Here is a 71,483-nt window from a genome sequence, read left to right as displayed (position 1 = left end):
TAAGAAAGAATTAAGTGAAGGAAGGAGGAATTGAGAGAGGAAAAAAATTAATTATTTTATTTTTCAGTTGACATAAGATTGTTACTTTATTCCGGTTAAAGGGCTGTTACAATATCGATTCAGATTCAATTATAGATGAATTATATTCCACAAAACATCAAAGGATGTAACTTTAATAGTGAGTTTATTTTTACTTTCACTTGAATTTTATATATTTTTAAATTTATTTTTTAATATTTTGGGTGATGTATTTGAATTAAAACTTTATTGTTAACTTTAAAAATTCATATGAGTTAATAATTTATCTTAAAAAATAATTATATATTTATTTAATAGTTTAGAGCAGGAAAAATTTCTAACTCCGCCCTTGGTTGATATGGTTCTTTAACATGGTATTAGATCCTTAATGATCAAGCGGTCATGAGTTTAAATTTCACCATTCTCATTTATTTAAAAAGAATTAAACACAATAGCATATGTAAGTTCTAAGTCTAAAAGACGTTCACTTGAGACGGTGTATTAGAGAATAATATTAATCATATCTTATGACCTTATTTAAGAGTTTAAATTATTGAGTTGAGATAATTATTTGATAATAAATAATATAATAATAAAAAGAAAAATTAATAATAATAATTTTATTTAAAAAAATAGATGGAGAAAAGAAGCATATGATTAGTTTTTTGTTACTGTAATAATCGAGGAAAATTTATTTCACCAAGGAATATAAAATCTAACCGATATTTATTTTACTCAACATAGGAAAAGTGACCTCTAATCCTGCTAATATTTATATATTTAACCATTTGAGAGGAAAAAAAGAATGAGAGAGTTTATATGTTTGTGAAGATATAAGTATATAAAAGATAAAAAATAAATATATTTGATTGGATGAAAGAAAATAAAGATAAAAAATAAATTTATCTTTTAAATAAATTAAGAGTGAATTTCTATTATTCCCAAAAATATAAGAATATATCTTATCTATTTTTATTGTTTTTATCTCTTTTTTTCAAGATAATAAAATAAAAATTATCTAAAAGTATCTATAACTGTATATTTTCTAATTTGTTAGAAAGGTAAGAGGGAACATAATAAAATGAAAAGGGGATGGAAAAAACATTTCTCTTTAGATCCAAAAAGAAAATAATCTAATTTGGAAAGAAATATTACATAAATATTAATTTAAATAATTTTTTAATTTTATAAATTATTCATTTTGAATTTACATCTAACATCTGTAACTAAACTAAAGGAATATTGAATAAAAATATTCTCTTTCTATATATGTCTTTTGTTTTATTATCAGAAAATTAATAAATACAAATAAAAATATTAATGGAATATTTTCATTGATAAATTTATGATAGATTTTACCAACAAACATATTCCCTCAGTGTATACTAAGAGAATTATAGTGACAAAATAATTAAAAGTAAGAAAAAAAAAAATGATAACGTGTCATTTATGCCAATAGAATTATTGATAGAATAAAGTATTATCGATAGATACATCGATAAAATTATTAGTAAACTGTTAACATTGTTCATCATGACAATTATAAAGAGAATTATCACTAAAAAATTCAATTGGTATTTTCCATGGAGCTTTGGAATTGTTTACTTTTCAATTGCACTTTTAATTATTATTCTTTACAAACAAAATCACTGATAGATTAAAAAGTCGTAAGTGATATTGAGCGGGTTTTTAAAATTTTTTGATTAAATTAAAAAATTTAATTAAATATTATAGACAAAATCACCGATGAAATAATTAAAAAATATTAATATTTAAGTATCCATCCATAAAAAGACTTAATAAAAAGTCTAGAATCCCTAATTTTACAACAGACATGGCTCCGTTCTTCTTCTTTTTCTTCTTCTTTCTTTTTTGTTTATGTAAAAAACATCAATATCCATTTCTTTATCTTCTCTCCTCAACTCTTTTTTTCTTTTTCTTCTTCATGCTCAAGTATGTTATCTTCTTCTTTCTTTCTTTTTCTTCTTAGTTTTCTTTAAGTAATATACTTTATAATTTTTTTTTTCTCTTCTTAGTTTCACTTACAACTACATTAAGGTAAGATTTTTTTCTTCTTTTTTCTTCTTTTTTTCACTATTTTTTAAATTTTTTTGTTCTTAATAATTGGATGAATATTGTTGTAGGATTATTTTTTTTTGTATGAGATCAATTTTTAGTTGATTTATTTATAGGATTTTAAAATTTTTAGTAATTGCAACTTTATTTGTTTCATACGAATTTTTTTAGTTGAATTTATTTTTTCTTGTTATTTATTTGTTGCAAAATTTGTTTGAGCTGATTTTTTTTCTAAGTTTTTTTTTAGTATTATAGAGTGTTGATTTATATTAATTTAATTATTTTATAGTTTTGTAAAATTATTTTTTTAAAAAAATATTTTTAAATAATTACTGATAAAATTACATACAATATTTTTCTGAGAAAAATACTAATAAAATAAAGCGGGTAATTTTTTTATGGGCATCTTTTCTGTCAGTAAATTCATTATTAATAGTATTTTTTTATTACTAATGCACAAAAACTTACCTACAAAAGAGCATTTTCATCTATAATTTTATTAGTAAATTAATTATTAATGAAATGACACTATAAATATTAATAAAAATTTTCATTGATAAATATAAAGATTATGATAGTGATAGATAGGACATTGTAATCACTTGATTATTTTTCTTTGGATTTTTTCTTTTTTTACAATTAGCATACTTAAAATTGAGCCGAATTGAATCCAAAAAAATTGAACAGAATGGCTAGACGGTTGAGCCAGAAGCTTAAGATATGAAGATGAGAGTCCAACAACCTTGCACAAGGCCAGAAGAAAGACTATGAGAAAGTGCCCCCTTCACGGTTTTTCAAGCTTGTCAAAGACGCGGCGGGGTTCCTTGTACGGTTTTGAGTTGTAATCCTAAACAATTAGCTGTAACCCACCGTCTCCCTCCACAGTACTTAAAGTTTCAGCCCTCCCTAAGAGTTGAAAATATCTTGAACCAATAAGGATGTTGCATTCAATTTGGCAACCTGTGAACACGGTAGAATTTTCTATTAATTTCTATAACTTTTCGAATAAATTAAATTATCAGTCAGGAGTTCTTGTGGTATTATATCCATGTGTCCATAACGACAAGCACGATAGATACTGCTACCTCTCCCTACCGTTATCATCATCGTCACAAGCACGATAGATACTGCTACCTCTCCCTCCCGTCATCGTCGTCGTCATCGTGGTAATAATTATCCTTGCTTTTTCCCATCAATTTTACATCGTGCATGTTCTTCTCATTCGTCAAGAACTTAGTAACATATATTTCGGCTACGTGGAAGAAATTAATAACTATATGGATGGATGAATGAATGTATATGTATTTTTGAAGAGGAGACTTGCCTACCTAATCTTAGTCGACGTATAATTTTTCATCCAATTTAGACCTAACTTTACATCTAATATTCTTTAAAAGCCTAACTTGGCTTACCTTGAGTTTGACAAGAACTCTTAAGGCCGACGTTGAATAAGACCACTCCACTAATAGCATACCATACGATGAGAAACCATGCAATTGCCTATTATAACCAAAGAGGAGCCTAGCTCCTTGATCAGTTTCTTCTCTATAAATACCTCTGCAATTCTCCATTCTTCTACATCCAAAGCATTCATATATATCTACACCATTCTTCTTAATCAACAGCTCTTCGCCATATATTTCAAGCTATATTTTGCTGCGTACACGTTATATAACACGCGCATACCATGAAGTTTCTTAAGATATTCTTTTTACTAGCAATGTTACTCGGGTGTTTAGCCATTACTCGTTCTGATACACCATCCGAGGAAGATCAATCGTCTCTTGACTTCATCAATGATGATGACGAGGGAAATTCTGATCTTCCCTGGCCAGAGAACGAAGAAACAACTTCATCTTTACGAGGGGCAAACCGCTTTCTCGCTCAGACTCGGGCTGTCATGACCTGTAACAAGTACCCTAGGGTTTGTCGTGTCAAGGGCAGCCCTGGTCCAGATTGCTGCAAGAAGAAGTGTGTGAATGTGACAACAGACAGACTCAACTGTGGCATGTGTGGTAAGAAGTGCAAGTATCCTGAGATTTGCTGCAAGGGGCAGTGTGTGAACCCGATGTCTAACAAGAAAAATTGTGGGGGCTGCAGCAACAAGTGCAAGAAAGGGAGTAAATGTCAGTATGGAATGTGCAGCTATGCATAGAAATTGTTCCATGAGATTTGTTTATTATTTAAATATGTAAGAGGGATACCCTTAATTCTTGATTTATTTCATGTTGGTCATAGTCACTTGCTTGTGTAAGTAAGTTTAGTTTAATAAATGAATTAGGATTTGAGTTATAGTTATAAAATAATATTTAAGAAAGAGATTTTCTTATTGTAGAATTCAAAACTCAGTGAAGCTTTTACTATATTAAAATTAAAGATTTCTCCAGCTATTATTAAGTGGTTAATGTTTTTATGTCAAGGGGATCTTCCTTGACTCTTTCGGAGAAACCTTAAATTAGCTTTAATCATATTACCTAATTGAGATAAAAAACAAAATATTTATCAATTGGGTCTCACATTTTTCAGGTATTCTCAATTAGATTGTATAATACCAATTTTTATATATTAGTTTTTCACGAATACATTTTGAAAATCTCATCATTTATAGCATAAAATATACATATTAGACGAAATAATATTAATAATTAAGCATTTAGAAAAGGACTCGATTAAGAATTATTTAAAACATTTTAGACCCAATTAATTTTTTAAGTATTTTTTTATATAATTTTGACATATTAATTTTAATTTTTTTAAAAATATTTTAATATATTTTAAAATAAAAATTTTTAGACTGTACTATTAGGATACATGTTTCTAGCTAACAAATCTATAATATTATATTAAGAACCTTATGTCTGCAACAGCCGTAAAGGAGAAAGAGATGCAAGGTAAAAAGGACCACGTCAAGAAGTAGCAAATCTATATAATATAAATATTTCTCCAAGAACATTCTTCTCATGTTATGTGACTCGAATCAAGGAATATATTGATGAAGATCCTTGATAAATTGTATATCATGATCTCCCCATAATATATCTACATTGAGGGCTTTGGATTGGCCAGGCAATGGCTTTGATCTCTTGAAACGTCCACGTTTTGTCTAGCCATCAAAATCCTAACAAACAACTTAACCAAATCGTGCTAACCACCTTCTTGTATCTTGTTTATATAATCCCCTTGTTTTATCCATTTGTACCACCCAACCACAAACGATGGCCTCGCTAGCCCACGTCCTGTTGCTTTCATGTCTTGCTACATTCTTTGCTTCAAACTTGCAGGCTGATTCACTTAACTACAAGCCTAAATCCTTATCAGGCTATCTTCCAAGAAATTATAAGAAAGTCCTGAATACCATAGATTCATGTTGGCGGACGGAGTCCGATTGGGCTACCAATCGTCGTGCTTTGGCCGATTGTGCTGTGGGATTTGGCCAGGCTGCAATCGGAGGGAAATACGGGAAAACATACGTTGTCACTACTCCGGATGATGATCCGATAAATCCGAAACCAGGCACGCTTCGGTATGGTGCTATCCGGACTGAGCCTCTTTGGATCATTTTTGCCAGAGACATGGTTATTACACTCGAAAATGAGCTTATGATAAATAGTTACAAGACTATAGATGGGAGAGGTGCTAATGTCGAGATTACAGGCGGGCCGTGCCTAAAAATTGAACATGTTAGCCATGTTATCATACATGGGATTAGCATTCATGACTGTAAGCCAGGTAAAAAGGGGCTTGTTAGGAGTAGTCCGAGGCACGTTGGTGAACGCCGAGGTGCTGACGGAGATGCCATTGCCATCTCTGCATCGTCTAATATTTGGATTGACCATTGCTATCTTGCTCGCTGCATGGATGGCCTAATTGATGTGATTCATGCTTCCACTGCTGTCACTATCTCTAACAACTATTTCACCGAGCATGATAAGGTAAGAAGAAAACGCTTCCCCTCATTAGCCCTAGCTTATATTTTCCGATCACGATCACTAACCAATTTGGTACTACCAGGTGATGCTGCTAGGACACAACGATAAATACACTGAGGATCAAGTTATGAAAGTAACAGTTGTCTTCAATCATTTTGGCCCTAAACTCAATCAAAGAATGCCAAGGTGAGTTGATTTATATATTATTAAAATCCCATGACATTTATCGCTTCAAATCTAATGCAAAAATTGTGTTCAAAATTACACGCAGAGTAAGGTTTGGTTATGCCCACGTTGCCAACAACAGATATGATAAATGGCAAATGTATGCCATTGGCGGCAGTGCCGGTTCAACCATATTCAGTGAAGGGAACTACTTCATTGCTCCTGACATTTCCTATGCCAAAGAGGTGTGCATATTTTTTTTTTAATAAGAGAAATTATTACATGGACTTGCTTCATTGTTTTTGTTCAACGCGCCAACCCATTACAGACTGTAAGGTTCATTGCTTCGGCAAGCTAAAGCTATTTTAATCCACCGTCCTAGATTCATGTAAAAATTTTGTTGTCTTTCATTAGCAAGGAGCACTTACTAAGAAAAAAATGTATTATGCCTGTAGGTTACCAAGAGAGAGGTTTATGGTGGTTGGAAGAATTGGAAGTGGAGGTCATCCAAGGATGTATTTATGAACGATGCTTATTTTGTCCAATCTGGATATGGAAGGTGTGCACCACGTTATTCCAAAGCTCAGTCCTTCACAGCTTCTCCAGGAGCTATGGCTCCTGCTTTGACATCTGATGCGGGCCCTTTAAACTGTGTTGTTGGTGAAGCATGTTGACACAAGGGACAAGCCATTTTCTAGGCCAGTATTGCCTACTTGTTCTTTACAATATTTCTTTAGATTTCTTTCATTGTAATGAGCATTTGCCGTTGTTTTTTAATGGGTTAATTGTAATAGAAATTTGAATCCTTTTTTCTTTAAACAGATAGTAATTTGTATCATGGTCATCCTACCATGTATAATTAGAGAAATGAAAGTTTCTATATTGGAGTCCAAACGGATTGGAGGGCAGAAACGAATATTAAAATTAAAACCTTGATATAATTAAAGATCCATGTAGTATGATAGAGATCACTGTTTATAAACTTATTATACCTTATTGCCACAATAAGAGATCAGATCATATGTAGCGACAAATTATCAGAGATCAGACAAAAATTCTTCTCTATCTTGCATTAATTCTTGCAATATCCAATGCACACTTGGAACGATTTAGTAGATTTTCCAAGCTTTACTTATAACTTCAGATTAGGCTTGCTATGTCAGTGATTTTTTTTTGTCTTTGGGATAAACAAGTCAACCAGCTTGAGCTCGTGCAACCACGTTTTGTCTAGCACCAAATTCTTAGCAAACATCATAACCTAAAATACAAATCAAGTTTTTTAGCCTCTAGATTGTGTGACCCTCCTTCTCTTGTTCTATAAAATTTTCTTCTTTTATCCATTTTCTTGAATCATCAATCACTCTACCCGTGGCGCCCTCGCTATGAAAGTAACTGTGGCTTTCAACCGTTTTAGCTCTTGACTTATTAAGAGGATGCCAAAGGTAGGAGAAACAATACATTTTGAGAAATAGAAAAACGAGGCATTGTTTTGTGATAGTTATAACTGGATATCAATCTAAGTTTCATTTTATCTGTCAAATCTAAGATAAATTTTGGGGCCTCATGTTGCAGGGTAAGGTTTGGCCATGCCCATATTGCAAAGAATAGATATGACGAATGGAAAATGTATGCAACTTGTGGAAGTGCTAATCCACCTATTCTTTAGTGAAAGGAACTACTTTAAATCTCCTCGAGATGATTCCAAGCAGGTATAACTAATTAATTATTCTTAATAATATCCCATGACCATCATGCAGATAGCTAGATATTCTTAATTATACCCTATATATGTACAAAGAACTAGTCTTTAATTCATACGGAGAATGTTTCTTACATGACAGGTTACAAAGACATGGCTTCTTGGAAAGCATGTATAATAATTTTAGCACTTTGATGGAATTGTATAGGGACCATACATGTCTGCCGACACAGATTTTTAAGAGGCAGTGTAAAGCAAGATGAAATCCACCAAAACTTGATGCTCCAGTTAAAGCAAGTTTGTGATCATTAATTATATTGGTCATCATAATTTCTTCACTTTTGTTTGGTTCATAGTCTTTTTTTTTTTTAATTACTTTTATTCAAGGTGTGAGCAGGATCAACCTAAAATCATGTTGCTTGAAATAGTGTGATCAAGTGACAAAGCCAATTAAGCTCAGTAGCTGGTGCACTATCTAGCTCTGACCAAAAAGGGGGTGAAAGTAGGAAAGTTGACAGAAATTGTGAACCCAAAAGCAAAAAAAATATCTTATATTACTGTATAAACAGTTCAGGATAAACTTGGAAACGAAGAGAACAGATTCATGAAGTGGCTTGTTAAAGTGCTAAAGGCAACTCAAAAAATAGAAAAAAAAAGAGAAAAGAGAAAGTGATGGGCATTCACTTTTGTTGATTTGTTTTTAAAAGAGCCTATTCTCATTGCTTTGAACCCCACATGTTACTGGTGCTGTGGCTCTCACTTTCTTCCAATACCAGAGACCAGCACCAATCCCTATGGCCCCAGCTGCTGAGACTCCAGTTACAGTCCCTGCAAATCACAATAAGAAACATCAAAAAAAATAAGCCTGATCTTTCAATTCAATATCCAAAATATTCCCAGAAAAAATTACAACTACATGTAATACTCCACCTGCAATGACTCCTGCCTTGCTATGGCTAGTAGTGCTGTGATCTGCAGACAGATATAAACAACTGTTGGTTTGTGACATTTTCTTTTTAGAATGTTGATGAAAAAGCTTGAATACTAACATACCATTGCAATAAGTTGTGACATTTGATCTCTGATTGCATAGACATAAGAAACTCTGTGATTGGGTGTCAAATCCACACGATCCACCTCCTTTCTTCATGTCTTGACATTGAAGGCAATCTGTAGTCACTGGAATATCAAAATCAACTCTAATACCATACTCAGGTACTTGATCATCAGGAGCATTTACACCAGTCCTCCAATAAATACTAGCATAGCTAGCACAATACTTCAGCATCAGCCTCAACGATTCAGTCGCTTTCGGTAAGTAAGAGCAGCAAGAACTACTACCCAATGCAGTAGCACATCTTGGCAAGTGCCTGCAAAGATAACTAGCACTATCACATGTTGAGTCGCACCGATCAGGAAACCTCTCACAGAAGATAGGCTTTGGCTGAACAATCACCCTCTCTTCGCTACAATTGAAGAAGAGATAGTCATTTTGAGCGGAGAGTGTTAAATGTGTGCTTGTGTCAAGGCTAAATGGCCTAGTTGCACGAAAGTGAGGACCATCTTGACAACTCCACATGAATGGATCAGTGACTATCATGTGAGGATCTGAGTAGCTTATGCTACGAACTTGGTATCTCCCGGAAGGCGTTCGAAGCTCAAGAAAGCCCGAATCGGAGCACACAAGTATGTGTCTGTAATATGGACTGCCACAGCCATCATCAATGCCAAAAGGGTAGCTTATCGGAATAGTTCCACATGAGGTTCTGCAATGGCCTGCAGCTTGAGCTTTTGTGAGGAAGAAATATGGAAAACTGAATATAATGAATAGGAGACCAAAAGAATGATGAAAACAAGAACATGAAGAAGGGTTATAAGCCATTAGAAATGTGATGGAAGTTTTGAGTGTTTGATGGTTAATATCGAGTTTGTGTGGTTTAAAGATAGCGATGAAATGAATAAAGGGAAGGCTAAACGGGAGTCGCAAGAATATATCTCGGAAGTGTTCTTTTTCTTTTTCCTTTTACTTTTGTTTACTTTTTATGCTTGTTACTTTGTTTTCACTTGTTCTTTGCTTTAGGGTTTTAGAAGAGAATCTAGAGACAAGAGAATGGTCGATGGAAGAGCATGTGTCCTTGATCTGTTCCTTGATTTGTTTATTTTCTCTGGCAATGATTTTGGTCATGAATCAAGATGCATGAAAGTGACAGCACCATGGGCAATGGGGGAAAACCAAGAGGCTAACCAACAGGGCTCATGAAACTCTGGATACATTCATCTTTGGTCCAGAGGCTGTGGTCTGTGGACTATGGATGGGAGACTTGTCTATTATGTGAAAGCATGAGATTACCTTCAAGCCCAATGCAAAGACATTCATTGGAGGTCCATGGCTGTGGACCAACACTGCTCATATGAGGAAAGAGTTAAGCTCGTAGAGTAATTGTGGCAGAAGTACCTCTAATCATAATGGTTCAACTCAGCCTGATATAGTTGATTAAACCAGGAATCCAGAGACCTAAACTTCGGATTAGCACGTGTCAAAAATTTGATTGTTTAAAATTATAAAATCCTGTTTGTTAATGTTTGATTAATTAATACACGTTATATTTTTACATGTATCCCATCAAAAACTCTTTTTTAAAATATTGGTTAGAGAAAATGCTATAATTTATAATTTTTTTAAATTTATTTTATCAAATCATAGTCGTAAAAGTTACTAGAATATCGATTAAACACACACCAAACCAACAATTGCTAGCCTAACTTGATATCTAGATGAACTTGAAAGAGCTAAGACAAATCCAATTAGGTTAATTGCTAAAAATCCTTTTTACTAAAAAAAAATACATATACAAGAGGGAAAGAAAATAAAATAATGAAAAAGAAATGTTTGATTCTAAATTTATGCACATAACCACTTTCATTTGATGAATTGAATATTACCTTTTTATGAAATTATAAATAAAGAAAATAAAAATTGATGCAATCGAGTTTCTTAAGTAAAGTTGTATCATTATTGAAGTGATTCCAGCTGTAATAACCTCAAAGTTAATGCATCAAACAACCATGCAAAAGACATATATAATTCAAGTTAATTTTTAATACCATATTAATTATCCAAGCTATTTGGGTTCTCTAATATGTAAGATGCAAGGCTATTTAGTTCTTGTTTTCGCCAGGATTCGAAGCCATTTTGAATCGGACCCAACATAAATATTTTTAATATTAATAATAATATTTAACTTATTAGTTCAAGTTTTTATTTTTTTTAATTATTAAAAAAAACGTATGGTTTTTCTTCTATTGTAATAATAATTGTTTTTTCTAATAATAATAATGATAATAATTTTTAATTCAACCCTTCAAATAAAATATATTATTGTTTTTTAATAATAATAATAATTGTGATATTAATAATACTATTTTTATATTAATAATTTTAATTAATATTTACAAGATAGATAATAATATTTTATCATAGTAATAATAATATTAAATTTGTCTAATTAAAGTTTATAGAATAATTTTTTTAAAACAAATTAAAAATAATAATAATATTTTTTTATTTCTTTTTATGGCTTTCTAAACCTAGGGACTATAAGAACAAACCTCAGCGGTCAGATCAGCACCCAGCATGCGAATCTGTTAGCTAGGCACTCGAGGCTGCAGCTAGGTGTTGGTTTGCCCCTTACACCCAAGGTTAGATAAACCGGCAAGTGTTTGCATGCTAAATGATTGTAGCTTGGGTACAATAAGTTTGTGTGCCCTGCTCTAAGCCCAGGCCTGACAGCCCAAGTGTCAAGTGTTCGTAGCCTAGGGAGTGTGCCTTTAGCGAGGTGCTTGAGGTCTACACACTACAACTTCACCATGCCTCCACCAAATAATACAATTCATAGTGAAAACACTCACAATCTATAATATTTTGACTGCAGTGCAAAACAATACAATTTATAATAAAAGTACTTATGATGAACAGTAGCATGTGCTACAATAAAACATTGATCCATTTTAGGTATAGTTAATAAACTAGATTTATTAATTAAATAATAATATTTAAAAAAACATTTACTTAGAGGAAAGACATAGGCTCCAACAAAATAAACACATCAATTTTTTTTAAAAAAAAAATAATGACATGGTTCTCTAACTTAGGTAGTGTTTAGGTTTGTCTTGATAAGAAAATTTATGATGAAGTTATTTGGCACATCTTTGAATAGTACAAAAATTAATTTTTGTATTGTCCAAGATTATTCTAGGAGAGAGATTTTTGTTCCTTTAAAAGAAATAGGAAAAGCTTGTCAAAATATTTACACAAGGATTAATTTAGTTGATCCGGGTCAACATAATAATAAAAAGAATTATTATTATAGTTTTAAAACTTGACGAAGAGTTGACTAGGAAAATATATGGGTCATGGATCGAGTTAACTATTGATCCAGGTCAACATAAAGATAAAATGATTATTATCATAGTTTTAAAATTCAACTTGAAGGTTGACCCGAGTCACACGTTAAGTTGACCATTAAACTAGGTTATGGACTAGGTTGACCATTAACTAGGTCAATACAAATGTCGTATGTATGTGGCATCGCGGCAAAAACATCTACCCTCAAAATCTTATCTTGTATCTATCAAGGAAATATTAGGAGATAAGAAATTCTTGTCTCTTATTGATGAAAAATTAGAATAGGAGTTACCAGATAATATTTTGATCACTAGGAACCCTAACTAATCTCAGAGATCAATTACAGATACTGGTTACATAAAGGGACGATATTAACACCCTAAATATGTCTTGCCTAAGATAAGCTATATTGTTTTATTATCTGATAAAATCTAAAGTCTTGTCATGTTTTCTAGTTGTTGATCCATCGATGGTTTAAGAAAAGTTATCCTCGATAAGAAGATCCTTATCTTATTAGGTAACCCTAACTATTCTAACATCAACAAAAAAATTTAATATCTGTAATATGTTTTACGTATAAAATCGTAACTCATGATACTAAAAGAAAACAAAATATTTTTTTTTGAAATATTGATCTAGTTCTCATGACTTTAATAAACTAATTATTAAAGTTAAAATGCATGTTAATATAAATTTTGAATCTTTATTGTATAAAAACATGATAAGAGTTTTTTTTAGAAACTTGGTTGTATGCACAAAAATATTTTTTTTCAATGTTTTAATGAAAACTAAGTATTTTAATATCAGATTTATATTTTTATGGTATACAAATACAAACTAATATTGTTACAGGACGAAGGCTTTCTTTTAGTAATACTCGCGTACATCACAATAGCAAGGAACATTAGCCGCAACATGTGCCCACCCTCGATTGCAGTTCCAAATCCTCCCGTCTCTGTATTGTTGGCTATTTTTTTTAAGAAAAAGATCATGAACAGTGCGTATAATTCTTAATGAAACAATACTGTTTTTAATTTTAAAATGATATTTCTGATTTGAACCTTGGATTTTTTTTACAATTTTGTAATCAAGCCCCCATAGAAGTTGTAATTGGATCCCTTGATTTTAGTATCTTTTTCAGTTTGGTCCTTGGCTTTGCTTTGTTTCAATTAAGTCCATTATTGACCATCAAACTTTAATAATTATGCAATTAAGCCCTTAATGTTTTCAATTTCAAAATGATATTCCTGATTTGGTCCTTGGATGTTTTTATAATTTTATAATCAGCCCTTGTAAAAGTTGTAAATAGATGCCTTGATTTTAGCACCTTTTCAAGTTTAGTCCTTTGTTTTGAATTGTTCCAATTAAGTTTTCAATTGACCATCAAACTTCAATAATTATGCAATTAAGCCCCTGATTTCATCAAATCAACTCTTCAAAATTATAATTGAACCTCATAACTTTAATTTCTTCCAATAAAAGTTCAAATTAACTTAAAAATTATTTTTTTCATACAATCAAACTCTCCATAAATTTAATTAAACTTTAAATAAAATCTAATTGAGTCCATAAACATTTAATTTTAGACTTTTCTTTCCAAACTTGAATTTTCTTTATTAGCAAGGCTCTCATCGGTAAAAAATATATTATCAATTTTCAACCTTTTGTATTTTTAAATTTCGTCAACCAGATTTAGCTTCTTTTTTTTGGCATTCCAGAATCATTTTCTCGCTCCTATTATTTTTTAGATTTCTTCTTAATATTTTTTTGATATATATTTTTTTCACATTTTTTGTATTTTTTTATAGGAACCCAAAAATGGATAATAACAATAAGGATAGAAATGATCATTATTATAGTTTTAAAACTTGATAAAAATAATCATTATTATAGTTTCAAAACTCGATTCATGAGTCTTCCTAGAGCCAAGCCCAAGTCACGAGTTAGGATGAGCATTAACTCGGGTCAATATAAGAATAAAAATTGTTATTATCATAGTTTTAAAACTCAACGTGAGAGTTGACTCGGGTCATTGTTTGGGTTAACCATTGACCCGAGTCAATTTAATGATAAAAAAATAGTATTATTATAGTTTTAAAACTTGACTTAAAGGTCAACCTGAGACGAAGTATGGGTCACAAATCAAGTTGACCATTATCTTAGGTTAAAGGATAAAAATAATTATTATTATAATTTTAAAACTTGGCTTAGGAACGATCCAAAGTTAAGTCCAAGTCCTAAGTTAGGTTGACCATTAACTTAGGTTAATGTAAGGATAAAAATAATTATTATTATAATTTTAAAACTTGGCTTAGGAACGATCCAAAGTTAAGTCCAAGTCCTAAGTTAGGTTGACCATTAACTTAGGTTAATGTAAGGATAAAAATAATTATTATTATAGTTTTAAAATCTCACTCGAGAATCAATCCTTGTTATGAGCCGAGTTGACTATTAATCCAGGTCAATACAAAGATAAAAATAATTATTATTATGGTTTTAAAAACTTACTCAAGGATTGATTTAAAGTCAGACTCGAGCCATTGACTGGGTTGTCTATTGACTCGAGTTAACATAAAAATAAAAATTATTATTATCCTGATTTTAAAATTCAAATGAAAAATAAACCTGAAATAAAATCCAAGTTATGGGTTGAGATGGTCAACTTGGATTGATATAAAGTAATATAATAATAAAAATAAATATTATTATTATTTTAAAAACTAATTTTAAAATTGATTTGACATAAACTCTAGTGATGGATGGATAAAATCAATTAATCCAAAATAAAAATAAAAATTGAAGCAACCTTTTTCTTTTCTTGCCTCTCCTATCCGTTGGATTCATGCTCTGGATAGGGTCACTACCTCCCATTTTGCGTGACAACAAAGGCGGTAAGGAAATTCTAATCCAACTTGAGCTGTGATGCTAGCAGCAGCCGGCAGCCTCGTTGTCTGCGGCCTCATCAATTAATGCAGCAAATTGGAATGGCCTTCGGTCACGTAAACTAAGCTAAAAGAGTCACCGCAAGCTCATTCAAACGGTCAAAAGAACTAATAAATATGGTTGCCACATTGTTTTTTTAAGCACTTCAAAAGCCCGGAGCGGGCTTGAAGATGCATGTATGTGGCTGATAATTACGTGGGTCAAGAGGAGGTTGACATGGGGTCATGGCTCCATATATATGTTACTGTTAACATGATCTCGAGCAGCTCGGCCTGGCCACGACTGCTACATTCTTAACGCGTGTTCGTTACACATTGAAAAAATTGCCTGCATACTTTAGGTTAAAAATCAAAGAACGTGAAGGAGGTCCTGTGTTTCAGACCAAATCCCATGAAATAGTATGAAAGGTACCATGAATCTGCTAGCTAGGTAGCTTTATAGGGAAATTTCTTATTTCAAAGTCCACCGAAATTGCCTGGTTGTCTATGAAAATAGAGTCTCGTATGGACAAATATTCTTCCATTTTGACGGTCCAATATGTACCCTTTAATGCCATGTATCTTATGGGTGTTTATTGATATAATTCAGTAGAGTTTGTGCTGATAATTATATCTAATATATATATTTTTTGTTTTATATGATAATTATATCTAATATATTTTTTTATGTTTTATAAATTATAAATCAAATTCATTCAAAAAAAAATTTGGTTTAGAGCGGGGTGGATATATCTAGTTTAGGTAATTTTTTTATAAATATTATAGATATCTATGATTCAACTTATATTCTTAAATATTCATAGATTGGTATAATTAGAAATAGGAATTAAGCTCATGAGTTGAATTCACTAGGATTCACTAGATTTTTAAAAACCTTACCCTTTATTTTATTAAAAAATAATATGAATTATATATTAAGACTTTAGCTAATCATTTAAGTTATTGAATTAAGATAATTCTTTAACAATATATCATAATCTTGATAATAAAATAATTACAAATTAAAATCTCATCATCCTTATTTATTTAATAAAAATAAAATATAAAATAATATAAATCTATGTAAATTTTAAATCAAAAATTTTTCACATGAAATAATATTAGATAATAATATAAATTATATTTTAAGATGTAATTTAACAGTTTATGTTATTAAATTAATTTAATTTTTTTCCGACACTTTCAATTCATGATATATATATAGATATATTATAATTTTTTAACCCATTATTATTTATAATATTCACGTTATATAACTTTAAGATATGAAATTGAGTTTGATTAATAATACAAATATTAGATATTGACTTCTTCTTTTTTAACAACACCTGGTACGTCTAAGTCACAACTTATTTGTTGATTTTCGTTGGCCAATAATTAAGAGACAGCACTTCATAGCCTACCTTAATTTCTTTTACTTTTACCTCTTGTTGAATGAAAGGATTTTCAACTTATCGAAGAGCAAGTCAGCATCGTGGAGTACTTTTGCCTTTTCCCTAAAGAAGGAGCGTTGTTGGGACCTTGGAGCCTCAGAATTCCATACTCCATCAAATCACGAGATCATTGGATTGGAAACTTGCCTTTAAATTACCTGTAAGTTACAATTATATATTTACCATATTTAAACTTCTTATTTGTCACGTAGATCTTTATGTATTCATAAAATAAATGCCTCTTTCATTAAAAAGAAAAAAATTATTAATTAATAATTGACGAGTACTTTCAACTCTCTCCCCCTTCTACCATATACTTGTACAAATTTCATGAAATAAATGATAGAAAAAAGTGTAAATTTTTTTATATGAGAATTTATTGATATTTTAGTAAAATCTCTCTTACATAAAAAAATTTTAAATTATAAAAAAAATTTAAATTATCAACTAAATCTGTTAAACTTCAATAAATAATTATTTCACATTCCATTCACTATTCAACTTTCTAAACTCATCACATCACAACTTTTTTCATAAGATTAGTCATATTTTATATCATCCATTTAACTACTATATTAATTAAACTAAGATTCATCCATAAAAACATTAGTCATGTTTTTTTAATACAATTTTTTGAATTTATTGAGTAACTAATGTACATACTCCCATTAAGAATTAAGTTAATAAATAACTTACTTTCTTTTCTTATTAATTACATTAATCCCTTAAATATTTAAAAAATTTACTTCTTAACCTAGATCCAGGTAATAAACCCTCATTCAAGGTATTCAGATTTATAGCCTAGAACAGGATACTAATCCTTAAAGAATTAATTATTCAGCCTAGAACAAGAAATTAATTGTCTAGCATAGAATAGGACATTAATCCTTAAATCAAGAAACTAATTATTCAGTCGATAACAAGGTATTAGTTCTTAAACTAAGAACTAGTCATCTAGCACATAATAAAGCATTAGTTTTTAAATTAAGTACTAATCATCCAATCAAGAAAATGACAACAATGTTATATTGGATATTAATATAATAAAATAATGCAGAATCTATTTTGATATTTATAATAATTTTAAATAGTGTCAAATTAATAAGATGTTAAACACCTACCTGACATCTAAACTCTATATATGGGATCTTGTCTTGGTACACCATCTATAATCTCTCCTGCAATTTTAACAACTTAATATTAAATGTCTTACATCCTTGTATTAACTTTATTTTACACAGCAAATCAATATATAAATAATTATTACTATAATACCATTCATTTATCTTTGGTCTACAACACCAAAAAAAGATATGCTTTCTACTTGAAATTGTCAAAACTTAGTTATTAATTAATTATTCCATGATCAATTGTAAGTTTTACACCTTTCAAGTATCAATTTATTCAAACAAACCACTCCTTCTAATTTCTTCAACCCACCTCGATATGTTTTCCTTCTAATTAACCATAATTTCCTCATTTAATCAACAATCAACCTTCAATGACACCATTATAAGTATTAAAAAAGTCGAATTCACTCTATCTTAGAAACATTAAATTCCTAATATTTTGAAATCCACATTTATCAAGTAAAAATATGACTAACTATCTAAATTACTATCCACATGTTTGGTTATCATAATTTTAATATAATTTATAAAAATAATATAAATTCATTAAATCTTTTTTTTTTTAACTCTCTATGGTCAGCCCTAAAGCTTCATTACCCATCTAATCTTTTTGATGTAATGTAACAATTTTTTTAATTTTTTCTAGCCATTTAATCATCCATAACAATAATTAACAACTAATTTCAATTTCTCTCAATTTCATCTCAAAAACCTAATTTAAATATTGTTAATTTTGCATCAAATCTTTAAACACTTGTATAAATTGATATGAAAGGGTTCTGAAAACCTTACTCGATTGCTAAACATATTTTAAAAGTTGATTTGCCAATATTTTTCCTAAGCTTCTCTCTTTTTCTCTTCTCCTTTCACTTTCTCCCTTTAACTTAACTTTTCTTTCCTTGATCTCTCTAAATTTCTAGGGTAATTGTATTTTTCTTTCTCAAAACATTCTGCTTTTACTCCTAGTTATTACTTTCTAGTCATTCAAGGTGAAAGAAAAGAAAAGGTAATGAATTTGCCCTTTTCCCTCTTATTATAGACCATTGGGTTATAACAAAGACAATAGCCAAAATAGTTTTGCTATTTTAAAAATGGTTCAGTGGTTGTATATAAATCAGTCCAGTCATTTTTCAAAATGGCTAAACTAGTGTTGCTACTAAAAAAATATGCATTTTCAGCCAAAAATTCTTTCTCTCTTATCTTTTTATCTCTTTTTCTTATTTCATTGCATTACACCTTAATTTTTATTATATTATTATTTTTAATTTATCCCAAGGTTTATAGGATTCATCAAGTAGCTATTGTACTCTTGAACTTGGATTAGTGAAATAATATAATATTCAAGACTGATTTAATGCTTGAGGTGTGGATGTAAGCTTATCAAATCACGTTAAGAATTGAGTTTGCAATTTCTTTTTCATATCTATTTATTTTAAGCACTTTAATTATATTACTGATTATTATGTTTATTATGGTTAATTGAATTAAATTATATTATTTGTTAGTATTAGTGAAACACCTAATTCACCATTCCTTAGGTGTTATTGTTGTCTTAATCCTAGAACAATAGATAAATCTTTAGAAAACAAACTAAAATAGATTATGAAAGTTAATTTCTAATCAATCTAATGTTAAATGATGAAATTAAAAAAAAAATTAAGAAGGACCAAAAAATTATTTAGGTTAACCTCCCTCATTAGCAACCAAAGTTATGAGATCAAGATAACTTCATGAAAAGAAAATATAAATATAAATATAAATAAAGTTTAATTTTCAACCAACTCATTGTTGAAGGATGAAATAAAAACATTAAAAAAAAATCCATGTCAACTAAGGTTAACTTATTAAACTTATAACTTGGATCATGAGATTGATATAACTTCATAAAAAATAAATAAAAATATTTCAAATATTGTTACCTAATTTTTGGGGTCCCCGCACAAAAAAAAATGAGGGAAAAGAGAAAATATAAAAAAACATATTGGAAGAAAATAAAAAAAAATTATTGAGAAGAGGATACCAAAATGTCTAGAAAATAGCCATAGATTGGTTAAGGAGGATAAAAAATACAAAAATTAAAATTTGATAATATACTTTCAATTGAGAAAGACCCTATTGGCAAATAAAATTTAATTTAAGGAAGAGAAATTCAAAATTGGATGTTTAAGAACTTAATTGAATTTTTTTAAAGGTTTAATTCAATTTATCAATTTAATTATATAAAAAATTAATTTTTAAGTTAATTTAGGCTTTACCTAGAAGAAATTAGAGTTTAGGGGTTTAATTGCAATTTGCAAGAGTTAATTTGATTAAATCATGGGATTAATTGTATAAATATTAAAGTTTGATAAGCAATTAGAGACTTGATCAAATAAATCCAAAATTAAAGACTAAACTAGAAAAAGTGTGCGAATATAGGGACTAAAATTGATTGAATTGAGGGTCAAATTAAAAAAATACAAAGTTTATTAGCTAATTAAGAGTTAAAGTACACAAATTCAAAATCAATAATCAAAATAAAAAAACAGTCAACTTTAAAACTGATATTTATGTTTGACAAGGATAAAATTGAATTGATTTTTATAATTAAAATCTTAATTAAATACTTGATTAAATAAATAAAAAATTAAGAACTAATTTAGATACAGAGACTTCTAAGACTATTTTGTTTTTAAATGTCAAAAGCTTCATTTAAATCTCAATATAAAAACCAAAGAAACTATATATATATATATAAATAACCGGATTTATTTCACAATAATATATAGGAATTATTTGTTTTTTCTCACAGCAAGTATGCGATGACAGCTGCTTCTAATGTGGCAAAACAAACAGTTAATTTTTTTTCTTCGAAAAACCAAAGGACTAATCACGAGGAACACATCCTTTTCTACAATTCCGCATCAAATATGAAGAAAAAAATGTCCACTTCCAATGATCCAGTCAAATTAAGATAATGAAATCGATTGCTCTCTTAAAGTATATCCGTATTGTTTCGAGCAATTTGTCCTTTCTTCTCATACTATACGACGCTATTCCCCCACGTATCATAACTATGATGTCTTTCGGTGGCTTAAAACTCCTTCAAATTGATTAATTTTAATCATGTTTTGGTATCTAGTTCATGGTATCATTAATTTATTCCTCACGAAGGAATCACACCGATGTGGTGACAAATTTTCTCACTTAAATTGTGCCCACTAGCCAGCCAGCTAGCAAGTAGCTGATTATTTAAAAAAACCCATACCACCATGCCTTGATACGAATCCAATCTCAAGACAATGCAAGCATGCATGAAAACATCAAAATAGTTAGGTATCAAAACCTCGGGTCTTGTCATTTCCCCCCCTTAAATGTATATAAAAATGTGTGGGAAAGACAACAAGAACAGGACCAAAATGAGGAACAGGTTTGGTGTTCATTTGACAATGAGTGATGGGCTCTTTTCTGTCTTCAATTATATAAAAGAGAGCACCAGCAAATCAGTAGGGTGAATTGTCAAAATTCTCGTGTCATCCATTTTGTCGGTCTTAAAGGGGTTTGAAAATTGGAGGAATGTATTTGCACCATGTAAACAAACAAAAGAAAGTTAAAAACAGAACAAAGGGAAGATCTTGAAAAGGCTGTCGATCCCAATAAGGGGAAGTGTTGAGGTTATTACTCAGCAAAACTACCAGGCTTGTTTGTTTGGTAGGGAAAAAAAAAATAGCATTCCTCATTGTAAGAAAAAAAAATTTGCCTACATAACCTAGGCTTGATGATTTCAAAACCACTATTCTAGCTTGGCATCTCTCGGTGATGTCTCAAGAACTTTCTCGGTGATGTATCCATGTGTTGCCATTAGTGTCAAAGAACTTTTTATTCATTCCCACACATGCATTCGAAGACATGTGATTATGGTGTTGTTCGAATTTTGTTTCAAATGAAGTTTTCTTGAAAATTTAAATTTTTTATTTTTTATTTTTAAACCATTGTGATATATTAATATTAAAAATTATTTTTAAAAAATAAAAAAAAATATTTTTTTAATATATTTTCAAAAAAAAAACTTTAAAAAATAACAGTTATTCTCAAACATTCTTTATATATATATATATCTCAAATATTCTCAAACATTCTTTATATATATATATCTAAAAAAAAAGCATATGAAGCTTGATTAATTGGTATTTTGATCGATAAGGATTATATTGTTAAAATTAATTTTGTTTTTTATAATAAATTAATATAAATTACATTGACAAATTAATTCACAATTTCTTTTTTTTTATATAGTTGGAGGTGTATTCCTACATAGACAATTCATTAGGCCAAAAAAAATAACAACAACTCACTCGTTAAAAAATAATATATATATATATATTAGATCTAAATTAACAATTTAGATTTTTGAATGAATGATTATTTCCTTCTACTCTATCATTTCTCTTAAAGTATATTTGTATTTCTAAATTTTTATATATTAATATTAAATCAATAAGTATCGGGATTCAAACCAAAAAGAAGAAGCAAGTCTTGAAGTTCACAATGTTTGAGATGTGTTGTTGAGAAATGAAAATAAATAAATAAAAACATAATAAATATTACTATATATGATTTAGTTTAATTTATCCAGTAATTATTGGGACATTTTTCAAACATTGTGGTAATTAAGTCATCTCAGCTATAGTTATCTATTAAGCCCGCCTGACCAGGGATAAAGTTTGGATTCTAAGTTAGGGAGGTTCACCAAATTAAAAAAGAGAACTCAAAACAATATTATTTTAAAAAATTATTGGATTTTGATCATATCAACTAAATTAACTCCAAATAATTTTTTTTAAAACCTAGCTTGAGCTAGAAGATGAGTGGACCGAGTCGCCATTGAAGCTGTCTAGCCATAACAGATTTAATTATAACAATTATTACAACAATGTTAATATTGCTAGCAATATATAGTCATTGCTGTACTTATTGAGATCAAGACTTGTTTGAAAATCACTTACAGTAATGTTGCAGTGATTGATGTACCACCTAATTAATTAATAGGAATTTAAATCTACTAATTATCCTCTTGTAATAACCATATCGGAGGTGGCAAATTTTCTTTTTATATATATATATATATATATAATTTAGTTTAATTTATCCAGTAATTATTGGGAAATTTTTCAAACATTGTGGTAATTAAGTCATCTCAGCCATAGTTATCTATTAAGCCCGCCTGACCAGGGATAAAGTTTGGATTCTAAGTTAGGGAGGTTCACCAAATTAAAAAAGAGAACTCAAAACAATATTATTTTAAAAAAATTATTGGATTTTGATCCTATCTTAACTCCAAATAATTTTTTTTAAAACCTAGCTTGAGCTAGAAGATAGTGGACCGAGTCGCCATTGAAGCTGTCTAGCCATAACAGATTTAATTATAACAATTATTACAACAATGTTAATATTGCTAGCAATATATAGTCATTGCTGTACTTATTGAGATCAAGACTTGTTTGAAAATCACTTACAGTAATGTTGCAGTGATTGATGTACCACCTAATTAATTAATAGGAATTTAAATCTACTAATTATCCTCTTGCAATAACCATCTCGGAGGTGGCAAATTTTCTTTTAGCTTTTGGCGAATATAAAGTAAATGAAATGGTAAAACTTGGGGGGCTAAAAGTTAGCCATCTGAAAGCCCACATTCATGGAGGAACACAAATGGTACCGCAAGAAAAGACTGACGAGATTATTTAATAGCTGCAATGGAAGACCATGAAAGTCTTGGTTGTGGACAGTTGAAGAAGAACATGGAGGTGTAATTTGTCTGATGATCATTTCATCATTTCATGTCAGAAAAGTCTCACTAATTAAATAGTTAAATAGTTATGAGTTTAAATTTTATTATTATTATTTTATTTGATAAAAATTAAATATAAAATAATATAAATATGTATAAATTTCAAATTTTAAAAAATAAATTAAAAAAATCATATAAATTATATTTTCAAAGCTTTTGGACAGATGTTTTGTTGGCATCGTTGATATTCGAAAGAGGAGTGTAAACGTAAGAATGAGGGAAGTAATTGCCTGCATTGGTTGACTCCAACAAATAATGCCTATCTCACGCATGTATTGACATATAATAATACATCAAATTAAAATACTAGCGAGAGATGAAAAATTAAAAGTAAAACAGTGCATCAAAATAAAATTCAAAACCAAGACAAAATTAGTTGATTAAGCTATTCAAAGATGCCTTCGCAGCTTAATTGGAGCCGCTAATCACAATAATATTAATACATGTATTTCTAATAGAACATTAAAGAATTCATTAGCATGAAAGATCGATGATATAGAATAGATATATAGGGCAAGTAATGCACAAGAATTAGGTATCAATATTTTAAATCGGGCTCTATTAATTATTTGTTATCCAACAAAAAAACATTATATTTGCAAACAAAAGAAAAAAGAAAAACCCAGTCTGAAAAAAAAAAGAATTGTTTTTATATTTCACTAAATTATGAAAATAATTAAATAAATTGAAATTTTTTTTTGATGATTGGTAGGTACCGCTTGAAAAAAAAAAAACTGTTTCTTTTATATATACATTGACATGTTTTTAATACATAGTAGTTGAATTGATATAATCTAATTAATATCTAGACTGGGATTCCTCCAATCCTGCCTTCTCCAATTAATAGCCATTAATGGTCAATATATATGATTTATAGAATATTATCCTTCAAATTAATATATTTTTGTCTATTTAAAAAGTCATCAATCGAAAATTCATATACATTGACAATTATACGTTGGATTGTAAGTCAATCTGTATACAAAGACACTTCGATTTTTTTTTTATTTAGAATTTTAATTAGAACAAATTTGAAAAATAATCGCAAGGCAATATTCAATAAAGTACTCGATAAACGAAACACTGAAAGCCCAAAATAATAAGAAGAAAAATATTAATGATTAATTTATTAACTTTACTCTAGGCAGAAGAACAAATGTTAGAAAGACTCAAAATTAAAGGAAAACAAATTTAAAAAAGAAGAAGAAGACAAGGCCTCCATGTCATTTCGAGTTCTCTAAAGGTTGTCTTTTCATTATATTGAATAATCCTTGACTGTTTTACTCCGAGCAAGTGGACAGGTCGATATTGTCGGCATTTCCCCTCATGCTCGTTTGTACGTAAGTAGTTAGGCACTGTATATCAATCTTGGTTCACACACACATATATCCCTCCTCCCCCACGACAAATGCCTTCTATTCTTTGTCTAACAATGAAGCTTGATCGAACTCAATTATACGAACCAAGCCCCAACTTTTCTCGATGTCTTTGAATAGCATCCCTCTTCTTTTTCGTGGCCCCTTTCCTCTTTTTCTTTGGGCGCAACCACAATTTTCTACCTAAATCAATGTCCTCGTTACATGCACGCAATCAGGATAAACTTTAATTTCCACTATTCAATGAATTTCCATTCCAAGTCCAATTCACGAGTTTGGTAAAAAGTGAAGCTTTGGAGAGCAATATTTATACGTTTTCCAGAGATCGATGTTAACCAAGGGGTCAATTGGTGGCCAACGTTTTCCCATGTTAGCAATGTTTTAAAACTGACATTGAAGTTTCTTCTCTCTTGAAAACTCTAGTTAGTCGAGGCGAAGAAAGGTAGATATTTAGGGTTTAGGATGTCTACCAACCATGTAAGCCAGCCGTTGGCCATCATCGTTTTTGTCTTGTCTTGAACCTCACGAGCAAGATTTTCAAAAGGTACCATAAGTGAAGAGAAAGAGGAGTAAAGCACTTGAACGTCATTAGATGTTGAAAACCCGTGTGCAATAAAAAGAAGAGAAAGCTTGGGTTAAGTAGCAAGCCAAGAAATATGGCCAAGAGATATAGACATCTAACAATGCAATGAAAGCAAACACGTATCTCCAATAAAAAGAAAAAGGAAAAGGAAAAAAAAGGGAGCTGCTAGCAAAGCTTTCAATAGATGAAGAAATTTGTGCAGAAATTCTCATATGGTCAAAACTTGAGGCTAGAAGAAACCATAGTGAGATCTTTAATAGATTTACGATTCGTGAATTGTGATATAGGATGTCCTTGATTGTTTTTGTATTATAACTTTTTTTTTTAAATATTTTGTTTTGAAAAAATATTAATTTAATATTTTTACTAATTTTAATCTATTGATGTCAAAAATAAAATAAAATTTTAAAAAATATATTATTTTAATATATTTTTTAATTTAAAAATATTTAAAAAAATATAAGGAACGAAATGTAAAAATTGAAAAAGTTGGGATGTCAAAACATGGAGATGGCTAGGTAATATTGGCACATAGAAGACATAATTAGAAAAAAGGAGTGGAGCTTGGACTAAGCTCTGCTGTTATACACACACACACACACACACATATATATACTTTCATCTTACGAAAGTAATTTGAATAAGTATTTACGTAATAAAATAACCTACCGAAAATTTTATAATGATAATTTATTTTCTAAATCAATCTAATTGATTTGGTCTCCATGAATTAATTAATACGTGAATTTTCATGTGATTTAATTTACAAGTAATGTTAAGTTTTTCATAAGAAGTTCTCTTAATGAGCTCGTTTATAGTTTTAAAAATGAATTATTCATGGTTTTTTAAATGTTTACCATATATATCATTGCAAGTGAAAGAGAATCTATTATTAATTAAAACATTGGATTAGGGAAAATTGGAATGCATATGAAATCTCGATTAAACCCCATGTTCAATATTGTTAAACAATTATGTAATTACTGATATTGATCAGTATATAATTATATCCACGACTTAATAAACTCTTATCTAAGAATAATCACTTGTCTGAAAATCAAGTAACAAATCCTTGTATGAACGAAGAAACTCATTTAAACATAGTTTTTTAAATAACATTTGATTACTATTTCCAAAAGAAAAAAGAAAAAAGAAAAAAGATGAAAACAAAAAAAAAAGTACTTTCTCATATTTTTTATTTTAAAAATACATAAATTTACTTTAAAACTAAATAAATTTATTTTATATTTTTAGTCAAATATTTTTTCCCGTAGAAAATCTTAAATTTTCATTATAACATCTACCTATTTTCGTTTTATTTTTAAAAAAAAAAACTATAATAGGATAAACATGGTGGAGACTTGAGAGGTGTAAAAAGAGAAGCTTGAAAGAGAGAGAACTAAAAGGCCATAGCAAGTGACTCGGTCCCACCGGTAAACAAAGAACATCGTTACCGGGGAGCAGATCTAAAACGTGGGTGACTTCATGTAAGAATGGGACCCACCATTAGACTAGGCAACTGTCCACCCCGGTCTCCAGTCATAACCAAGCCTGGCCGTCAATCTCGTTGACTAGGCTTCTCCCGCTCATGCTTAATAAATAAAATATACAATATTTTAATTGGCTAATTGAATTTCCTCACGTGGAATACGCCGCACAATAAGGGGCGGTGGGATTCAGAAATATTTTCTTTTTCTTTTTCTTTTTCCTTTTCTTTTGATTTATGAAAGAGTCAAAAGTCTTTCTTGATGAAATGGAGACGAAACCTCACTATACGAATCTTGTCAACATTTTATAAAATTTGCTTCCATTCAACCCATGCCCAATTTTCATACCCGGATCCATATTTTAATTTCCCAATTTTCATACCCGGATCCATATTTTATTTTTATTTTTATTTTTTCAGATTTCTAGTCATCATTATTGGTATTTGAATTTTATGGGATAATATTTATCAATAAATGGGTAGAAAACATCCTAACAGTTGAGATTTGCCGACATATAAGTTTACTAGAAATTTAGGGAGGTTGAAAAGTCAATCTGTACTCCATAACCAATATTTTAAAAAAAAATTCAATAAAATTTAGATAAAACTCTAATATATATATATATATTAATTAAATATATTTTAAAATTATAATTAAGATAAAATATAGTTTCATATACAACTCACTATACTATATTATAGTTTGAGAACTCCATGGCTATGGTTTGCATACTTGAAACCTAATCACATTTACATCATGAATGGAAAGAATAATTATAGATAGATATGATACAACAAGTGATCAATGTTACAACATAATTTTTAAATAAAAATAATTAAAAAAGAAACAATCACAAAAAAATTTACTTAAATTTTGCCATTAAAATAAAAAAATTTATAGTATTCAAACTATAAAATTTATAGTATAAATACCATAAAATATCTAGCTAAAATCTATTTTTAACACTATAATTTTTATTTTTATTTTTTCAAATATTAGCATCAAGATATTATTAGAGGTCATGGCGAAGATGGATTATCCACTTAATCTATATGGGTATCCATTTACAAACCAGTTATTGCCAAGTCACTAAAAGTCTAAACATGCTGCGGCAAGGCTACTATAAGAATATGCCATTACTGCCAGCTGGAGAAGTCCTGACGCACCACCTGACGCAACCAATAAAAAATCCCATCAATTTCTAAATAAAAAAATTAAACTAATTTTTTTTTTTAAAAAAATAAATTCTCTCTTTTTTGGTCCACCCTTCTAACCCTTTTTATAGCCGAGCTCATTGCACCGGTAAAAGACTTCAAAGACTTTGCCCACGAAACACACACACGGGGACAAACACCTCTCTCTCTCTCTCAAGAAAATCTCTCTTCTTTTCTTGCATTTCTTCTTGTTACCTATTTTTTCACTCTTTCTTGCTTTCATTTATGGACAAAGGATGGGGTCTTACTCTTGCTTCTGATCCCGTTTCTGTCTTCTCTAGCAACAACAGCAACAACAGCCCGGTTGGCTCTTTTTTGAAGGTCAAAAGGGACTTCAGTTCTGATCATAACATGGCAGATTCTAGGAATATTAATAATAGTATGTTTCAGTTTCCGGTTAGTCTTTCTGCCGGCAAGGAAGAGGTATCATCTGCTGCTGCTCAAGAAGTGGACTTCTTTAAGGAGAAGATCAATAGGGTTGATCATGGCCATGATTCTAAATCCACAAGTGTTATTGTTAAGAAGGAGAATTCTCTTGCTGAAGTTGCTCCAAGGTCCAGTGCTCCTCTTGATGTAAATGTAAGAGAAATATATATATATATACATATTTTTTGAATTATGGCTTAATTATAGGTTCTCTACAAATAGAGATATTGATTTTTTATTTCTTTTGGTTTCTAAATATAGACTGGATTGCACCTTCTAACTGCTAACGCTAGAAGTGATCAATCAACTGTGGATGATGGAGTTTCATCTGACGGTGATGATAAGAGATCAAAGAATGTTGAGGTAATAATTAATTAACAAGATTAAAAAGAGATCGATTTTGATTTATTTTTTATTTTTTGAAGATTTCCCACTTTAAGGATTTTTTTTGTATATGTGGCAGCTAGCACAATTGCAAGTGGAACTTCAAAAAATGAACGCAGAAAATCAAAGGTTGAAAGACATGCTTAGTCAAGTAACCAACAATTACAGTGCCTTGCAGATGCATTTTGTAGCATTGATACAACAACAACAACAACGGAACCATGGAGTTGAAAGTGATAAAAAACAGGAGGTGATTAATTTTCTGTAATTATTACAATTCCAAGCGCATGTTCTTGACATGATGATTGTGCTACACACTATGCTGGTCCGAATAGCTTAAATTATTTGTTTTTGATGTGTTCAGACTGTGGATGCAAAATCTTCCGAGGAAAAGAAACATGAGATGGTGCCTAGACAATTCATGGATCTAGGACCTTCAGCTGAGACTGATGAGATATCCAATTCATCGTCCGAAGAGAGGACTCGTTCTGTAACACCTCAAAATCATTTCGAAGTAGCTTCGACGAAAAACAATGGTAAACTTGAGATGGCTCCACATGATCAAGAGAATTCTAGTTTCCGAGATGGAAAGAGAATTGGAGACGAGAGTCCTGAATCAGAATCACAAGGCTGGAATCCCAACAAGGTTCAAAAGTTGAATCCTGCTAGTTCTGCCAACAAGGCTATTGAACAATCTGCCGAGGCAACCATGAGAAAAGCCCGTGTCTCGGTTCGTGCACGATCGGAGGCTCCCATGGTATGTAATAGCTAGACTTGTTCAAGATTTTCATTGAATTTTGAAATATTAGTATGGAACTAATTAAAGTTTTGATCAATTCCAGATCTCTGATGGCTGCCAATGGCGAAAATACGGTCAGAAGATGGCGAAAGGAAATCCATGTCCGAGAGCTTATTATCGGTGCACCATGGCAGTTGGTTGTCCAGTTCGCAAACAAGTATGTTTTAGTCCATTTCTTGATTCTCACTTGAAATGATATTGTGTCTATAATTCAAGAAAAATCATGGCTAAAACTAATGTGATTTAATTTGATTATCAATTGCAGGTTCAACGTTGCGCGGAGGATAAGACAATCTTGATCACAACTTATGAAGGCAATCACAACCACCCTCTACCTCCAGCTGCAATGACAATGGCGTCAACAACAGCAGCAGCTGCAACTATGTTACTTTCAGGATCAATGTCAAGTGCAGATGGCATGATGAACCCAAATTTGCTAGCAAGAGCAATACTCCCAGGTTGCTCATCAAGTATGGCAACGATTTCAGCTTCAGCTCCGTTCCCTACTGTAACATTAGACCTCACTCAAAATACAAACCCTCTACAATTCCAAAGACCTCCGACACATTTCCAAGTCCCTTTCCCAGGCCAACCCCAGAATTTTGCCTTAGTCACAGCTCCACAATTGCCTCAGGTTTTTGGTCAAGCCCTTTACAACCAATCAAAATTCTCCGGTCTCCATTTGTCTCAAGATACAGTGTCATCGCAATTAGGCCACCAAGCTCAACCCCAAATATTTCACTCAGGACAACAACCTTCCCTGTCTCATGACACATTAAGTGCTGCCACTGCCGCCATCACCGCTGATCCTAATTTCACTGCAGCACTTGCAGCTGCCATCAGCTCCATCATTGGTGGTGCTAACAGCAACTCCACCACCACAACCACCAACACCAACAACAACAACAACAACAGCAATAGCAATGCCACCAACACAAGCAACAGAAATTAATTAGACATGTCTCTTATTAAATTTTTTGTTTCTTATGAACAGTTAATTAATTTCTTTCTTTTCTTTTTTAATCCCTTTATTTTTAAGGGATGAGAATGAGGTTCAGATGTTCATATTTTTCTGTTCTTTTTCTTTTTTCTTGTCTTTGTTGTGGGGGAGGGATAGAAATCAAGTAAAAACACAAAGCTTCATTCTTTTTGTCATTTCTTGTTCAATAATCTGTTTCAGATTTTTCAGTGAAGAAGATGATCATTGATCAATACACAAAAAAATGATCAGCATATAAGTTTCCCATCTTCCATTAATGATCAATGTCTTATCCATTAATGACTCCCTTAATTTCTTTCTCGTTTTCATACCCCGATGACTTGTTTATTCATCAACCTTGAAACAATGTGCGCAAGAAAACAAAAACAATAAATTACAAGTCAAGAAATCAACGAATAAGGTTTGAAGAGGAGCTATTTGCTGATCTAAGCAGTCAAGAACTACGGCTAGACCAAGAACAACTGTTTGACACGTAAAATGTTTGTGTTGTAAGACAGAAGGAAGGCTTGGCTAGGCTGCAAGAGTGGACTTTGAGGAGACTTCTAGGCAACCACAACATGTGGGGGGTGATGAATGAATGTATCAAAGTTGGATTGCGAAAGCTATCTTTCTAGGGTCAAATTTGGACCCATGAAGAAAAGAAATAATGTGGAGATTTGGTAAGTTTCGTGGAGAGTGGTGAAGAGGTATTAATTTAATTGGATAAACTAGGATACGATTGTTGACTTTCCATGCAAAGTATCCCTTGATTGGTTCTCACTGACATCATGGCATGCTCATGTTGATTCAATCATGTGAATATATATTATATAAGATTTTTACTTGTTCTTGGATAATTGAACGTGGAGCTTGGTGGGTCACAACCGTACCTCTTCAATCTATCCACCGTACATGGAAGGACCTTTTACTCTCCTTAACTTTACCAACGGTTTTCGCACATCGCGTGATCCGAGGACTTGCGCATTCATTATTTTTTATTTTCACACCATTTTAGTTTTTATTATTTGGATAGATGATGAAAAACTCTCCCTCCCTCCCTACATGAAATTGTTCTCTATAATCATCTTTTGCAAAACTCTCAATTTTCCTCTAGAGGGAAAAAAAGAAAGAGAAAAGAAGTAAATATTAAGAAAGTACTTTCAACTATGATTTTGACAAATTAATGAAATGAACCTAGAGGTTTCGGTGTGGACTTGTTTGATTGTGTTGCTGATGGGGTTTTTGAGATGATTTTTCATGATCTCTGGCTTTCAAAATCACTATCGACAAATTTGAATCTAATAGAATTTACGTGCATGATTTTTTTTTAGGTTTTAAACCATTTTTCTTTTTATCTCTTTTCAAAGCTGGATATTTTTTGTGAGGTAGATCGAGCATGATGTGCTTGAATATAGATATCACATTAAACAACTTGACAATCAACTTGTCCATACAAGAAACAAAAGATGATAGAGTTGAGAACTTAATTCTGAAGCAAATACGACCAGAAGCGGAGGATGACTCCATGACGTGAGCTTGCTCGTGGCATAATGCTAGCCTTGTCAGAAGTTGCTGTCGATGTCGTACTGCGTGGATTCACAGTCCATGGCAATTGGATTTGAAGGACTAATGCCTTGGCCCAATATACATGGCCCAAACAATATGGTCTTCTTCTTCGTTTCGGCCTTCAATTGGGCGAGTAACTAAATTTGAAGTGAAAAGAAATCCTAGTTCGATATTTTCAAGAATCCCTGGTTTTGTACCTTGCCATGTGAAAAGGTACTTAGTTTTCCATATTCACACGTACATACATACTTGATTTATATCGGATTAATGTTTATTATACCCATGCATGTTTAGATAAACCTTGTTGTATATAGAAATATAATCTCCTCAATCTCAAGAAATCAATGAAGAAATTTAATTTTGAAACTTCTAAACTACATGAATCTCCTTTGGTTAGGATGCCCAGAAAATGAAACATCTGTAGCGAAGTTTCTGCCAAACCCTGCTTCTGCTTCTTGTGAACCCAACAGAAAAACATGAAAAAAGCCATATTTCACTGATTCTACATGTGATTTCTACCACTCTTTCTGTTTTTAACAATCCAAAAAGGAAAACAAAATGAAAGAAATGCTTATCCTGGCATGTTAAGCATATGCAAGCTCCCTTTTCGGTTTCGGATGGTGCACCAATATTAATTTCTGGTTAATTCGCTCACGAAAACAACAATTTCCTCCTCTTGCCATTTCGAGAGACAGCACAATTCTTGCACTCAACAAAGCACTCTTCACTTCCTGAAGCTAGCTCGCATCATTGCTTGAACATGTGAGTAGAAATAGGGCTTGCTTGTGGGCTCGGATAATGCACGCATGAGTCGTGGCAGTGTGTGCAACTCTGCACAGAAAAGCACGCACTCCCGAATCCTAACTCCGAAAACGAAAGGCGACAGTACTGATAGCTTGGAAAGAAAACAACAAGAGGCAAAGTCAATTAATGTTTAAATAGGTCATTCATAGCTAAATTAGTATTCATAAAACAATATTTTTCTTATAGCCCTTCTATCCGAACCCAAAATGATAATAAGAAGAGTATATTCATTTACCATCTAAACTAAGGATTCGTTTTACATCATGATGTAATGCAATTAAAGATACTTTTATACTTATTATAACTTTAAAAATTATTTGGTTTTCAAGAAATGTATTGAAATAATATTTTTTTATTTATTAAAAATTATTTTTAATATTAGCATATTAAAATGATATAAAAATATTAATTTAAAATAAATAAAAAAATAAAAAAATTAATTTTTTTAAAAACACTTTTGAAAAGCAAAAACAAATAGAATCTAAATTTGTTTTTCATCTTAGATTATGATAAAAACATAAGATTGAAAAAAAGTTATAATTTATGATATTTTCTGAACTTGTTTTTCAAATCAACCATAATGATACACATGCTAAATTTTAAAAAGATATCAACAAATATATTTTAATATAAGTAAATGAAGTTATTTTTGATATTTTAAATAAAAAAAGTACCATGATTAGTGAACCAAAGGTTAGCATCACCAGTTAGATATTTCTTATATAACAATCAATATATTTTTTTATATGTCAAGATTAAGTTTTTTATTTATCAAATATTTTAAAATGACTATTTAACCTTTGAGAATGCCCTCTTTTAGGGAAAACTTTATTCATATATCTCATTTTTGCTTGTAAATTAAATTCGACTATTATAAAAAAAACAAAAGAAAAACCTCAATTTTGCAGCGTGACAAAGTTTGATTTATAAAATGTGTTCTTCTACATGATCATTTAAGATGTGCTCTTGGGAAGGCAAATAGAGAAAAAAAAAGATAAATCACTTGTGAATGCAATTGATCTTGTTGTTGATGGCTTGTTTATAAAAGGGTTTATTATGGCTATTAATTTCAAGTCACCAATACAAAAATAAAATCAAATCATGATGCTTAAAATTACACGACTGAATATTTATATTTATATGTATAGTATAGGAGATAGATAAACATAAAAAGAAAAAAAATCATATTTGTTTAATTAAAAGGTGATTAAAACTCTCTCTTCTATTAAAAAAAAATATTTTTTAAAAGATTTTCGTTCTCCTATTTCTTTCTCATTTTTGTGTTCATCTCTCTCCTTTGCTTGTAAGTATTTTAGTACTAGTTATAACATCAACATCATAAATTAATGAAATTTTTTTAAAATTATGAAATAACAAGATTATATTTAGGATGCAATATATTAAAATTTCTCCATTTATAAATATATTTTATTAATTTAAACAATATATTTTTTCTTCTCTATGGTGACAAGAGAGTTTTTATTGAAAATGCAAATAGTATTGATTTTATTTTTGAAGGTCATTAATGATATACTTTGAATCGTAATAATCAAAACAGAAATTATTTCGACTCGGAAATTAATTATTAAAAAAAGAAGATGAGACACCATTTTCATCACCATGTAGCGTGTAGTGGCGGAAGAGGCAACCAAATCCCATGCTTCGCTGACACGTCAGCTATTCATCTATAGCGACACACATGAGCCATCATCCTGCGTCACGAAACCCATGCTTTCAATAGCACGACCCACCACATTAAACGACATCCCAACTTTCTCGTACCCTTAATCACCGTTCATTTTAAGATCAACGACCTGAAATGGATTGTGCTAAACTTCCTCACTAAGAACGGAATCCCTTATTTGTATGCTTTATTAATTTTTGCTCATTTTGAATCTTGAAATAAGGGTGAGAACGGGAATGTTTCCTGTGTTTGGTTACTTATAAAATTTATTTTTATGTATTGCTAAATAGTTTTGAAGTAATGATATTAAAAATAAATTTATTAAAAATAAAAAAAATATAATTTTTAATATATTTCTAAAAAAAAATATTTCTAAAATAAATATCATGCCTGATTCCTAAATGATTTAAGGACCATTTTAGTCCTTCAATATATTTGGTTTTCACAAAATGACCCAACGCTATAAAATAGATAGCAAAATTAAGATTTTTGAGTTGAGGATGGTGTATATTCCTTCATTCTACTCTATCCAAATTAACAAGATAGAAAAAAAGGTTGAAAATAAATTATATATAAGTAAAGAAATTAAAAAATATCAAAATAAATTAGAATGAGTAACTCAAAAAATAAATATGTATATAGGTTGCGCTTGATTACTTTCATACTATGAATAAAACCCACAAAAACATGTCTGGGTAATAATCTCTCTCAGATTAAACGCTACAATATTTTTTTAGATGAAAGATGCTCATTGTTCCACACAAGAAAGTTTAAGGACTTAAGTGGAACATATCATATTATAGGGTTGAACATGAAAAATTACCCACCACCAAACACCAAAAAGGGGTCATGACTCATTGGACCTATCCAATATCAACGGCTAAAACCTTAAAGAATCTAGACCTTCAACAGCCTAGATTAAAAATTACCCTTCCAAAGATACCAAGTAGCTTTGCTTGGTCTATCGTGGGTCTTTACAAGTTGACAGGTAACTTCTCTCCCTTGTTTTCTATATATTCTGTTCTCTGCTCCATTTCTCGCTCCGTGACTCTCTCTCCTTTCGCTTTTTGCTTCTCAAAAATCAAAATCCGTGAGTAGCTTTATATATATAAATATTTTGTTGTTGTATAACCCTTTTTTTGTTAATGCGTTTTTGTGATTATTTTTGGTAAAAAGTTCGTTTCTTTTTGTGTGATTAGTGTTTAGTTTTTTTTTTTATATATAGTTTTTGTGGTGGTTAGATTAATGCTGGTTAGATTTTGTGATAATTAGAGTTTAATTGCGTCAGCTTGTTTGTTTTATTGTGTGCTGAACTGGGTTTCAATAAAGTTTCTTTCTTTATTTTGAAATGAAGAGCTAGGTGCAGGTTATTTTCTGTTTTGTTGGTGTAGTTGAGGACTTGAAGGGAAATAAAGGATTTGAAAGTTTTGATCTTTTTCTATATTACTTTGTTAAAATGTAAAGATTGACTAAAGAAATGAGCTTTACTTGATCCAAGGACATTGCATACAGTAGACAACTTATTGTTTGAGTTAAATTTCATGACTTTATGTTAGATTTTTTATTTATGATTATTGAACATGATATTAGTTTTCTTCTTGATAATGCGTGTTAATCACTTTGGATTAATCTGATTGATTATATTGGTTATTGTGTTTCCTGAATTGGGCATGATTTTTTATTTCTTAACATCAATTTATAGGTGTAAACATGGGAGTGAACTTGCAAGCAATTGTGGGGTTTGTGTTTCTTTCATTTCTGTTGTTTGCTGTTGTATCATCCGCGTCGAATGATGGTTTGCTTAGAATAGGATTAAAAAAGGTGAAACTTGATAAGAACAACCGAATTGCTGCACGGCTTGATTCCAAAGAGACCTTGAGAGCTTCTATTAGGAAGTATAATCTTTGCAGTAATCTTGGAGAATCCGAGGATACTGATATTGTTGCTTTGAAGAATTATCTGGATTCTCAGTACTATGGCGAGATTGGTGTTGGCTCTCCTCCTCAGAAGTTCACTGTGATCTTTGACACTGGTAGCTCCAATTTGTGGGTGCCATCATCTAAGTGCTATTTATCGGTGAGTTTATGTGCCCTTAATGTTGAAGAGTGCATACCAAATGAAGATTTTTGATTGTTTAAGAGGGAGATTAGGAATTGATTGTTGGAGATTTTTTAATGGTTTAACTTTGCTATACAGGTTGCTTGTTACTTCCATTCTAAGTACGACTCTGGAAAATCAAGTACCTACAAGAAGAATGGTTTGTTTTTCCTTGCTAATATCAACAATTTCTTAACTGCATTTTGTTATTCATTCCATGAGAAGACAGTTTAGCTTGTTAATTTGTATGTGGTCCATTGGACGTTTATCTAGAATGTTTAGGTCCAAGTAAATATGAAAATGCTGCATATTAATTTCTTTTTTGTTTAGGTATGTGGTTGCCATGATGAGCTATAATCTGTACAGATACTAAAATTAGTTAGGAACTAATGATACCTTCACTATAATCTTAAACCACACAATGCATCACTAGCTATGATTATTTAGTCTGAATTGCTCGTCATTGCAGTTGCATGAGCTGTATGACAGAGAAACTATCATATGCGTATTTTTCTTCTTTTTCTTTTTTTCAGGAAAAAGTGCTGAAATTCGCTATGGCAGTGGATCTATTTCTGGTTTCTTCAGTAATGACGCCATCGAAGTTGGTGGCCTGGTTGTGAAAGATCAGGTAATGTTGTCTTTCAACTTATTTGCATGTTATTACATGGTGTGATTAGCCAGTCTGTTCTCACTGCACTTTTATAATTTTAAGGAATTTATTGAGGCAACTAAGGAGCCTGGTATCACATTTTTGGTGGCCAAGTTTGATGGTATATTGGGACTTGGGTTCAAAGAAATTTCAGTGGGAGATGCTGTGCCTGTCTGGTATTTGTCTTATCTTTTAGTTCTCACTGACCATTTAAATATTTTTTATGGTTTGTGTTTGAGTGACACGTGCTTTTTGAACAGGGACAACATGATTAAACATGGTCTTATCAAGGAACCAGTATTTTCTTTCTGGCTTAACCGCAATGCAGAGGATGAAGAAGGGGGTGAAATTGTGTTTGGTGGGATGGACCCGAAACATTACAAGGGCAAGCACACTTTTGTTCCTGTGACACGGAAAGGCTATTGGCAGGTTGGTTGGCTGTACCCTTTTCTTTTCTTAAGAGTTCTCAATAAATGTTTTATCTATATTTTTCAATTATTTTTCTCATTTTGTTTTACTGTAATTCTTGCTCATAGTTCAACATGGGTGATGTCCATATTGGTGATAAACCAACTGGTAAGTTCTCTCTTATTACCTTCACTTCTTAAATAGAAACTCAAATATACCAGTAGAGCAAAGCTGTGTAATAAGATATATTGTATGTAGCATGTATCCATGTGTCTTTATATATATGTGTGCTATATTGCATATGATTCTACACTACCTGTCATTATATTGTCTAATCACCCTAAGGATGCTTCTATTCAGGGTATTGTGCCAGCGGTTGTGCAGCAATTGCAGATTCTGGAACTTCCTTGTTGGCAGGTCCAGCGGTATGAACAAAACACAAGAATGCTTCAGCTTGTTGGATGAATAATTGTAGATATCTTATTCGGTACACTTTGCTAGCTAACTGTTTAGCTATCCTATTTATTGACCTTGAGTTAAAGTTGTATGGATTGACTAGAACAAATAGGATGAAAAGGTAAAAAGCTGTTGATATTTTTCTTCTGTTGGTTTGAGGATTTAAAGATGAATTCATTCTCGTGTTTTGTTGCCCCTGTCTGGGTACAATTATCTGATATGGATTCTGACTTTGAATTGTACTTGGATATGGTAGTTTTTAACTTGATTTTCTTGTAAACTTTTTATGTGTTCAACCTAGCAGTGTAATAGACTTCTAGACTGACCTTGTCACAGGCTTTGAAATAATTTTTTTATATAAGTCATTTAGAGGAAAAATTAGAATCTTCTATGATGCAGATCTGTAGTTCTGTTGTCAATCTGCGTATGCTTAAATATTTGTTTGTTTCTCTCTTTTTCTTGCAGACTATAATTACAATGATAAATCAAGCCATTGGAGCCTCTGGAGTTGTTAGCCAGCAATGCAAGGCTGTTGTTTCACAATACGGGGAAGCCATAATGGATTTGCTACTCTCTGAGGTGAAAACTAGCTTTACTTTTATTTCAGACACTCTATTAACCTTGGCTGATAAAAATTTTACCTGAGAAAATGGTTGTGGTCAGCATTTAAGGATTTATTTGTGTTCTTGCCTATGTATTTACAGGCACAGCCAAAGAGGATTTGCTCTCAAATTGGGCTTTGCATGTTTGATGGAACCCGTGGCATAAGGTTGGGCTCTAAAGTGTTCCGTTCTTATGCGCAGGCTTTCACAATTTTACTTGGATGCATTATTTTTGCTCCTTGATACTGGCCCCTGTTTTTGTTTATAGGCCAGAGAAAAGTCATTAAAGCACACCCCTTCTTTTTGTATATTACCCCTTTTCATGGAAGCAAATTCTTGCTGCCATGCATGCTCCTGCTTTTGTCAGTAGAAAGTTTTACCTTGTGCTGTGGATAGGCAGTTAACTTAGTGTTTTGTAATTTTGCTTAGCATTAGCATTCAGAGCGTGGTGGATGAGGGCAATGACAAGTCATCTGGTGTTCTTGGTGATGCTATGTGCTCTGCTTGTGAAATGGCAGTTGTCTGGATGCGAAGCCAGCTGAAGCAGAACCAGACACAAGATCGTATATTGGACTATGCGAGTCAGGTGAATTAAATGCGTTAGCACTTTATATATTAATCAATGAGGTGATAACACATGCATTATTCCTTAATAATTTCTTGGGCCTTTGCGATATGCTTCTCTTGCTGATACCCATGATACTTTTGCAGCTTTGTGAACGAATGCCAAACCCGATGGGAGAATCAGCTGTTGACTGTGAAAGTGTTCCTTCCATGCCCACGGTTGCCTTCACAATTGGAGGCAAAGAGTTTGAGCTCGCTCCAGAGGAGGTATTGTATCTGAACTCTCAAGTCTTCCCCACGCCCCCCCCCCCAAAAAAAAAAAAAAGTATGCACTTGTAACTGTTTATCGGATTTGTAACCATGCACAAGTTGGTGAAATGCAACCAGCTAATCATCATAATAAAGAGGTGTCAGTTACATTTATTTGTTTGCTCTAAGAGATACAAAATTGTGTGATGTTTTGATTGACTGTCATTAAGTTCCTTCTAAGAACTGATTTTGGTCTTGTCATTATGTTGGGATGCATAGCTGTAGTCTAAATTTGTATTCTAGTAGTAATATAGTCCATAGTCCGACAATAAGCTCATAAGGAACTTGGACACGGCCTAACTTTTCCTCCATTTACACATGAAGTGCTCCTATTGAATATGCAACACAACTTAGTATTGCATGAAACATTACCCCTTTAACGTACTTCATTAACCATACATATTAATTCATAGAACTAATGCCTTTTTCCTGGTTTGTGATCAGTACATTCTCAAGGTTGGCCAGGGTTCAGCTGCCCAGTGCATCAGTGGCTTCACTGCTTTGGATATACCTCCTCCTCGGGGACCTCTCTGGTACATCATATTCTCAACAAACCTTTTTAATGATCCTAAAAACATGTTTCGCTTGTTTTATAACCTTCATTCCATAGTCATAGATGGTCATATGTTCCGTGGAGTCTTACCTATTGATCTTGGGCAATTCAGGATACTGGGAGATATTTTCATGGGTCGTTACCACACTGTCTTTGATTCTGGAAAGCTAAGAGTTGGATTTGCAGAGGCAGCTTAAAGGATATAGTTTGGGGTCTGTCTCATATTTCCCCATCTTATCAACTAATATGTAATGTGCTTTTCAAAAGGTGATGGGAGTCACTGATGAAAAATATGATGTTTCTGCCCCCTACTTAAATTAAACAGATGTTATTGTAAATATTCATTTGCTTGCTTCTTATCAATTACAGATTGATACAGTATAAAATGCCATATGCATTGAATGCTGTGTTAGTTTAAGGCCATTTTTTTCCCTTGATGCATGCAGTTCTTATTCAAACTCTTGTCCAGGTTATTTCCTATCTATCCTTAGAAAAGAGGGAGCCAAAGAGTGTTAGGTTATGTTAGGTTACATTAATACATTTTCAGTAGGTTCATGAAATGAACACTGCTCTTCAGGCATATAATTAATAATTGTCATTTACAGGTCCACAGATTGGAAAGTTTTTGATCTGTTAGGTTTATGCTGTTATCAAACCTTACCTTCCTTTAAACTTCACCATCAGGATAATTGTTTCTAGTCGCTTTTTATTTAGTTAGTTTCACCAAAGATTTCAGGCTCAAATATAGCTTTGTGGGGACATGGAAAATGGGGGTCTAGTTTACATGCAATCTAGTACTGGGTAGCGTTTGGTGTATGACTCGACCAGTGCATTTGCATGTGATTGGTGTGCGTTTAGGATTAGCTAGAAATTCGTTTTCTACTCTTCGTCCACCACCTCATTTAGTCATGTCCAGGCTTATCTACTCACCCACATCTAGTTGTCTAGTCGTATTTGCTCGCCAATGTTTCTGTGCATCGTTATGCAATATAGTCTTATTTGCTCACTAACGTTTACTCAGTCCCTGTCACAGAAAAGTCTCTAGTGTCTTACTTTATGCTTGACGTGAGTTGCCCACCTTCATTTGCATATATTCTTTTGGTCACCAAACAACTGAGTGCCTGCACTTGTGCTTCCTCCTCAACTGCCAACTTTGGTGGCTATTTTCATGTTAGTTGAGAAAGTGGCCGGTGAAGAAGGGAATAGTGCTAGGAGGGCAAAGAAAGGCCTGCAAAATGCGTTTTCTAACAGTTAATAGCACCAGCACCTCCTGTGGCCATTGAAGAGCCAAGAACGAAGAGCTAAGATCAGTCACAAGGAAGCCACAAATGGGCCCCTTAGTTCCCGTTACTTTCTAGCAAAATAAAAAATAAAAATCACATCACACTGCCTTTTCATGGTCAATTAAGAACGATGATGCACCATGCACGTTTAGTTTAGTTTAGTGTTTTTTTGATGGCATGCATGATGATAAGGGAAATCTTTTATTTCTTATTAACTAAAATTAAATTCTTTTCATGTTTAGAATGAAAAAACATAAAGAAATAATGCCTTTTCATTTCAACCACAGTTTCAATGTAGACATTGCCGCATAAACAAGTGGGACATTGATTTAATGATCAAAGGTCAAGGGGTGAACAACTTATACATGGATATTCAATTCCCTTTGGTTTGATGACAATGACATGATCAACAACAGAAAGAGAGATGACATTGATGATGTAACTTTTTGAATTTTGTAATGCATTAGTTAATGTAATTTTCTTGTGTAATTTGGACCAAACTTCCATTCTAAGCATGATAGGTAGTTGGTGGGTTGGTTTTCATGGAACTTATTAGGAGCATTGCCAACTATACATTTTCCTACCGTTTCATAAAAAAAATTTAAGAATTAATTAAATTTCATAAATTCTATATCATTGTTTTAAAATCTAATAACCAATGTTATTCCTAAATTTTTTTCTTTTTAAAAAATCTAAATTACATTGTTTTGATTAAAGATATAAAGTTAATGAATTAATTGTCAAGTTCTAATCGGATTAGACTCGGGTTAATAAGATCAGCTCAAGTTTTTTATTGAATCACCAAATCAACTAAGTTTTATTTTTATTTTTATTTTTATTTTAACCCAAATCAATACAAGTCTTGATTTAGTTAGATTTTAGATTAATTTGTCAAGTCTGTTAGTATTTTAAAATAATTATCTATATCAATAAAATATTACTCCATATAAGGATAAAATAATAAAAACAAATCTATTAAGGGATATATTTAAACAACTCATTTAATTTTAGTTTGTTTTTGAAGGAATGATAATAGTTGTTTTTTAAAATATTTTTTTTTAAAATAAATTAAAATAATATTTTTTATTTTTTTAAATTTATTTTTAATATTGACATATAAAAATTAATCTAAAAATATATAAAAAAATTATTTTTTTTTAAAAATTTTTTAGTTAGGGCCGCAAACGAGGCGAATCATCTCCTACCTCACATACTTTATTCTTGCGCTAGCTTTTTCACATTTTTTTTTTCTTCTTTTTTCCTCACCAAAAGCATGTAATGTTAAAGACGGGCGCCGGCTGTCCCGCAAACTTTGTCAGTACATAAAAACTACATCTGTGTCTGTGATCTTTACTATTACCAGTTGGTAGCTCTCTATCTCACCTTCGGCAACAACTTGCAAACAATGTAACTAACATTCTATCAGCCCATTTTAATTTCCCAATATTTGATCTAAGAAAAAACCCTAGTGAAAATTAATAGTCCTTCCTGGGAAAGAAAGCAATCAAAATCTTTTGTTTTTTTCCAAGTGGGGTTTCAAAGTAGCAGCAGCAGCAGCAGGTAGGAAGAGTCCAAAGTATGTCACAGTCCTGAACAATCACAGTGTTTCTTCAAGAAATTCAAATGTATTTCCTTGTTGTTTAAGGATATTTTACTCCGCTTTATGCTACTTTACGCCGATTATCCATTCAACGCACCGAAGTGTTTGATCTTTACATAAGAAAGAATGGGTCCCAAACCTTTTACCGAAAGCCAAACTGGAAGAGGTGAAAGGGAGGGAGTGAAGCCAAGGAAAAGGTGGCTGGCACATGAAGAAAGCAACGTAATAGTTTGTGTTACTTGAAAGGAACGTCGGATAGATAGATTCTTGGCTTTTCTTGGGAATTGGTTGCAGCTTTCATTCATTCTTTTGCATTTGCTTCTCTTAGGTGCCTTGAACAATGCCTTGTGAATTCTTCTTGTATACTTCACCTACAATTCTAAATTTCTAAGCTAGGAAAGCAACAAATTGCTTCTTCTAGAGTTGTAGGTTTGGCCCTGAAATCTAAGGCTATGATGCTTTAGATCATCCATTCAAATAGCCTGGTGAATTCACATAATTATGGCATGCAAATGCATTAATTAAAATCTAAAATTACTCAAGAGCTAGCAAGCAATTTCTTTTCTTTGGAATGAATATGGTCATAATTAAGAATAAATTAATTGATGGAAAATAATGAATTATAACCTTGATAGAAACTAGCCAAAAATTCTCACATCAGTCACAATAATTTGAGGCTTTAATTAAATACAAAATATGTTAACTAAATATTGAAATATCCTATCAACCAAATTAATTAAGTACATAAAATGTAAGATTTTGTGCTGAACACTTCATATCAATTAAGAGATTTTAAAGACTAAATATTACTTAAAAAAAATTAAGAGTAATGACAAAGTAATTGTTGAAAATGCCCATACTTTAATCTATCATTTTTTTCCATGAGGATCTAGTCATCAACAATGCATTTACAAGTTATCTAAGTTTCTAACATGAGTTTGACAATGTACGATAATTCACTCTTGAAGTTATCTAAGTTTCTAACATGACTTTGAATATCTACGATATATAATGTACTTTTGAATTATTAGATTGTGATATTCTAACAATTCACATAACTTAATAATTTTAACAACCACCACTTTGATCCTTAGAGGGTGTTGTTTTTACAGTTCAACATGTTTTTTCTTAAAAAATATTAAATTGAATGTGTTTTTTTAATATTTTGATATGCTAATATTAAAAAAATATAAAAAAACATAATTATTATTTTTATTAAAATACTTTATACCACATTACTTTTAGTTGTAGCATACAGTCATGCTACTATGTAATTAAAGAAGAATATTTCTTGACCTAATTAGCATTTAATCCATGAGTCGACAGTCATTATAAGTAAAGCACTAATTGACTTTTACTTCAAAATTAATAACAAAATCCAACTTGTTATAGCTAGCTTGGTTCAAGGATCAATATCATAGCATTATTAATTAGAGGTTTACCTTCACATTCATTGTCCACTACCATTAGAGACTTTCAAAAGTCAATTAACAATGGAGATTAAACTAATCTACTCTGTATTAATACAAACTCTTATCCTCTAATTAACCTCTCTAAAGTATGGAATATACCATCCATTGTATGATCCCACGCTCATTAACAAAAGACGTCAACACAAAGCATGCATGTGCTCACGTGATAATCTCGTCAACAAGGCATCATTCCATAGCTAAGCTAATGAGCTCAGCGTTAAGATTAAGCAAGTGGCCTCCAAAGCCGGCCAAATTTGCTTGCAACCCACCAGCTGTTCGACACCTGGAAGCTTTGCCTTTAGAGAGAGGAAGTAACGGCGGCCGCCCATTGACCACAAAATGTGTAAAAAATAAAGTTGAATGAAGAAAGCAATGTTTCTTGCTTTAAAGCCAAACGTACCAAGCCAACCACATAACTGTTTTTATAGGTGCTATATATAGAAGCTTGCAATGGCCAGCTACCATAACAAACAATTCAGCTTAATACACATCCCTTAAATCTTTTACCCCCCTCCCCATTCTCTCCAAAATGGACTGGACTAGAGGCCAAATCATTGGCCGTGGCTCATCAGCCACCGTCTCGATGGCCAGGGCCAACCTGTCCGGTCAGGTCTTTGCGGTGAAGTCAGCTGAACTATCAAAATCGGAGTCACTTCAAAAGGAGCAAATTGTTCTTTCAACATTAAGGTGTCCGCAAATTGTAGCATATAAGGGCTGCGACATTACTAATGAAAATGGTAAGGTCTTGTACAATCTTTTCTTGGAGTATGCATCCGGTGGCACGCTTATCGATGTAATTCGGGAGGGTGGAGGTTGTCTTGACGAGGACATGATCCGATCGTATGCTCGGACAATTTTGCTCGGCCTCGAGTATCTTCATTGTAATGGCATAGTGCATTGTGACATCAAGGGTCACAATATTTTGGTCACTAGTGATGGGGCAAAAATTGCTGACTTGGGTTGTGCTAAGCGGGTTGATGAGGTGTCAGAGGCAGATTGGGGCACGACGGCAACAATTTCAGGCACACCACTTTACATGGCACCCGAAGCGGCGCGTGCTGAACACCAAGGGTTCCCTGCTGATATATGGGCTGTTGGGTGTACCATGGTCGAGATGGCCACCGGACAGGCTCCATGGTTGAATGTCTCGGACCCAGTTTCAGCTCTTTACCAGATTGGGTTTTCGGGCAACGCGCCAGAGATTCCAAGCTTCATGTCTAAGCAAGCAAGGGACTTTTTGAGCAAGTGCTTGAAGAGGGACCCGATGGAAAGGTGGTCAGCCAGTGAATTACTTAAACATGATTTTATTATTGAAGAGCCAAATCTTATTTTAAAGGAAAACAATAGCTCAAAAGCAGACACTCCAACATGTGTTCTGGATCAAGTCTTGTGGGACTCAATGGAGAAGTTAGAGACAACTTGGGATTCGACCCAGAATACTTCTCTGGTCTCTCCATTCGAAAGAATCAAGCAATTGACTGAAGGCAATGGAAAAGCACACAGCTGGTCGACATGGGATGATGCTTGGGTCACAATAAGAGGCAACAAAAGTAGCAAAGAACAAGAAATGGTTTCTTGCAGTGAGGATTATAACATGGCATATGCCAATGGATCCGTTGAAAATAGTGGGGCGGAGATAGCTTCGCTTAGCATGGAATATAACCTTGTCGTTCTTAACGAGCCCACAAGTATTAGTGGGAATAATACATGTAATAACACTAGCAGTGGTGGTAGCTGTGGTGATGGCAGAAGGCATAAAATATTGTTGATGCCTTGTGCAGGTAGAGAAGATGCTTTATGTAAGCCATTCGAATTTTGTGAAGGAAATAAAGTTCTGTTTTCCACATCGCAATGCTTAGCTTGCTTATCTTCATATACTGTAGCCATGGTTGTTCAAAATTACATATCTAGTCATACGAAACCTGCTGAATTTAATGGTCCAAACTAGTTAATCAGCCCACTTAACACCAGCATCCAAACCACAGCCTTTCAATTGTTATGATATAGTTTTCAAATCTTCACTTTATATTCGACTTAACTATTTTTTTAATTAAAAAAATATTATTTTAATTAAAAAAATATTTATTTTAAAAAAATTAATAATTTTAGTCAAGTTAATCATGTTATGAGTCAATTTAAATGTATGATTGGATCAATTTATTCCCTTATTTTTTTCCTCAAACTGAATAAATTTAGATTCTAAGTTGATTGTATCATGGTTTGAATTATTAAATTAATCTAAATTTTATAAATTATAATTTATAAGGTATGACTTAGATGTTGGTTTAAATAGTGAGCCAACTGTTTTTTTTTTTGTTGATAAATGAAAAGGATAACTAATGCCTAATTGACACTGACTTCATTTACCACTATAGTTTAAGAGTGGTTATTCTATGAATAAATTATATATTTTCCTAAAGCATGCACCAATGGTGTCCCAACAGAAGATAGTAGAACAGCAATTAGTCATTTAAGCTCTCTCTTTCCTGTCATCATCAGTAAATTGCAACACCATTGATATTTGTCACAACCCACCACGAAAAGCTAGCTATATTTTATATAATTATGTTAAAATACACAAAGGGTTGTATAATCAACCTAATAAATTTCAAGAATAATTTTATATTATAATACTTTATATTTAATTTTATTAATTAAAATAGAATGATAAAATTCAAAGTATAGTCAATAAAATTCTAATGTTATATTAAAAAACCTTGTCTTAAACTATTAAAAGAATGTTTTTATATTATTCTTTAATAATTCTCGTTTAATGTTATGTTTCGCATTTTACTTTACCAATATCTAGTTGGAGAGTATTAGTCATTGAACGTGTCTAGCATCAGAGCAAATATACAGAGTGCATTTCTTGTACGTAGAAGCGATGCACCTTCATTGCTAATCCTGTAATTAAGCATGGTTGCTACTTGGAACGACATGACATTAGTTCTCTACTTGATTCCCAACTTTCCCTTCCTTATTATGCTCATATTCATATATATATATATAGTTGACGACAATCTAGCTTGATCGATCTCAGTCATTAACCACTCGTCTTTCAAGAGTAAAAAAATCTAATAAAACTGGGAAAATGAGACGCATAACATATTTGAGTGGAACTTGTGGAAAGGAAGCCGACGAAAAACCCTATCAAGCACTAACAACAGGATATGATATGACATTAATCTATGGTGGAAACTTGTTTCTTGTTTTCATTTCAGGTCTCAGTGTTCGGCTATCTATCTATATATATATTGGAATTAACATTTAATTAATATATTATGGATGAAAACTTGTGTTAATGGTAAGATATTGTGGAGTCAACTTCCATACTTGACACTACACGTACGTCTCTCTAGGTTTCAAGCACATATATTATTCATGTATAGAGTGGTGCCTTCAAGATAATCTTTCTTTCTCATAGCCTCTCTAACTGATATGTATGAGATCTTGATGTGCCAAATAATTAAAATAAAAAATACTTAGCAATTATCATGTTTCTTTTGCCTAAATTGCCAGTGCACACACATGTATATGGCTTTATTAAAAGAAAAGTAATTTGACATTTGATTACGGTCTCGGAAATATATAACGGATAGAAAAAACATGTTTTTCTGTATTTTTTTATTTTAAAAATTAATATATAAATTCATTTTAAGATTATTTCCAATGTAAATTTATTTATGTCTTCATTTTTGTTTTTTAACTCAGTAAGTTTATATCTTCTTCTATATCTAAACTTTCTGTTATGGAATACTAACCAAACTATAGGTTAGGGGATTTTCCTTTTATGCTGCTGCTTTCAATTTCTGTAAACCGCCCCTCGAAACGTGAAAGATCGGCTATAAGCTTTGTGCTTGGAGTTCTCTCAATTGTGAATACTGAATAGGAAACGTTAGAAACATGAGTGGACTCCATAAACAGGAAGACTTGGGAGTTAGGAAAAGCAGGGGGGAAAAAGGGAAGAAGAACGATCCCTTTTCTATAGTCAGCTGCAGCTCCCCCAGTAGGGGATAATATATACGTCCCATTGCTTTATGGGGATTCCCATTTTGTTTAGTAATTTATACTTCGTTATCACCTTGTAACCATTAACATTCTTATCAAATCTTTCTTTTACCTACTCATCTTCAAGGTTCCAACGCAGATCACAAGTAAAAGGGTGCTCCCTTTTAATTATACTATTCTTTTAGAGCTATAGGTCGGTATTTATTCAATGCCAAAATTGTTGTTTGATAGCCACCAATTCATGGATCCTCTGACATCTATGATGAATACACCAGTTCAGATTTAAATAACATTGACATTTTTCTGAGGATCCTCTGACAGTTAAAGAAAGAAAAGCACTTGAAGGATAATGTTAAGCACTTCCAGTGATATCTTCACTTTAACTGAAATATGCCTTGCCAACCCGCCTATGGTGTATCCTAGTTCTTATTTTACGAGAACAGACTGCATGTTCCAAGACTTAATTTGATTCATGGATTGGTTTCAGCAATGGAACTTTCAGGTTCGTTATTTTTTATTGTTGTACAATATCTCTGAACTCTTATGCTGGCCCTAGAAGGAACATTCTTAAAATCAAGAAGTAGGCGGTGCCAAAAAATTTATCTGTGATCTGCGTTGGAACCTTCTGATAAAAACAGTAAGGCTTTTATTTATCCATTCCATGAACCACTGTTTTCAATGCATTTTGCTTCTTTTGGTGTTGTGAAGTGGAATGGTTAGAAATATTTTTAGTATTTAAATCTGTTTTTCATCTTAAATTTATATTTTTTCTTTAAATTATAATTAATAATAAAAACTATTATAATATCAAAGAAAATGAGAGTATCTTCCAAGAATTTTTTTTTTTTCAATATGTCAACAAGCAAAGCTATGCCCTCCATAGAATATGGGGCATGATAGCTTTCACACCTAATACATAGTTTCCCATTGCTTTTTGTCTTGTCTCACGCCCATTTCTCTACCTATATAAGCACCCATATAGCCTGATACGGAAATTCAGGGGTTCTTATACTCAGGCCCACTTCCTTCAATATAGATAAATGGAAGCAACAGTGATGTACATGCTAAACCAGAAATTGAGATCAAAATCGATGCTATGATCATCACCAGCAAAGAACAAAATGGCTACCAAGCTGAAGTTGACAAGCTATCAAAGTCTTCCATTTTAACTAGGACACATGCAGGCTACTTCAGGATAAGACTGTCTTTAGGTACACAAGCCTTGCTACGGAAGGTCCTCAGTGAACCTAATAATAATTGTTCACAAGATGTCTGGCAAGTATTTCGTATGCTTCCTTCAACTGCTTTTCTTTTGCTATGGTGGCTTGCACTTCTGATACAAATTTCCCTCTCTCTTCTCTATGTCCTGAAATGTTTCTTTCACTTTAACTTGGTGAAGCAAGAGTTCTTGCACTATACAGGAGTAAACCACTTGTATGATTTCATGGCTTTTGTTGCTTCAATCGTCACCTATATTTGTTCCCTATTATGTTTTTTGTGGCATCTTTACTCTTCCTATTGTGATGCTTGATATGAAACTAGGCCTGTGATAATACCATATGTATTCTGTGTGAGGAAACCTGCTCTCATCTAATAAATCAATCTGTATGCTGTGTAACAGACTTGGAGGCCAGCTCTTTTCAAGAAATCAATGAGAAAATTCAATCTTGCATGGTGAGTTTGCTCATTCACATTAACATTCCTGGCACTCGTTTCTGTTTAGTACGCAAAAGAGATTAAAGGTCATATAGCTTCAGGATTGATGCTCGTGTTATCAGCACTGTCAAATCTGATTTTCCTTGGCTTGATGGTGCTCACTGCATTTAACACTGACAGGTTTCTCCACCGAAAGGACCCTGCACTGAATTTTTCCAGTAATTCAAAAACAAGAAATTCATGTTAATTTATAATCAATTGTAAATCAAAGTCTATATTCTTGCCAGGCAAGAGAGGAGAAAGCTCGAGTTTGAGCCTTCGTTTTGTAGATCCACCACTAATCTAAAAATTGTTGGTCCAATTCACCAAGACCTACCTTTTAATTACTCACATATGCTTAATCTTCATAGTCATTACAGGACATACGATTTTATTTATTTTATTTTTTCCTTAACACAGGACATGGGGTTTCATGCACCACCGGGAGTGATTTTTGTAGGTTCCAAGTTATATGTTTTTTGGTTGGTGTCATCTTCTCCCTCCACTCCCTCTGGGTTTCATCAAACCACTCTCGAGGATGAAATAAACTCTTATCATTGTCGTAGATGCAAGAGAGAAGATTGATGGTCAACCAAAGAGGCAAGTGTTCTCCATATGCTGTTTATGTGAACGGAAAAAATTGCATGTTCGAGAGGTGGCTTGATCCTGAAAGAGCTCCAAACTTTGAGCTCTTAGATGGAGTGAAGCTTTCATGGTCTGAAGAACTCAAGTCCTTTATGATTGCAAAGAAGAAGGCTAGAGTGGTGCTACAATTAAATATGGTGAGAAGTACAGTCCATGCCATCAATGTAGCGTGAAGGAAATACATATGATGGAATGAGTGGAAAAGGATAGGTTCTTAGATGTGGATAAAGCTGAAGAAGACGAGTTATTGTCAAGCCTATAGCAATCTTGGAAAGAAAGATCATGAAAGAAGAAAATAGAGCAGTGGCGGCTGGATTAATTCAGTGGTCCAATTCATTTCCTGAATATGATGCATGAAAAGAAATAGGCAAGATTCAGATGCAGTTCCTGTTGTTTTCTTTCGATTCTTGAGGATAATAATCCTTTCAAGGTATGGATATTGTTACGATTACTGGTACAAGGGCATGAAGTAGTTAAGAGGGGTGAAGGGTAGCAGTTACAATAGCAGAAATTCTGTTACTGTTAGTACTTAGTTAAATAGAGGAAGTTAGCAATTAGGAAGGTTGTGAGAAACAGATGGAGGAAAATGAAGTTCAGTTAGTAGAGTAAGATTCATTTCATAATAATCAGATAATGAATGAAGTAATTTTGCAGGAACAACAGAACTCTCTCCCTATCTCTTCAATCTTTCCTTTCTCTATTTTTTCCTCTCTCAAAATCTATCTTCTACTTTCTCAAAATCAATCTTTTTTCTATCTTGTCAAGGTGAGACCTGACAGATTTCACTGCTGAAAATGGACTAAAATATCCACTCCCCTGTTGCCCTTGTAAACCCCACCATACGACACATTGCTCCACGTGTCTCTATTGATTCAATCTCAAACTCAAATAGAACTGCTACCACTTCCTCGAGAGAGAGGATGAGCCACCATAAAATGCAATTGTAAGAATTGGCTTTAAGCATGATGATTCAGATACTGGCCTGACCACTCTACCCTTGTCTACACTAGGTGTTATTCAAGTTCAGCAGCACAAAACCTTATCTATCTGCCAAGTCTCATCTTCATCATATCGTATGGCTATTTCTAATATTATGTTTAAAGGATTGATGCTTGTGCTGGCTGCACTGTCAGCTCTGATTTTCCCTGGCTTAATTGATGGTGCTTACTGCATTAGACGCCGATATGTTTCTCCATCAAAATGATCCCGTACCGCATTTTTCCAGTAATTCAAAAACAAGAACTTCAGGTTAAATCATAGTCAATTGTAAACACAAAGCATTGTTACAGATCGAAGTTTGTAGCCTTGCAAAATAAGAGAGGTGAGAGCTAGAGTTTGAGCATCACTTCAATCCCTGGCTAAAATCAAAAAAGTTTGTCCGACTCAAAAAGATTTATATTCAGAAAGGAGAGAATACCAGCAGCATATGTTCTCTAATACACCAAGCAATGTTAAGAAAACAACATATCAGAAATTATGCTGACAAAAGATATCCATTATTTTTCGGCGTTAAGCTCTACATTTCACTTGTAGTGAACACAAAATGATAACCCTAATTTTACTTTCCTTTTCTGTGCGTTTCAGCTTGTCCTTTTCTCCACACTTACAGCAATGCATAGATGTCAATTAAACCCTAACCAACAATCCCATCGTGAAAATCCCCAGTGATACTATGAAAAAAAAAAAACCAACTATGAGGAGGATAAAAAGACTATTTAACAAGTGGGGCTCAGTTTCTCAAGTATTCTTCTTGCTAGTTGATCGTGAAAGTCCCAAGTCCATAGATTGCAACTGGCTCCGTAGGTTCTGGTTTTCTTCAAGCAAGCGATCGTACTCAAGAAGGAACCCTTCAGATTGCTTACTTAGAGCAATTGCATTGGCTTCTGATGTATTTACCTCCTTTGTCTTGACTTCCAGCTCAGATTGCAGCTGTTTAAGTTTTTCTTGCAGTGTGGACACCTCTGTTTCTAAAGCTTTGGTCTCCTCAACCTTCCCATCCTCAAAACTTCGATTTTGTTTCTTTACAGCCTCCATGCTCTTCCTCCGCATACGAAGCTCTCTGATGTAGTGGTGCAGGCGGTCTATCATTAGTGAAAGGAAAAGAATGGAACCTGCAAAGAGTTACCTCAAGTTTATACAGGTTGAAGAGCCCATAAGGTCTCTAGAAACAAGGAATTTGCAAAAATAAATTGCCTAGTCATTCAACTCAAAAACAAAAAATAATTTCAAAAGATTTAGAAACAGACAAAACTCTCACGTTTATGAGTGCTGCTCAGAAAAGAAGATATATGCTACAAAAGAAAGCACTTCACACCATTCCCCACATATATTATTTAAAGAAATTCGTTTTCCAACACTATGTTCTACAAGATCCATGAATAGGTTCACTGAAGAGCTGTTGCAAAAAATGTAAAAAAGAGATGGCATTGCATAGCATAAAAGGTATTTAAATAAAGGTAATAGTCATTCTGGAGACACATCAAACAAACAGGGGACTGTGCGGAAGTTCTTGGCAGTAAATATGAAACTTTGTGAAGCAAGGTTTCTTTTGCACAATTTCACCAGTGCTAAATGATTAGAAAAGAATCAGAAGCAGGAAATTATATATTTTCAAATATCTATGCCACCTGCCAAAGTTGTAAAAGTATAATGACAGCATATGTTTGGAAATGAAAAACACACATTTGAAGTTACAAAATCTGATGATGACCCAATTTTTGCAAAGCATTTGAAGTTGCAGAGCATTTTGAAATGAACATATGTTTGAAAAGCAGTATGTTGAATCTTATTACAAATGAGATGTTGCCTAGCATTCTGAAATGAAGGACAAGTGTTTGACAAACATCATGATGAATCTGATCACAGCTGAGGTGTTGTACAGCATTCTGAAAGGAAAAATAGATACTGGAAGTTATACAATCCACTTTTATCTTATTGTTTTTTGAGTTTATAATTCATAACTGATGTACAATAGACAAGAGAGCATATAACAGGGATAAAATCTTCGTGCAGCTCAAGAGAACTCCATTGGTGCAGAAAAATGCCATATTTGGAAGTACTTTTGCAAATACATGTATGATACAGGATGCTGTAAGTTTGACATCTTAAGGGAACCATAGGTCTGCTGGCACATCCATAGAAAACACAGGCTATTACTGCTTCACTATATAGTAATACTGTATAAGAGAAAAATCACAGCATGTATTGCTCTTTACTTGAAGTTTAGTTGTCAAAGAATCTTTTTTAATTGAAAATAGCAGCACATTTGTTCAAATCTAATGGCATTACCAAGCATCAAGGCAGAGTTCAATCATCTAAAAACAGGAAAAGCAGGACAACATGTGGAGACATTGACGCTGTTTGAAATGATTTTCTTACATCGAAATAAGTATCGCATGCTAGCTTTAAGAGCTTAAACACAAAAAAAGAGAAAGAATCATCTAGTTGACACTCTCCTAAAATCCTGAACATAGAGTTCCAACTCCAAAGTTCTCCCTTGATCTAGGAAGGAAAAACGTAATATTTAGGCTCTTTTGCTCAAGGTCAATCAAAATTCAGTTATTGGAGTTAATCGACTCAAAAAAAAAAAAATATATTCCCCACAGCACTAAACATTTGGTGATCCATCTTCCATGGTGATGGAAGACACAATGCTCTCTCTCTCTAAATCTTAACAAGCTACCAATAAACAGGTCCAAATCAAATGCCTCATTTCATTAAATCATTCAACACGCATGGTTAGGAGGAAAAACAAGAAAAGAAAAAAAAATCTCAACCTCACAATCAAAACACACCTTTAACTTAGATATCATTCTTCAGCATTGACAATGGATCTCAGACATCTCCAATCCGAAATGAAATAGCCATTATTTCACCAAATCGTGCATAAAACAGTGAAACTATCAACCCCGCCAAACCCATCAAAACATATCTATGAAAATCTATCTTCAGCACACATTCAATCACATTACATTAACCCCACAAAGCTCATAACTTTAACAAAACAAAAGGCCAAAACAAAAACATAACTCAAGAAACAAAGAATTATTACCCATAAGAGTAGCCTCAAGAAGATGTTTAGCCATAAGAACCTGGTCTGTAGGATTAACAACACCACCAACATCGATCCCACGTTTCTGGATCTTCACCATACTATAAACACTTGACATTAAAACCACAAACACTGTCCCTGCAACTGTCTTAACCATGACTGGTCCACGCCCTCTTTTGAGTCGATCCAAGCTCATTATCAGAAACTTCCTTATTGGGGACTTGAAAACAAATAATAATATCATTGCCATTTCTGAAAATATCACCGTAAACAAAAGCTGAATCATGTTTAGTGTTCTTTTTAGAAAAGACTGAGACTTTTTGTGTTAGAGGTTGTAAAGATGGAGTCTTTGGTGCTCAAGATCAAGAGTTTTTGTGGGTTTGAGGTACTTTTAGCAATGAGGATGGTGATCAAAGAAAACTTACAGAGATCACATAGAAGAAGGTTTTTATTGGATGGAATGGAGGCTACTTTGGAGGCTTCCTTGAAATTTCTTTTATTGATTGATATAAGACGATAGAAATCATATATGGACCCTACATCTTTCAAATTTAGTCAAATTAATCCTCTACTAGGCAACTAAACAAATTAGTACTCAACTAAGCAACTAAGAAATGTTATGATGCAAAACAAAATAGACACACGCAATTTTTTATCAATAGTGATTACAGTTTGAGCACTGTAAAACGCGCGTCTAGAAAAATAGGATCATGGCTCCAATATTTTCGATCCAAAATGCAAAAAGTAGACTATATATGTGTGTGTACTGTCCATGATCCATCAAGTGGGAAACGAGGGTCATGGCCAAGTATAACGTATAGATGTTGATTGGAGTAAATGTTGAAACTTGAGGGACTATGTGTGACTTTTGTCCTAAACATTTTAATTACATGTCTTCTTTTTCAGGATAATTCGTTCCCCCGTCAGAGAGGGATAAAAATGCTGTAATAAATGTCTCTTTCCCTCCCTAGAAAGGTTTTTTTCCTTTATATTTTTACACCTCACAGTACTTTTTGAAGGTTTCTTGTATTTAAATTAATTTAAGGATTCAATTTTTTTTATTTTTTCTTACACTTAGAGCATGTGCATCTCTTTGTCCGCTGTACTTTTGCCAATAAATTATTGAAATACAAGTGCTCAAACTCATTATTATTATTATTATTATGAAAAAAAGCTTCAACCTAATGGATCCTATATGGTATATGGTATGCTAAAATTATTTAATATTGCTGCTGATAGTGATGAATACCAGAACTCTATTTTTGTCCAAGGACTGCTTTCCAATAGCGTTTTGAAAGTGGAAAATGAAGGTTAAAATAGGCATCTACCATGATGCCTTAAATGAAAGTAAGAATAGTTAAGAAGACTGCATTAACAAGTTAGATTAGGATTGCTAATTTAAGGATTTAGTATTTCTATTCATTTAATTCTTATGATCAATAACAAATAGATGAAGTAAAATGCAAATCTATTTATATATAAAAAGAAAAAGTCTTTAAATGCTTTCTAGTATCAAATCAAATAGGCTTTTTTTTTCAATTCGATAAAATTATATTTTTTATTAAGATATGTTTCTACTTAAACTTGATAAAATATTCAAATTTGATTTAGGATATATTTCTAGTTAAACTTGATAAAACCTTCACCGGTCGATTATGTTCAATCCAATTAAATTTCTAGCAACTCAATTAATTTAATCAAATTTTATCTAAATCAAGTCAACATAAAAAAAATATCATTGTTTTAATAACTTAGTGATCTAGAAATTACTTTAAATTCAAGTTAATTTGCAAATATACTGGATGAATAGATTTGATCTCATAATTTTAAAAAGAAGAAGAAGAAGAAGAAGAAGAAGGAATGCTAATGCTAATTTCAGGATTTAAAAACGAATATTTAAAACGTAAACTAGTTCACATCCTGGGAATTTAAGGAGTGGCTGCGACGGCTCATGCAAAAAATGGTTTCTTAGTGCCCCTTTTGTAATTAATTCAATAAAGAAAGTTACGAATGAGCTACATCATACAATAGAGAATTAGCCTCGAATGTATTACCGACAAATTTATATATGAAGTATAATTAAGCTTTGACAAAGGGGAGCACATATTTTACCGACACCAATTTTATTATAATTTATTTTTAACAAACACTAAATGTTAAGAAACCGACGTCAGGAAGCATAAAAGGGGTGGCAAAGCATGAAAATGTACTAAGAAGTAGTTTGGTTGGCAGAGGGTGGCCAGGTCCAGGTCCATGCTTTCTGTTAAAAAAGGATGACATTCGAAAGCAACTCTCCCTCGCCATGGTTTTCGTTATTGATCCAATCACTCTCCTGCAGGTCCCGTCCTCGAGGCCCCATTTTCAGAAGCATTAAGTTGCCTCTGCTCAATGTATCTTTAATTAATTATTCTCATATTTGTGCATCAAGCTGCGTGTGTGGGAGGATATTGAAGGACTTGTAAATGTGATTTTGAATTATACAACGGATATAGCTCTTCTTATCATGAAATTATAGCTTAAAAATAATAATCACTAAGATTCGAAACTAAACTAAATTAATGTATAAACTAAATAGTAAGTTCAAGATCCTAGGATGTAATAGCAATATTGATACAAAAATGACAGAAACGCATTCAACTGCAAGAACATAGATGAAAATATAAAAATAAAATTATTTTAAGGATAGATTTATATCTTTCATAAAAAAAAACATAGGAAGGTATTCATTTTGACTCTGCTGGCTTTGTTTTTTCGAGATAATAGTCAAAATGACTGTCTTTATTAATATATTACATGTAAGCTACCTAATCACTAGCAACATGAATCGTCAGGGATTGTGAAATCACAGGATATATATATATATGGGATTGTGAAATCACAGGATATATATATAGAGAGAGACAGTCTTAACTCTCAAGCAACAACCCACTACCTAGAGCATTCTTCTCTGTCTGAAAAACGATAAAATCATTGAATAATCAAATTTTATTCTGTTTGGTTGAATATTGCAGGATCATGTACTAGCCCTTTCGCAAAAAAGAAAAAAGAAGAAAAGAAGAAGATGATGCATGTAGCTTAAGGTGGATGAACTAATTACCTGTAATTACAGGAAAATGTGATTAACAACATCCATCATTACCTGCGCTAAAAGCTAATCACCTTTTGGGGCATGCATGTTACTGATGGACTATTCTTGGAAGAATACTGTGAAAGAGGAAAAGATCATGGTGATAGGATGGATAAACTACTTACCAATCTGATCACTTTGCCAAATAATGATGAGGGCTGATGCGTGTGATGTACTCTGTGATCACATGAAAACGCTAGCTACTGGCACAATGATTTTTTTATTAATTAATTCGTAGAAGGTGGCCGAATTGCAACTAATTAAATTCCTCTAATTTGCTTTTGTCATTTTTCTGAATTCAAAGGGGCTTAATATACCTTTATCCTGTCTTATTTAATTTAACTTTCAGGATATAGTTTAGCTAATAATTTTAAATTTATTTTTAAAAAATTATTAATTGAGATTCATAAATCTTAAAACTATTAATGATTTATATAATTATTAACTTTAATATTTATGAGATTAATTAAAATATATACAAACTGATCTTTATGCTCACATTAATAATAAATTTAGCTCCACTTAGAGATCAACTTTAGAGGTAAACTTGTGTATTAGTTCTGGCTAGATTTAAATTTTGAATTTGGAAAGCTTAATAAATCTTTATCCTGTCTTATTAAATTTAACTTCATTTGGTGATCATCTTATTAACTTATTAAACTATGTATTGGCTTTGACTAAATTAAACTAAACAAAATTGTATCCAATGTTATATATTCATCGGTTAAAATCTAATCAAAATTTAATAAATGAATGTTTAGTTACTATAAAGTTACCTTGATATATGTTTATCAGTTAAAATTCAATAAAAACATCAACAATTTGTGTCTATCATTGTATTCCAAAGACGAAAGAAATTGTTTCCTTTCCCAATTCATTATGTAGCACACCAATAAACACAAATCATTAGTGTCATCCAGATATGAAGAGAATTGTCCTCCTTTTCTTGACACTATTCATAGTAAAAAACACAAAAGAAAATACCATTAAAAACACTGATAAATTATGTCCGTTAGTAAATTCTAGAAATGAAGGGAATTGTTCCCCTTCTCATGTCAGTGATGGCAATTAAAGTGTATTGAGTGACTCTCAGGTTCCTGAGAGAATTATCAATAGACTGCGAATTCTAGTGCCTTGTTAATAAATGCATCTCTAATTGTATACTATTTGATTTTTTATTGTTGAAATCATATATGAATTGTCAAAAATTTGAAGGTTTTTTTTTAAAAAAAATCTTAATGTGAAATAAAAATTTCAATGTGAAGTACCAAAGAAATTACTGATGAATTAATTTAAAATAATATTATTTAATATTTTATGATAAACACGTAGTATAAAACCCAGCAAAGATACTAGAAGTTCATTCTTTTTCTCTCATTTTTGCAATTCTCCCTTCACTCTCTCTACTAATCCTCTCTCACTCAAATCCTCTCTCACTCAAGTCCTCTCTTTCATTGTAGTTTCAACTAGTAGAACTTAACATTTTTACTATTAACATGATTAAAAGGTATGTATGGTAAATTTTTTGATTTATTTTCTTCTTATTTTTCTTCTTTTCTTTGATTTATTCACAAAGTATTTTTTTTCACAAGTAGATAAACTCTAAAATTAAACACATTATTAAGGTAAGCATTTTTTATTCCTAAAGCTTATATTTTTTTTGTTTATTTTATTGTCTACATTGCAATAATGTTTTATTGTGTTTGCTAAATTTTAATTATTATTATTAAATTTTTTGTATAAATGTTAATTGAATATATAGGATTAAATTTTATTTTATTTTTTCTATTTTATTGTCTACATTCCAATAATGTTTTATTGTTTTGTTGAATTTTAATTGTTATTGTCAAATTTATCGTATAAATGTTAATTGATTATATAGGATTAAATTTTATTTTATTTTTCTATTTTATTGTTTACATTGCAATAATATTATATTGTTTTGTTAAATTTTAATTGTTATTGTCAAATTTGTAGTATAAATGTTAGTTTAATATATAGGGTTAAATTTAATTACAAATTTTTTTTGTCAATTTAGGTTTAAAAACATTATCGCGTTGAAAATAAGATGAAATTGAATAATCCAAAATTATTATTAGAAATAAATTAAAATCAACTTATTTGTGGCATATATTTTGTATATTTGTAGGATTGAAAATTCTAGGTAATTTCTATTATAGGGGAGTTATTGTCGATATTTTTTTTCTTAAATCAAAATTAATTATGTAAATATTCATCAAATTTGTGTAGATGCATATAGAAAAATTAACTATACGACGTGAGTACATAATCACAACTAATTCTTCTAGTGATGACAATAACGTATTATTAGGTGCTAACCAAAAAAAGGCATCTACATCAACTCATGATATTGATTCTTTTAGTATTGTTCCACAATGTTGTAAAGGCAGTGTCCCTTTATGGTAAAATCCATTTACTTGCAAGTACAAGGTGTATTGGAAGGATGACCTTTTAATGCAAGTTTGTTTTACTTTAAGTTGGTTTGCATTTAACAATTCATGAACAACTAATATTACATTAATTTTATTGATTTTTAGGTTCACAAATATTAAGGTCGCCTATGTAATAACATTTGTGTTTAAATTATCAATGAAGATTTTATTGTTTTAATAAAGTTAGGTTTCCAAATATCCTAATTGGAAACCTTATATCGATGCATGGTTTATAAAATTTATGGTTAATGTTAACTTAAAATTTTAACTATTTTTACTTTATTTAGATTATTAATTTATTTTTCATAAATTGTTAATGCAAGGGTAAATTTGAATGGGATACGAAAAATGCAAGAGGTTTTGGGAGAATCACGCTATAGCTAGGTAATAATAAAAACATTACAATAATTATTTTTATTTTAAATATTAAAATTTCATTTATCATTAACTCATATACAATACATTTGTATTAGGTAGGTTGCGTGCTTTTTGGCATGAAGTGTGGTGATTTAGAAGGATTTCAAGCCGCTATACATTCCAAAGAATATATGGGCAAAATATATTCAGGACATGATGTTCAAGCATTTCACAGGAAGCTCACAATTCAGTATGGGAAACTGGACTTGGCAAATTCACTACTTAGTTATCACACATATCAACGACTTTGTTCCTATCATTTTGTATGTGAAGTGAATGGTAAAATTAATTTTAATTAAAGTCATATTTAATTAATTTGTTTTTATTTATAAATATATTTAACTTATAACATTTTTTCTCTTATAGGCTACGACTCTTAGACTTGAATTAAGCCCAATAAAGTTTTTTGTGGTGATATATGAGTGGAGTGAAGACCATTAAAAGGGGGTGCAATAGTTCATTGACAACCTCGCTCAACACTATGTGATATATTCATTCAATCATTTTTTTTCCATAAGTTATTATTTTCTTAAATTAAATTTGATGATTTTAGTTTTTATTTCCAGTGATATATAATAATCGGTTGATAGAGAGATACTGAGATAATCCTCTAACCTACCTAGATTTCAATTTAGATTTATGTATAAAAGCGAGATCGTCTAGCGGACCTAATAAAAATTGAGTGTATGAAATTTTGTATGCTATAACCGAGAACTTGTGAATGACCCATACTCTCTCAATCATTAGAAGCTCTTAATTGATATCAAGCACTTAGTCTCAGGAGTTCGCGGTCTTGTAACAACATACGACCCATCTCACCTAAAAATATAAGTGACTCTCGATAGATTATGAACAACTCCGTCAAATGATCATGAACATGAAATCATAGATGGATGGTACATGTGCGCCATCTTTTCATTTATTTGATCCAAGGCCTCTTCTTTCTCCTCCTCCAATGTCGCCATTGTTTTAGTTTAATTTTATTTGAACATATATAATTGTATGGATTTTATATTATTCCAATTTATTTTATACAAATTTAGTTTTTTAATTATTTTTTTTTGTTTAAAAGATTTTTTTAAAATATATTTTTAAATTATTATAGACTAATATGTTGATAGACACCATTCATTAGTATATTTTAGAGAGTTTAAAACAATTTACACTATATGCCACTATTACTAAAAAAATAATTCTGTTGTTATTTTACATAGAATTGAAATAAAATTATAATAAATTCCACTGTCAATCACCAATGGAATAATTTCATTGGTGTATTAAAGCGGGTATTTTTTTATGGGTATTTGCTCTATGTAAAATTATAGGTATTTTTCCTTTATCGACAGAATTGTTGACATAAATAAAATTACTGACGAATGGTTTTTTCTTGTACATCTGTCGGTAAAATTCTTGCCAACGAAATGATAGTATAAATACCAATAAAAAAAATTATCAATAAAACTATTAAATATGATAGTATTACAATATTTTTGTTCGCACCATATTTAGAACTCAGATATGAAATTCATAATCCTTTTAATTGAGAAATGCATAAAAGAATTGAAGCACCTACCTAACCAAATATTCAGGCTTAGAAAAGGTTGGATGAAGTTTAATAAATATTCTTTTACTATTTTTTAAATTTACGTGTTTATGGGTTTGGTTGTAAGAATTAAAAAAACAATTAATTTGGTCAACACCGCAACATTTAAGATTAATTAGTGGTTCAGAATGCTCAAGTTTAATAATGCAACAGCACAACTTGCTAGTTAAAGCGTTAAACAACCGGATTAATTAACTGATCTAGAAATGAGTAATGAACACCATGATATAAAATTTTATAATAAGTTCTATCACATGTAATTTTGCAATTAAAAACAATTATTAAATTTATTCTGGCTTGACAAATGAAAATTAATCTACTCAGCACAATTAATTTGATTGGTTAATGTGATTAAAAACTAATTTAACTTTTAAAAAATAAAATAATATTATTTATTTATCTCATATCAATCCATACAAAGTGACTTGAAGCTTACGATGGGCCACAGGACCTGCTGAATTTAATAACTTCGAATTTAAGATGCTTATGGTGGCTCCCTCGAGCTCGACGATGATGACCTTAGTAATGAATCTATAAATGTTTACAGTTAACTAGCTAGTTGCATCTAAACGATGTCTAAGGTATACAAACAAAAATCTAATAAGAAAAATCAATTAGACTATTTCTTGCATTAAATGCAGCGTCTAAGTTTGGGCGCTTTGACTGGCTGGTTTCTTTGAGCTTCAGCAAGACAGACTCCTCCAGAGGACATGAAAAACTTATTTTATCAATTCTATCCCTCACAGTGTATTAAACCTCATTCCCGGCAAGTTAATACAATGATTTTACGGGTTAGCTCTTCAATCCACAACCTAATCCAAGCTAAATTTAAAATTAAATCAAATAGAATTTAACTTGAGAGATTTAAAATTAAATTTTAAATTGGGGCTGGATTTATTAACATTGGCCATCACCCAAGTCATTGTAAACACTCTCTCTCAAGATGGTGTTTACGGCACACCAACTTTTTTTTTTTTTATTGGAACGCCAAATATTAATGTTGGGGTATATAATAATAAGAAAATTGTCTTTGTTATATAACAATGGGATTAACCGATGATGATGTTGATTTAGAAACTGTCAACCAAGTCTAAAATATAGGCACACTAATTAATTAACAAAGTAATATACACCAAATAAAGTGAGAAAAAGATATCAAAAGCACTCTTATTAGGATGAATGAAGTGTTGTTATATGAACAAAATTCATGTTAGCATATCATATACAAAAAGAATCAACAAATCATATTAACAAGGAGGTACTTGATGATTAAGCTCCCAATTAATTAGCACTAGAAAAGCTTGCTTCCAAATTCTTCTTCAGTATCCTCCTCAATATTTCTTAAAGAAGATGAAGCTGCAAGGTCTCTGAGGTCTGATAGGCTCCTGCCTAGCTGTAATGCCACCTTCATTTCATACACTTGTCCGTTTTCTCTTCCCCATACATTTGTCTCGTTTATGTTTGATTCTATAGATTCTTCCATGAGCTTAAAGAAACCTGCATTGCTTCTATACATCTCAAATACCATCCCAACTTGGCCTCCATGCTCCAGTGCATTCACTACGCTTGCCAAGGCGCCACCAGCAACTCCTACTATCACAGCCCATGGGTTGGTAGTTCCTACGAAAGCTGACCCCAAAGCTCCAAGACCGGTAAGTAGAGGACCAGAGAACGCCAGCATTTTGTGAGCTTTCAAGGCCTTTTCACTCAATCTCAAGTAATCTGCCTTGTCTTTTCTCTTCAAAACCCCAACAATTTCTCTCATTTCATCTTCCAACTCCCTATTCCACCCATTTCCTTCTATCTTCCTACCGAGCCCTTTCGCTTGTTTTCGCCTTTGTTGAGGCCACCAAACTGCAGGCTCTACACTTGATGGGTATTTTTCAAGCATGGCGCCTAATAATGGAAGTGGATATGCCTTGTCTAAAGCCAAAACATTCTCCGTTGCTTCGTTGACATCACTAGCAGTAGGAGTGCCAACGGACAACAAAGTTTGAATCTGGCCGTGAAGCTGCTTAAACAACCTAGCAGCATTCCTTTGCTCTTCAGCAAGTTGTGAAGGCTGGATCTTATTCATTATCGCCAACATTCCGGTTGCTGCAAGATATAGTATCGTCGAAGATACCTTGAGTCCTGCAAATGGTTCACCACTTGCACTAGCAGCTGCAAGTCCACACATGGTGGCTGCGGTGAGAGTCATAGCATGAATGGAACTCAAAAGCAGGTGGTTCCAGTTATCTCTTTGCTCTCCAATGTTCTCGTGCATCTCAATTCTATCTGCCACAGCCTCCATGATTGCGTAAAGCTTGGCAACCACCACTGGATCAGAACTACTGGTCTTGGGACCGAATCTACCACTGGATCAGAACTACTGGTCTTGGGAATGGATCCCTTCTCCATTTGTGTAGTTACCGGAATTCCAAAACCATCTGATCTAATGCTCAGTTCTTCAATAAAATCTTTGCTAGAAAGCCTTGGTAGAGATAGAGAGCCGATCCGGATTTTCGGTCCATTTATAGTGGCTCTAACTAATGTTTTATGACTGCAACAAGAGGATGAAGAACCTGAAACCACCATGCCTGAAACTTGAAGACTTGCCATGGTTGAATCTATCAAATCTTGCTATATCTATGTCTTTGAAGGAAGTTGTTGTCGTGAATGGTATGGGGAAGGCTGGCCTGCGTTAACGTCTCGAGGCTCCGAAGAAATGTGATGTGAAATGAATTGGGTTTGAGGTTCAGCAAGGTTTGATATTTATACAAGGTGAAGGGTGTGGACCAAGATGTGAAGGAAAAAGTCTAATGGTTGAATCATAGAAGTTTGAAGAGGTTTTCGTATCTCACAAATTGGATTAGACTATTTCTTATGTTAGGGTTCGGACATACTGGTTCAAGTCAAAAGGTGATGGCTATGGCGGATTTTGGGTTTCCTGTGTATGAAAATGACTTTCAATAGCAACAGACGAGTTTGACGATTAATATTTTACCGACAGGATAAATATTTTACCCACAGGCTCTGAACAAAAACAATTTTTTCGATAAAATTTTTGTTCTTAATTTTTTTAGTCTATCAATAATAAATCAAAAAAAAATTACCAGTTTTATTTTGGTTATATTTCCTCAAAAAATGTATTATATAACATATAGAATACCATATTCAATTATATTAGTGTTTTTATTTCTCTGTCGGCACATCCATCACCATATATATATAATGAAATACCATTTATAATTTTATTGGAGAGTTAATATTATAAGTTAAATTTGTAATAATTATTTTTCAACTCACTAAAATGTACTGACGAAAGTTTTTTTATCGGTAACCCCTCCAGTAATAAATTATATATATATATATATATATATATATATATGTATGTATGTATGTATGTATATATATTGAACAAAAGTAGAAAAATAATTAAAAAATAAATCAAATATATAAAATGAAATTAAATTTATATAAAAATTAAATATTTATTATAAATTTAAATATTTATACTTTTAAATACAATAAATATGAAAAAAATATTGTGTCAAAGGAAAAAGAATAAAACTAAAACAGAGACGACTCATGAGGAGGAGGTTGGTTGTTGCTGGGATCATGGAGCCAATAGAGAGGAACACATGGATCATCCATGTTTGATTTAATCTCCATTGTCATTTGACAAAGTTCTTCATAATCTATGGTGAGTCGTTCATATTTTTCATTAAAATAGGTCGTTTAATCTTGTAGTTGTTGGTTTAATATCTTCTCAAACTCAAAAGTTTGAATATTCCGAACCGATTGTGAGCATGCAACAATCAAAACGCTAAAAACTGCCTGCAAATTCTCAATTACAGTGTTAAAGAACTCATACATTTGATTTCTATCGAGAGCCCTGGATAATCTTGCCTTCATCAACAAATACAGATCGAGATTTAGATGGGGCAAAGAATTGTCTTCGTTCTCTCCTTTAAGTGTCTATTGTATGTATCATAGAAAGTAAAAAATAAATTCATCAAATTGAATGAAATATAACTTAATAAAAAAATGATTGAAAACTAACATACCACAAAATGCTGAACTTGGCTATCCATGAACTATTGCGTCTGTTTTTGGCGGTCATCACCTTGCACGTGCATTTCAATAAAAAGTTCTACGGGCTTGACTTGCATCGAAAATCATAGCCTATAAAATAAAAATATTATTAGTTAAATATGTTTATAAAAAATAACAAATAAAAGAGAAAAGTAATGAAAAAATCTTACCATATGTTTCGCTTGCAAAACAAATGAAATAAAAATTGAACTTCTCTGGTCACTGCTAGAAAGAAATGTGGTTTAATTAGTATTCCGTTGATATAAGGTTTATATGATTATACAAATAATAATTTATTATACTAAATATTAAATTTAATAATTAATTATGATAAAGAAATCAAATAATCATCCCAACTTAAAAACTTAAGTTGTTAGGTGAAGTCTCAAGATATTATTTATACTATTTTTTAACACTCCCCTTAAAGTAAAAGTTATTTGTGTTTGAAACTTATACAGATTTATATTACCTTGTATTTAATTTTTATCACATAAATAAAGATGATAAGATTTAAACTTATGACTGTTTGGTTATTAAAACTTTGATATAATATCAAAGAATTATCTCAATTCAATAATTTAAGTTATTAGATGAAATTTTAAGATATAATTTATATTATTTTTTTAAAAAAAATTCTTTTAAAAAATAAAGTGAATAAATGAAGTTGATGAAAGTTTTTTGGATAGATACATATCTGTCACCACTAGGTTGCATAGATAGTCTTGTATAGATGGATATTAAAAATTGTACTCAAATTTAACAGAAGGTTTCCAGCTTTAAAGGAGGGTTGGCCCGATAAAATCATTCCAGACTTGAAAAACCTTTAAATTAAGTTTAAAAGATAATGTTTGGAACAATTTTGTTATTTTTTTATTTTTAGATGTTTTAATTTGTTTATAACTTTTATAATTTTTTCCTTTTTAATTTGGAATCTTAGTTTTGTTTAGGTAAGGTTTAAACAGAAAGCATTCCGTAATAAAATTAAATTATAATTTTTGCATGGAGACAATTTTTTTCAACAAAACTCTGTATTCTCATGCTTTTTTCTCTTCTTTTTTTTCTTATGCGCCTAAAGTCCGATATCTCAACCGATTCCGATTACTTGCAACTTGAAAGCCTTGAAAGTAGCTATAAAGCTGCAAGATAAATGTTTTTTTTATTTCCATATGAATCACAATTTGAATTTTTTATAGCCACGCCAGATCGACGGACTATATGCCACAGACACACCCTGCTATAGCAGTAGGAAAAGAGAATTGGTCAGCATAATTAAACATCTCTAAGAGTTGACATTTGGAAGTAAAGGCCATATTATAATGTAATACTAAAAAATAGTATAAATCTTGGACTTGCATGCAAGCTTTTCAGATTCCGTCTATCTTGAACAAGAGTGCTGAAGGACGAGATTGTGTCAAGTTTCCCTATGTCAATGTCAGGCCGACATGAGCATATAGTATAGAACAGCTGAAATGAGGTAAAATGCAGACTAGCCTATCAAATTGGCCACTATCATTTAAGTTGTAGAAATCACAGGATTGGCTGTTCAACAAGAATCTACACAAAGGAAAGAAAATTGGGGTAAAGCACTCGGTTCGTGACACAGAACATCCTGAAAATCACAAAAAAATCATTCATTAGTAAAGTAAAAAAAAAAGAACTGAGTGTGAGAGAAAGAGGAGATAACATTTCCCAAATAAAATTTCATCAATATCCATCACACATTACACAAATAATTGAAGGCCTAATATTGCTGAGTTTATGGTTGCTCAAAACAATGTGCCAGCCACGTAATATGTTCATGCATCAGGAAGCATTATTCATCTTTGGTGATTTCTGTTCTTCTGTTAACCTTTGGTCAACTCCACTGACTTTGCTAGGAGGTTTAGAAATATTCCCCTGAAAATGACATTAAGGAGGAAAAGGAATCAAATTTCATTTTCTGTAAAATTTGATAAAGAAAATTTGAAGTAGAGAAGAGCAGGTCAGAGACGAAGCAAATACCAGCCTACTGCAATAAGGCTGTGAAAAATAACGCGAAACTGCAGTTGCACGTACTGGTGATTCACCCAGCCAACGACCGGCCAGAACTGTGTTTTTTTCATTTATCAAAGTTTATCAAAGTTTTATGACGATGAGTGGAATTTTTTTTTTTTTAATGTAACAAATCGCATTGATTGTAATGAGAAAGAGCAATACCGTCCATGATGTGAACTGCACTGCTGGGTATTCCTTTTTTAGTTTAGTTTTCACTTGCATCCAGGGTCTTCCTGCATTTCATGTTTCTAGTAAGATGATAAGCAGCAATGATCTAGTTTGTCATGCAACAGACAACTGAATCAATATATCGTTTCCTCATGCCTGTATGAAATTTTTTGTAAACCTAGCCAACGAATGCTTCTTTCTGAGCTAACTTCATTTACAATCTGACAGTTCTTTGACTTTACAAATTCATGCATAACTACTTAGAATTGAAAAACAGAACAAAGCTTACATTGGGATTATGATTCTTGAGTAGTGCAAGAAACCAGTTTATATGTTAATCCCCCCGTTTTGCTACAAATTCTTTTCCACGGATATGGACTTATAACTTCACCAATGTATGGACATAAGAGCTTAGAAAAGCCAACCCTAAGGTAATCAGATAGGATTGCGGCTTTGCAGAGTTGTGAGTCTAAGATGAGCCGATACAGACTTACAGTCAATAACCATCCCATAATAAATCATGAAAACCAAGTTGTTCCAAGGAGAAGCTGTCAACTGCTCCACTGCCACTGAAATAATTGGATTCAGCATTTTAGAATGGTTATTTAATTTAGTAGGCATTAAGGGTTACTGAAATATATAGAACATAATTAAGGTAGAATGAATTGAAAACAGCATTGTTAATATGATAGGAAGGTTACCAATCCACGATAGAAGAGTTATGAGCACAGAATTTTACAATAGAGCCACAACAGTAGTATACCTTCTTGGCAACTGTTGCGGTATCCTTCTTTCACTTGAACATTTTTTCCAGCATTAAATGCAGGAAATGCCCGAATGGTCCCAAATATCCAAACCCAAAAAGCTGCATTTAGCCACGTTAGGGTGGATGATTGTAAAAAGAGAAGAAAAAAAGGTAACAGTAGATACGCAAATGTGAATTAACATACCAGCAGTTGATATGCATACAACTCAGACTATTCACAACTATTTAATGTATTTAAAAACCCAACTTTGCCTTAGTTTATGCATGCTACCAGGGAATAACTATTTTGCTTTGCTATGGTCAATTCAACTACAATTGAAACTGAAAACCAAGACTGAAAGACCAGATTCATGGAATGAAATACAGGTAGATTTCATCATTTCAGTGTGCAAAATGCTTGTTAGATGCAATTCTTGGTATTTAACAGGAAGTGATCAAAGTTAAACAACAGGATAAAAAGTTCATAAGTAGCAAGAAATAAATGGCAGCGTTGTTTTACAGTTAAAAATCAGACAGGTGTATGATCACAACTGACAAAGGAGGAGTAATGCCTTCGTAGCACTTGAAATTGGTATAAAAATCTCACTACTCCACAAGTATTGTAAATCTGAGCAGATTTTGCAGTTGATCTTATTTAGTTTTGAAGCGGTCATCAGCTTCTCTACAGTTTGCTTATGTCTGTACAGGTATAGCGAACAAAGGCAAATTAGTGTAGAGAAACAAATACCAAAACTCCCCATCCCTCCCCATGGATTCGTGGTTTTTCAATCACAATTTCCTTTCTATGTTTGCAACAGTTCTTAACTATTTGATACACATCCACCAAGCAATATACTCTCCCATTTTCCAGAAATAATATAATTCAACTTCGAAACAGAAGAAACAATTTACAAACCAATGCAAAGTTGTGAATCCTCTATCACAGTATACCAGTCTACAACTAAGTGCAATTCCCTGAAACAAGTCGGCTTCATTGAACTGATAATCCAAACTTCCACCAAAGTCTCAGCTTTCCTATTATTTCCTATCAATGAATTTACTCCTGAGTCCTAACACATAAATTGCTAAGATCCCGATCAATGAAGTCACAGTATTCTACAACAAAAATCAAAGGGAAAAAGAAACTGAAATCGATAAAACTCATACTGATCACTCACAGTTCACTGGAAAACGAATTGAAGGTAACGAAATGAGAAAGAAGCTTATACCACTTTGAGCAAAATCCTTTTAATTTGAAGTTTCTCTATGCCACAGAGTTTCTGTACTACCATGTCACTGACAGCTGACAGCACCCCTGCTGTAATTGCCTGCATTACACAGAAATTTCTTACAAAATCCGATCATATTACAAATTAAAAAAGGCCATTCATTTACAAATTTGGATCTCAATTTTTCATAACACAATTGCAATCATCAAGAGGGTAGTTGACCTCAATTCCCCATCTTAATAAAAAACCCAAAAAATTGAAAAGACCCAAACTTTCATCACATTCTTCCCTCAATCAAATACCCCATAT

General features: G+C 32.0%; 8 protein-coding genes across 9 annotated transcripts; 5 read left to right on the top strand and 3 right to left on the bottom strand.

Moving 5' to 3' along the window:
- Nucleotides 1-3,601: 3,601 nt before the first annotated feature.
- LOC105141441 (uncharacterized) lies at nucleotides 3,602-4,392 on the top strand. Its single transcript, XM_011048664.1, has one exon. It carries the CDS (start codon nucleotides 3,782-3,784, stop codon nucleotides 4,247-4,249), a length of 468 nt encoding a protein of 155 aa, XP_011046966.1. The 5' UTR covers nucleotides 3,602-3,781; the 3' UTR covers nucleotides 4,250-4,392.
- A 917-nt stretch (nucleotides 4,393-5,309) lies between these two features.
- Nucleotides 5,310-6,874, top strand: LOC105141440 (probable pectate lyase 16). The gene is made up of 4 exons (XM_011048663.1): nucleotides 5,310-6,026; nucleotides 6,106-6,209; nucleotides 6,295-6,433; nucleotides 6,644-6,874. Exons 1-4 carry the CDS (start codon nucleotides 5,310-5,312, stop codon nucleotides 6,860-6,862), a joined length of 1,179 nt encoding a protein of 392 aa, XP_011046965.1. The 3' UTR covers nucleotides 6,863-6,874.
- A 1,537-nt stretch (nucleotides 6,875-8,411) lies between these two features.
- LOC105141439 (uncharacterized) lies at nucleotides 8,412-9,922 on the bottom strand. Its single transcript, XM_011048662.1, has 3 exons — nucleotides 8,941-9,922; nucleotides 8,818-8,859; nucleotides 8,412-8,715 (listed from the first exon to the last, which is right to left on the bottom strand). Exons 1-3 carry the CDS (start codon nucleotides 9,767-9,769, stop codon nucleotides 8,588-8,590), a joined length of 999 nt encoding a protein of 332 aa, XP_011046964.1. The 5' UTR covers nucleotides 9,770-9,922; the 3' UTR covers nucleotides 8,412-8,587.
- Nucleotides 9,923-28,370: 18,448 nt separating this feature from the next.
- LOC105141438 (probable WRKY transcription factor 31) lies at nucleotides 28,371-31,153 on the top strand. Its single transcript, XM_011048661.1, has 6 exons — nucleotides 28,371-28,866; nucleotides 28,975-29,076; nucleotides 29,177-29,347; nucleotides 29,462-29,854; nucleotides 29,940-30,053; nucleotides 30,162-31,153. Exons 1-6 carry the CDS (start codon nucleotides 28,513-28,515, stop codon nucleotides 30,846-30,848), a joined length of 1,821 nt encoding a protein of 606 aa, XP_011046963.1. The 5' UTR covers nucleotides 28,371-28,512; the 3' UTR covers nucleotides 30,849-31,153.
- Nucleotides 31,154-35,835: 4,682 nt separating this feature from the next.
- Nucleotides 35,836-40,977, top strand: LOC105141437 (aspartic proteinase-like). 2 transcript variants are annotated; one of them, XM_011048660.1, is made up of 14 exons: nucleotides 35,836-35,917; nucleotides 36,632-37,005; nucleotides 37,126-37,186; nucleotides 37,560-37,654; nucleotides 37,739-37,851; nucleotides 37,936-38,104; nucleotides 38,212-38,251; nucleotides 38,444-38,508; nucleotides 39,005-39,118; nucleotides 39,244-39,308; nucleotides 39,571-39,727; nucleotides 39,853-39,972; nucleotides 40,459-40,547; nucleotides 40,680-40,977. In XM_011048660.1, exons 2-14 carry the CDS (start codon nucleotides 36,640-36,642, stop codon nucleotides 40,762-40,764), a joined length of 1,539 nt encoding a protein of 512 aa, XP_011046962.1. In that variant the 5' UTR covers nucleotides 35,836-35,917; nucleotides 36,632-36,639; the 3' UTR covers nucleotides 40,765-40,977. The 2 variants fall into 2 exon arrangements, with proteins under 2 accessions (XP_011046962.1, XP_011046961.1); XM_011048659.1 differs by lacking the exon at nucleotides 35,836-35,917 and adding an exon at nucleotides 35,928-36,019.
- Nucleotides 40,978-45,335: 4,358 nt separating this feature from the next.
- LOC105141435 (mitogen-activated protein kinase kinase kinase ANP1-like) lies at nucleotides 45,336-46,872 on the top strand. Its single transcript, XM_011048658.1, has one exon. The coding sequence runs from the start codon at nucleotides 45,452-45,454 to the stop codon at nucleotides 46,868-46,870; it is 1,419 nt and encodes a 472-aa protein (XP_011046960.1). The 5' UTR covers nucleotides 45,336-45,451; the 3' UTR covers nucleotides 46,871-46,872.
- Nucleotides 46,873-52,650: 5,778 nt separating this feature from the next.
- On the bottom strand, nucleotides 52,651-55,809 carry LOC105141434 (B-cell receptor-associated protein 31-like). The gene is made up of 2 exons (XM_011048657.1): nucleotides 55,322-55,809; nucleotides 52,651-53,381 (listed from the first exon to the last, which is right to left on the bottom strand). Exons 1-2 carry the CDS (start codon nucleotides 55,605-55,607, stop codon nucleotides 53,008-53,010), a joined length of 660 nt encoding a protein of 219 aa, XP_011046959.1. The 5' UTR covers nucleotides 55,608-55,809; the 3' UTR covers nucleotides 52,651-53,007.
- Nucleotides 55,810-64,212: 8,403 nt separating this feature from the next.
- LOC105141495 (probable F-box protein At4g22030) lies at nucleotides 64,213-65,522 on the bottom strand. Its single transcript, XM_011048729.1, has 2 exons — nucleotides 65,334-65,522; nucleotides 64,213-65,259 (listed from the first exon to the last, which is right to left on the bottom strand). The coding sequence occupies exons 1-2, from the start codon at nucleotides 65,520-65,522 to the stop codon at nucleotides 64,213-64,215; spliced, it is 1,236 nt and encodes a 411-aa protein (XP_011047031.1).
- Between the last annotated feature and the right edge of the window lie 5,961 nt (nucleotides 65,523-71,483).

The sequence above is a fragment of the Populus euphratica genome, unplaced genomic scaffold, assembly GCF_000495115.2.
Source record: "Populus euphratica unplaced genomic scaffold, PopEup_1.0 scaffold119.1, whole genome shotgun sequence".
Taxonomy (NCBI): domain Eukaryota; kingdom Viridiplantae; phylum Streptophyta; class Magnoliopsida; order Malpighiales; family Salicaceae; genus Populus; species Populus euphratica.
Note: the sequence above shows the minus strand (reverse complement) of the source record. Positions and strands in the feature narration are given on the sequence as shown.

Excerpts from the sequence above, each read along its gene's own strand:
- LOC105141440 (XM_011048663.1), top strand. The coding sequence starts at position 5,310 with ATGGCCTCGCTAGCCCACGTCCTGTTGCTTTCATGTCTTGCTACATTC. Across the intron at positions 6,027-6,105 it reads ATTTCACCGAGCATGATAAG|GTGATGCTGCTAGGACACAA; the intron begins GTAAGAAGAAAA and ends TGGTACTACCAG. Across the intron at positions 6,434-6,643 it reads ACATTTCCTATGCCAAAGAG|GTTACCAAGAGAGAGGTTTA; the intron begins GTGTGCATATTT and ends TTATGCCTGTAG.
- LOC105141439 (XM_011048662.1), bottom strand. The coding sequence starts at position 9,769 with ATGGCTTATAACCCTTCTTCATGTTCTTGTTTTCATCATTCTTTTGGT. Across the intron at positions 8,860-8,940 it reads TGTCACAACTTATTGCAATG|ATCACAGCACTACTAGCCAT; the intron begins GTATGTTAGTAT and ends ATCTGTCTGCAG. Across the intron at positions 8,716-8,817 it reads CAAGGCAGGAGTCATTGCAG|GGACTGTAACTGGAGTCTCA; the intron begins GTGGAGTATTAC and ends TGTGATTTGCAG.
- LOC105141435 (XM_011048658.1), top strand. The coding sequence starts at position 45,452 with ATGGACTGGACTAGAGGCCAAATCATTGGCCGTGGCTCATCAGCCACC.
- LOC105141438 (XM_011048661.1), top strand. The coding sequence starts at position 28,513 with ATGGACAAAGGATGGGGTCTTACTCTTGCTTCTGATCCCGTTTCTGTC. Across the intron at positions 29,077-29,176 it reads AGAGATCAAAGAATGTTGAG|CTAGCACAATTGCAAGTGGA; the intron begins GTAATAATTAAT and ends TATATGTGGCAG. Across the intron at positions 29,855-29,939 it reads CACGATCGGAGGCTCCCATG|ATCTCTGATGGCTGCCAATG; the intron begins GTATGTAATAGC and ends GATCAATTCCAG.
- LOC105141434 (XM_011048657.1), bottom strand. The coding sequence starts at position 55,607 with ATGATTCAGCTTTTGTTTACGGTGATATTTTCAGAAATGGCAATGATA. Across the intron at positions 53,382-55,321 it reads TCTTGAGGCTACTCTTATGG|GTTCCATTCTTTTCCTTTCA; the intron begins GTAATAATTCTT and ends AACTCTTTGCAG.
- LOC105141437 (XM_011048660.1), top strand. The coding sequence starts at position 36,640 with ATGGGAGTGAACTTGCAAGCAATTGTGGGGTTTGTGTTTCTTTCATTT. Across the intron at positions 37,006-37,125 it reads CATCTAAGTGCTATTTATCG|GTTGCTTGTTACTTCCATTC; the intron begins GTGAGTTTATGT and ends TTTGCTATACAG. Across the intron at positions 39,973-40,458 it reads TTGAGCTCGCTCCAGAGGAG|TACATTCTCAAGGTTGGCCA; the intron begins GTATTGTATCTG and ends GTTTGTGATCAG.
- LOC105141495 (XM_011048729.1), bottom strand. The coding sequence starts at position 65,522 with ATGGCAAGTCTTCAAGTTTCAGGCATGGTGGTTTCAGGTTCTTCATCC. Across the intron at positions 65,260-65,333 it reads CAGATGGTTTTGGAATTCCG|ACCAGTAGTTCTGATCCAGT; the intron begins GTAACTACACAA and ends TTCGGTCCCAAG.
- LOC105141441 (XM_011048664.1), top strand. The coding sequence starts at position 3,782 with ATGAAGTTTCTTAAGATATTCTTTTTACTAGCAATGTTACTCGGGTGT.